The sequence below is a fragment of the Populus alba genome, chromosome 3, assembly GCF_005239225.2.
Source record: "Populus alba chromosome 3, ASM523922v2, whole genome shotgun sequence".
NCBI classification, from domain to species: Eukaryota; Viridiplantae; Streptophyta; class Magnoliopsida; order Malpighiales; family Salicaceae; genus Populus; species Populus alba.
The window spans coordinates 611,791-669,435 of NC_133286.1; the positions used below are offsets into that span (position 1 = coordinate 611,791).

At 33.1% G+C, this 57,645-nt stretch overlaps 4 protein-coding genes and 1 long non-coding RNA gene across 10 annotated transcripts; 3 read left to right on the plus strand and 2 right to left on the minus strand.

The window, feature by feature from the left end:
• The first annotated feature begins 922 nt into the window (after positions 1–922).
• LOC140955423 (uncharacterized) lies at positions 923–3,846 on the plus strand. The gene is made up of 4 exons (XR_012169441.1): positions 923–937; positions 1,581–2,367; positions 3,106–3,176; positions 3,832–3,846. It is a non-coding gene; the product is annotated as an uncharacterized lncRNA (long non-coding RNA).
• Positions 3,847–9,514: 5,668 nt separating this feature from the next.
• Positions 9,515–17,210, plus strand: LOC118035419 (MACPF domain-containing protein At4g24290). 4 transcript variants are annotated; one of them, XM_035040981.2, is made up of 9 exons: positions 9,516–9,779; positions 10,248–10,522; positions 11,089–11,140; positions 11,243–11,327; positions 13,653–13,854; positions 14,737–14,805; positions 14,958–15,144; positions 15,427–15,593; positions 16,225–17,210. In XM_035040981.2, exons 2-9 carry the CDS (start codon positions 10,262–10,264, stop codon positions 16,915–16,917), a joined length of 1,716 nt encoding a protein of 571 aa, XP_034896872.1. In that variant the 5' UTR covers positions 9,516–9,779; positions 10,248–10,261; the 3' UTR covers positions 16,918–17,210. The 4 variants fall into 4 exon arrangements, with proteins under 4 accessions (XP_073264333.1, XP_034896872.1, XP_034896871.1 ...); XM_073408232.1 differs by having other exon boundaries at positions 9,515–9,779; positions 10,139–10,522; positions 11,089–11,327; XM_035040980.2 differs by having other exon boundaries at positions 10,243–10,522; positions 11,089–11,327.
• Positions 17,211–19,576: 2,366 nt separating this feature from the next.
• Positions 19,577–25,972, minus strand: LOC118035427 (pentatricopeptide repeat-containing protein At3g16610-like). The gene is given in 4 exon segments (XM_035040990.2): positions 19,577–21,206; positions 21,634–21,744; positions 23,272–25,322; positions 25,325–25,972. Coding segments are annotated over 2 exon segments (2,400 nt in total). The 5' UTR covers positions 25,778–25,972; the 3' UTR covers positions 19,577–21,206; positions 21,634–21,744; positions 23,272–23,375.
• A 1,345-nt stretch (positions 25,973–27,317) lies between these two features.
• Positions 27,318–30,312, minus strand: LOC118035430 (uncharacterized). 3 transcript variants are annotated; one of them, XM_073408017.1, is made up of 3 exons: positions 30,226–30,312; positions 27,865–28,285; positions 27,318–27,575 (listed from the first exon to the last, which is right to left on the minus strand). In XM_073408017.1, the coding sequence occupies exons 2-3, from the start codon at positions 28,156–28,158 to the stop codon at positions 27,441–27,443; spliced, it is 429 nt and encodes a 142-aa protein (XP_073264118.1). In that variant the 5' UTR covers positions 28,159–28,285; positions 30,226–30,312; the 3' UTR covers positions 27,318–27,440. The 3 variants fall into 3 exon arrangements, with proteins under 3 accessions (XP_073264118.1, XP_073264119.1, XP_034896884.1); XM_073408018.1 differs by having other exon boundaries at positions 30,239–30,262; XM_035040993.2 differs by lacking the exon at positions 30,226–30,312 and adding an exon at positions 28,888–30,174.
• A 4,660-nt stretch (positions 30,313–34,972) lies between these two features.
• LOC118035422 (cytochrome P450 81Q32) lies at positions 34,973–36,589 on the plus strand. The gene is made up of 2 exons (XM_035040984.2): positions 34,973–35,554; positions 35,878–36,589. The coding sequence occupies exons 1-2, from the start codon at positions 35,006–35,008 to the stop codon at positions 36,502–36,504; spliced, it is 1,176 nt and encodes a 391-aa protein (XP_034896875.1). The 5' UTR covers positions 34,973–35,005; the 3' UTR covers positions 36,505–36,589.
• Positions 36,590–57,645: the final 21,056 nt, after the last annotated feature.

Genomic DNA, 57,645 nt, shown 5'->3' on the forward strand with positions numbered 1-57,645 from the left:
AGAAGAAAAAAAAAAAGAATGATCTGATTTTGAGAGAAAGAGAGCTACGGGAGAGATAAGGGAAAGAGGAAGAAGAAGAAAAGAAAGGAGAGAAGGAAAGGAAGGAGAAGAGAAGTAGAGGAAATAAGTAAAAAGGTAAGATTTATAGTTTTAAGTGTATAATATGTTAAATTTCGGTTTTGATTAATTTTGAGAGTTTTGAAGTTTGTATTTTGAGTTAATTGATGAATTAATTTGAAGGTTAGGAGTTGATTATTGTGGGTATTTGATTAATTAGTTGATTTGGAGAGATTGAATTGAAAGATAATGATTTTGAGTTATGATTTTGTTTAAATGGTGAAATTGTGTTAGAAATAAGGGGATAACAGTAGGTGATCTGTTGAAATTCTGGGTTTGAGGTTGAAGATGACGAAAATTCAGTTTGGTCCCTCAATTTGCAGAAATTGCAGTTTAGTCCCCAAACTTTGGAAATTTTACAGATTGGTCCCTGGGACATAAATTGAGATTCTGAACAGAAATGAGGATGATTTAAAGGCAAAATTCCAGTATAATTGATATTTTCAGTTTGGTCCTCCAAGTTGACAAATTACGATTTGACCCCTAATATTTTGATAAAATCACATTTTGGACCTTGGGGCATAATTCAAGATTCTGGACAAAGATAAGGATGAAATTATGGATAAATTTCAGTATGGTCATGTATTTACAATTCGGTCCTCAAAATTGGGTAAAATTACGTTTTGGTCCCTGTTTTGGAAAATTGTCATTTTAGTCCCTAAACTTGGGAGATTAAGCCCAGTTTATTTTATGCATTGGTATCTTTTGTTTGATTTGTTTTTGAGTATATTTCATATATTTATTGTAGGTTCTCCTAACGATCCTTAATCGGATTTTTCGGGTCTTTTGTCTGACTTTCCTTTAGTTCAGTATTTTCCGGGTGAGTGGAATAATCTTTAATATGCATATAATATAAATAAATATGTATGTTGAGTATACAATAAGTACAACTAGTAAATTTCTTGAATATTTATATATGTTGCTTTATTTTCCGAGTACTAATTTATTATTGAATTTGCACTCGCAATCTGTTAAAGTAAATTCTATTTGATATGATATACGTTTCTTTGATGATTATGTGAATATTTGTTATGCCTTGATATGGGACTTGTCAGTACTCCATGCTAACGGAGAATAGTTAGCCTGTGTGCACATAGTATTCTGTTACCTAGCTGGTGAGAGAGGCATCAGCCTGTGGCGATTGATCATCCCACAGTGGTCACCGACGGGTGTCATCTGGTCACCGACGGGTGTCATCTGGTCACCTTCGGGTGTCATCTGGTCACCTTCGGGTGTCATCTGATCTCTGACATGTAATCCACTACGTTATAATAATATGTTACGTTATGATAACTATATGTTACGTTATGATAATATGTTTAGTAAGTATATGTATATGTATATGTATATTAAGATAAATCATCTTACAACTTATTAATATCTGAAATATCTAAAATGTATATTAAATGTTATTCCCTCACTGAGTTGGTTGAACTCACCTCTCATTTTTAATATTATTTCAGGTTCTTAGTTTCTGGGCCTTTGTTGAGTGTTTCCGCTTCTTCAGTTCTGGTCGGTATGCCTTGCTTGTTCGCGAGGTTTTCCTTTCAGTTTTGTTTTTGATGTCTTAGACGCTCCACTGTTACCTTGTTTTAATTAAATTTGGATTTTGACAATGTAATGAGTATTATGAATTATTATTTTTGTTTTAATAACTATCTTTCGGTTTCATCAGTATTTGAATAATATAATATTTCTGAATATTATGAGCCGCTGCGTATTTTGGAACAAATTGTTCTTTTGATATGTTCGTTCTGAGGCTTAGCGTAGGTGAGGTGTCCTTTCGACACCGCTCCTACGTTGCCGGTCACGGATCCGGGATTTGGGTCGTGACAAAGGTGGTATCAGAGCATGGTTTTATTAAAACCTCGTAATCTATTTGTTTTTGTTAAAACCCTCGTAATATGTGGAGCTTAGGATCTATCTTGTCTTGATGTCATTCAATCTTTTCTATTAAGTTTCGAGGACGAAACTTTTATAAGGTGGGGAGATTGTGATGTTTTGTATTAAAAGGAATGAGAAAAGGCAACAAAGCCCTTGGAGGCTTAAAGAGAGGGTATAAATGATTGAGGGGTAGTGTGGTAATTGACTAATAGTTGATAAATATAAATAAGAAGAAGAAAAAAAAAAAAGAATGATCTGATTTTGAGAGAAAGAGAGCTACGGGAGAGATAAGGGAAAGAGGAAGAAGAAGAAAAGAAAGGAGAGAAGGAAAGGAAGGAGAAGAGAAGTAGAGGAAATAAGTAAAAAGTAAGATTTTATAGTTTTAAGTGTATAATATGTTAAATTTCGGTTTTGATTAATTTTGAGAGTTTTGAAGTTTGTATTTTGAGTTAATTGATGAATTAATTTGAAGGTTAGGAGTTGATTATTGTTGGTATTTGATTAATTAGTTGATTTGGAGAGATTGAATTGAAAGATAATGATTTTGAGTTATGATTTTTGTTTAAATGGTGAAATTGTGTTAGAAAATAAGGGGATAACAGTAGGTGATCTGTTGAAATTCTGGGTTTGAGGTTGAAGATGACGAAAATTCAGTTTTGGTCCCTCAATTTGCAGAAATTGCAGTTTAGTCCCAAACTTTGGAAATTTTACAGATTGGTCCCTGGGACATAAATTGGAGATTCTGAACAGAAATGAGGATGATTTAAAGGCAAAATTCCAGTATAATTGATATTTTCAGTTTGGTCCTCCAAGTTGACAAATTACGATTTTGACCCCTAATATTTTGATAAAAATCACATTTTGGACCTTGGGGCATAATTCAAGATTCTGGACAAAGATAAGGATGAATTATGGATAAATTTCAGTATGGTCATGTATTTACAATTCGGTCCTCAAAATTGGGTAAAATTACGTTTTTGGTCCCTGTTTTGGAAAATTGTCATTTTTAGTCCTAAACTTGGGAGATTAAGCCCAGTTTATTTTTATGCATTGGTATCTTTTGTTTGATTTGTTTTTGAGTTATATTTCATATATTTATTGTAGGTTCTCCTAACGATCCTTAATCGGATTTTCGGGTCTTTTGTCTGACTTTCCTTTAGTTCAGTATTTTCCGGGTGAGTGGAATAATCTTTAATATGCATATAATAATAAATAAATATGTATGTTGAGTATACAATAAGTACAACTAGTAAATTTTCTTGAATATTTATATATGTTGCTTTATTTTCCGAGTACTAATTTATTATTGAATTTGCACTCGCAATCTGTTAAAGTAAATTCTATTTGATATGATATACGTTTCTTTTGATGATTATGTGAATATTTGTTATGCCTTGATATGGGGACTTGTCAGTAACTCCATGCTAACGGAGAATAGTTAGCCTGTGTGCACATAGTATTCTGTTACCTAGCTGGTGAGAGAGGCATCAGCCTGTGGCGATTGATCATCCCACAGTGGTCACCGACGGGTGTCATCTGGTCACCCGACGGGTGTCATCTGGTCACCTTCGGGTGTCATCTGGTCACCTTCGGGTGTCATCTGATCTCTGACATGTAATCCACTACGTTATAATAATATGTTACGTTATGATAACTATATGTTACGTTATGATAATATGTTTAGTAAGTATAATGTATAATGTATATATGTATATTAAGATAAATCATCTTACAACTTATTAATATCTGAAATATCTAAAATGTATATTAAATGTTATTCCCTCACTGAGTTGGTTGAAACTCACCTCTCATTTTTTAATATTATTTCAGGTTCTTAGTTTCTGGGCTTTGTTGAGTGTTTCCGCTTCTTCAGTTCTGGTCGGTATGCCTTGCTTGTTCGCGAGGTTTCCTTTCAGTTTTGTTTTTTGATGTCTTAGACGCTCCAGACTGTTACCCTTGTTTTAATTAAATTTGGATTTTGACAATGTAATGAGTATTATGAATTATTATTTTTGTTTTAATAACTATCTTTCGGTTTCATCAGTATTTGAATAATATAATATTTCTGAATATTATGAGCCGCTGCGTATTTTGGAACAAATTGTTCTTTTGATATGTTTCGTTTGAGGCTTAGCGTAGGTGAGGTGTCCTTTCGACAAACCGGCTCCTAACGTTGCCCGGTCACGGATCCGGGATTTGGGTCGTGACAATGTTAGTTTTTTTTTTTATGTTTTTTTCATTTTACTTAATCTATTTAATTATCACACTTTTATGATACGACTTTGCAGCCAGACCCACATCTAGGGCTATTGAGTTTGCTATTGCAGTCAAACACACTTAAACTTGGATCATGCAAGTTTAATATTATTATTAATATTATAAATATTACTATTAGGTCAAGCGTTGAAGCCAAACCTAAGACTCTTGGGTGTAGTTTTGCAGAATTTTAAATCTAATACTTTTAGATCTTAGCTTTTTTGATATTTTTTATACAAAAAACAATTGACCCGTGGCATCGCTCGGGTCATCTAACTAGTTTAAAATATTTAAGATCTAAAATTTAATTTGAAAAACCTTACCTGATCTAAAAAATCTAAAATTTAATTAGGATTGAGTTTTTTTTGGTTGAACTAAATAAAATTTAAAATTGGTGAAAATATAGTTTGAGTTTTTTTTTCAATCAAATCTCATACAAAATTGATGTAGCCTGTTTGTTTTTGCATTTTAAATTTATTTTTTTAAAAATTGAATATATTTTTTTACTTTCAAATTAAATATGTTTTTGGTGTTTTTAAAATTATTTTAATGTGCTGATATTAAAAATAAAATATAATATTATTTTAATACATTTCAAAAATAAAAATACTTAAAAATCAAATAAAACCACATTCTTAAATAAACTTTTTTTTTAAATAACATTTGTTATGATCTTGCTTAGCAACTGCTTTTTAGTGCTCGTTTGGCACTGCGGTCCAACTTGCTTTTCGGAAAATTTCAATTTTTTTTTTGCTAAAATTAAGTGCGGTTTGTACTTTTTGGATCGTTTTGATGTGCTGATAATCAAAAATAATTCTAAAAAATAAAAAAACATTATTAGCATGCTTTTTGACACGAAAAACTATTTGAAAAGTAACCGCTACCACACTTTCAAACACCCTCTTAGCATACAAGTCTGGTGGCAAGGATTACCAAGCTTTATGTTAAAAATCAAAAATATTAAGAACTCTAAAAGGCGTGGAAAGTACTGTAGCTTCCCCACGCCTTTTAATTATACTTATATAATTATTATTATTATTATTATATATTATTATTATTATTAAATTATATTATTATATTATAATATTTTCTTTCTCTTCTATAGCAGTTTTTTTTTTTCTGCTTTTTTTTTTCTGTAGCCTTTTTTTTCCCCTTTTTTTTCATTTGTTTTTTTTTTCTGGAGCTTTTGTTTTTTTCCCACATTTTTTTTACCAAAATTGACTTTCTTCTTCATTTTTTTTTTAATTTTTTTTTTCAAAATTATCTTTACTAATTTTTTTAAATATTGAGCTGGTTGAAAATTTACTATGTAGCTTTTTTCTTTAAAACATTGTGGATTGCTATAATATTTTCATACATTGTTTTTTTTTTTTCATTTTTATGATTTATTTTATTATTTTCTTTTTCAAAATGATCTTTGTAGATTATTTTTATATATATATTAAGTTTGGTTTGAGAATTTAGTTTTGTAGTTTTTTTTTAAAAAAAAAAAAAACAATATGGATTGCTACAGTGTTTCCCCTGTATTTGTTTTTGTTATTTGCAGTGTTTCCCCACATATTTTTTTAAAAAATTATCTTTATCGAATTTATTTTTTCAATATTGAGCTGGCTGATAATATAGCTTTAGCTTTCCCCACATGTTTTTTTTTATTTTTTTATTTATTTTTCTTTTTTCAAAAATTGTCATTTTTTACATACTTTTTTTTGTTTTGTTTTTTTAGAATTATTTTTTTGTTGATTTTTGCTGTTGAGATGGTTGAAATTTTAGTTTTTTTTTGTTTTTTTTTAAGCTCCCTACGTGTTTTTTTCTCGCTTTTGTTTCTTTTTTTTACATGTTTTTTTTTTTTTTTTTTACCCAAAATTGAAATTTTTTTAAAAAAATAGTCTTTGTTAGTTTTTTTTTTTATATTAAGGTGGTTGAGAACTTAGCTTAGTAGCTTTTTTCAAAAAAAAAAAAAAACACTGTGGATTCCTACAGTGTTTCCCTTACATGGTTTTTGTTTTGTCTACAGTGTTCCCACATGTTTTTTTTTTAATTATCTTTGTCGAATTTATTTTTTCAATATTGAGTTGGTTGAGAATTTAGCTTTAGCTTTCCCCACGTTTTTTTTTTTTTCAAATTTTTCCCAAAATTGTCTTTCTTCTTATATTTTTTTTTCATAATTATTTTTGTTGATTTTATTTTTTTACTATTGAGCTGATTGATAATTTAGTTTTTTTTTTTTTTTCTTTAAAACACTAGATTGCTGCAGTGTTTCTCTACATGGTTTTTTTATTAAATAATTTTTTTTCAGAATTATCTTTGTCAATTTTTTTTTTTATATTAAGCTGATTGAAAATTTAGCTTTGTAGTTATTTAAAACACTGTAAATTACTATAGTGTTTTCCCACATGATTTTTTGCCTTGCTACGGTGTTTCCCCACATATTTTTGTCGATGTTTTTTTTCCAAAATATGTTTTTGTCAAATTTATTTTTTTCATACTGAACCGGCTAACAATTTAGCTTTTTTCCCTTAAAACATCATTGATTGCTACAGTATTTTCCCATATGCTTTTTTTTGTTATGTTTTTTTTTAAATGGTCTTTGTCGTTTTTATTGTTTTTGATATTGAGCTGGTTAAAAATTAAACTGTAGATTTTCTCATGAAACACTTTAGATTGTTATAGTGTTTCCATGGATTTTTTTTCCTTTCGTTTTTTTTTATATTTGTCAAAATTATCTTTATTGATTTTTTTTTTAATATTGAGCGCTTTGTTTTTCCATTTTTTTTTTATTTTTTTTTGCTTTTTTTTTTTTCCAAAATTGTCATCTTCTTTTTTTTTTTTTTTGTGTTTTTTATAATTTTTTTTATCGATTTTTTTTTAATATTGAGCTGGTTAATATATAGCGTTTTTTTTTTAAAATATCGTGGATGGTAACATTTTTTTATATGAACTAATTAGTAATTATATTATATTATATACCTATTTTTTTGTCCTTTTTTTTCTTTTTAATTTTTTTTAAATTTTTTGTTTAATGTTATTTTTTTTATTTATTTAGTTATCAGATTTCATGATACGGATCTCGGGTTTGATGGGTTAGCCTGATTTGACAAATTATTTTTTTCATTTAGTTTAGTTTGTTAAAGTTAATTTTTCTTTCTATTTAATTATCAGACTTTTACTTTCATGACACGTGTCTTAGGCTTAACGGGTTGACTTGGTTTGATAGGTTAACCCAGTTAATTCTAGGTAAACCCGTCATTTGTTTTTCTATTTAGTTTCAAACTTTCATGATGTGAATCCCAATTTTATAACCTGGTTTTTTATAACCTGGTTTTATTTTTCTTCAAGTTTTTTTTCCTTTCTAATGATTTTTTTTCTTTGTTTTTTTTAATCATCTATTTAATTATCACACTTTTTTGACACGATCTTATATTTAGACCCACATCCAATATTTTTTGGTTCAGTGTTGCAGCAGGCTCACTTAAAATTGGTCATGCAAGTTTAATTTTATATATTAGTATTATAAATATTACTTTTAGGTCAAAACGTTGTAGTCAAACCCAAGTTTCTTGGGTATAACTTTGCAGAAAAACCCAAGATTTTTTAAATTTTTATTTGTTTTAATATTTTTTATGCAAAAAAAATGACCCGCGGCATCACGCGGGTCAAGTGTCTAGTCTTAATTCAAACCTCGTGTATTCAAAACAAACTTTAGATACAGGAATCGCTCTCCATGTAAAAAGTAAAAATTCAATCCTTTCCTTCAACAGGTTTATGCAAACTTAACCTTGTGCTATGGTCATTGTTGTCAAATCCTGGTATTTGAAAATAAATAGTTATTTTTTAAAATATTTTTTTTATTAAAAATATATTAAAATAATATTTATTTTAAATATCTGTCATAATTAATTTTTAAATTATTCCTTAAATTCAATTTTTTTCTTTTAAAAAATCAAAAAAAATATTCAAACTAAAAAAATTCAAAAAAATAATAATAATAAGAAAAAGAATACCAGAACCTCCTGAAAATGATTATAATTTGGTTAAGAAAGTTTTAAAAATACAAAAAATTGAAACAATATCAATACAAGATATGACTCGAGGGTGTATGATCACACATGTAAGACAATATCAATACATTAAAAAATACAAAAATTAACTTTTTATAAAAATAATTTTAAAATATAAAAATAAACATGCTCGTGATAAACAATAAATATGGTATTTGAGTAAAGAAAAAACCGATCGCATTTGACTAAAGAAAACACTAAAGCTTGTCTTGTCGTCGATGCAATTAGGTAAGAAAGAGAGATGACAACGAGCTGTCCGAAGAAAACTTAAAACATAAATAATAAAATAAAGGAAAAAGTTACATCACTACAAAAAAAAAAAAAAAACTAGAAAATGCCAACGAAATTATCTTGTCACGGAATATTTGTTTTGTCATCGCAATGATAATTAATATTCATATTATTCAGCCTTTTTTCTCTTCTTCGAAAACTCAACGCCTTTATTTTCCTCCACCGCTACCTTCACATGCATTCAAAGTACTGCGTAAAGTCTTTTAAATTTTTTTTTTTTATGTTAAAATATATTAAAATAATATATTTTTTTAATTTTTAAAAATTAATTCAAAACATAAAAAATAATTTTTAATAAAAATTTAAAATTTTTAAAAATACAAATTACACCACATTCCCAAATGGTACCAGCCATTAAATAAAGTTGGGTCTATCTTTCAAGGAGCCACTTTTTCTCATCAAATTGTTATCGATAAAAGTAAATTTTATAAATAAAAAAAATTATATAATATATTTTTATTTAAAATAATCAAGCTTAATATAACAAGGTTTAATTTAATAATTTAGGTTTTTTTTCTCGAGTTTGATTAATTATCAAAACTATTAAAATTATTAAAACTATTAGAAAAATAATTAAAAATAAAAAACAAGGTATTTTAAGAGTATTTTGAAACAATTTAAATTTTTTTATTTGTTTTATATTAATATATTTATTAGTATTTTTATATGTTTTTAATTTGCTGATGTCAAAAATAAAAAATATTAATTTTATTTATTTTTAAATAAAAAATATTTTAAAAAACAATTATTAATATATCCTTAAATATACCGAATAAAAGTAATATTACGGTGGAATAGTCTAGAGTGTAGACTAGTCTGTCCCATCCCATTCATTCACATGTCAAACAGAATCTCTATGCTCTGGTCAAACTTATTTTTTTATTTCTATTTTTATTTCTGGGCATTTCTTCTTCTTATTCTAACAAATTAAATCACTCCCATCAACACCTTTTCTTTTCATTTAGGGTTTCTCTCTCTCTAGAAACTCCCCCCCTCTCTAAAAGGATTCTCCTATACCATCCCGTTTCTCGAACCCAAAGTCCGGTTCTCGCGTCCTGCACAGCTCATTTGTCAGTTTCCGAGCTCCACACTGCTATAATTTCACCGCTGTTTGAGCTCGGTTTTTACCTGTAGTTGATGACTCAAGAAAATCGATTGCTTCCATGTGGGAATGTACGGATTTTACTTCATTTTGAGCTTAATACATGCATGCGTTTCACCCATCGCTCAAAGGAGCTTAGATCTGCTTTCTGTTTCAAAAACTGCTTCAAATTCGCTTAAATGTGACCATGATTCTGTTTTTTATTTTTTCCAACTCTGAAGCATTTTGTGGGTTGATTGATAATATAGTTGAATCATGTATGGTTAATATCTGCTAAGTGTGTTTTTTTAATCATTTAATTAATTTAAAAGAAATTGTATTAAATTACCCTAAAAAATGAGAACTTGGTTTTATGCCTTATAGACGAGTTCAAAAAACTATCTTTTGTCGATTGGAGCTGTTTTTGAATTGGTTTGTTGCTTAATTTAAGGGATGTGTAATGCGTGTGGATTTTCAAGGGCAGAGTAGAGCATGTTTTGACGTAATAGAGCTAATTAATGGTTTCTGAAATGGTTGCTTCTGCTTTTGGTGAAGAGTAGTGACGTGCTGAGTAATGGCGCTTAGAGTTCCAGCTCCCGAGGCAGCTGAGATTGCAATTGGGGCAATAGGTCGTGGATATGATGTGGCAATTGATCTAAGATTGAGGTATTGTAAAGGGGATCTAAAGGATCCACGCTTGATCGAGATTGATGAGGATGGGGGTCGAGAAATCATTTTGCCAGGTGGGATTTCAATTCCTAATGTGTCCAAATCGATAAAGTGCGACAAGGGGGAGCGAACTCGGTTTAGGTCTGATGTTCTGTCATTCCAGCAGGTTGTTGCTAAATTGTTTACTTTGATCGCCTCATAATTTGATTGTTTTATGACAAAACAGATTCGGAGTTCTTTGCTTTTGCTATTAATTAGTTGGTCAAAACACATTTCTGCCTTTCCATCTCCTATAATGTAATTTTTTCTTGATTGCTCGCTTGATTCTTAATGCACTCCACTCTTTCCTCTGCATTGTTATAATCCATATGTCAATTGAACTGGCTCATTTAAATTGTTGTTGCATTGCCTCTTTTATATTACCTTTTCTTCTAGTTAAAACCTCTTGACTCAATGAACTGTAATGAAAGTTTCTCCAGAGATCAGTTTTTTCTACATATTTGCATAGCTAATGGGATGAGTTGTGATGAGGTTTTCATTCTTGCTGTTTGTCAAATATTTAACACGCTGTTCAAGATACTGGATTAGGTTGTTGGAAGGGCAGTATGCTTGTTCCTTTTGTTTTCCATGCCTTACGTGACAATAGAATATGACAGAGAAGGATATCATGTTTGTGGGTTTCTTTTTCTTTCCTGTTTCTCATCGCCTTCACTTTTCCTTGCATTCTTCCAGATGTCAGAGCAGTTCAACCAGGAATTGTCTTTGACTGGAAAAATTCCCTCAGGTCATTTCAATGCCATGTTTGAATTCTCAAGTTGTTGGCAGAAAGATGCTGCCAACACTAAAACCCTTTCTTTTGATGGAGTGTTCATTACGCTCTATACAGTTGCTTTAGAGAAGTCTCAGATGGTACTTCGTGATCATGTTAAGAAGGCTGTCCCATCAACATGGGATCCTGCTGCATTAGCAAAGTAAGTTTTTTATATTTTTATTTTCAATCAAATTGTGAGATTTCAATCATTATTCATGCCTCATCTGAGAGATAGCTTGTCGATTCTGATAGTGACTTCTATTATAAACTCTTGATATCCAATAGAACCTTTTTTGTTTTTAATAAATATCCATGATTTTGCTATTTTTGTGTCATCAGAATCTCTGAAATTTAAAATGGCATGCACCGATTTTATCTTATATGACAATTTCATATAACAGTGATGTAATTAATTGGATGTGTGAATCTATAGCTTATGTTTTCTTTTTATAGAAGATTGAACCCATAAAGTAGGGTTAATTGGGAAGGAAAAAAAAATGAAAAGGAGAGGAAGAACAAGGAATGGGAAGAGAAAAATGAGCAAAGCAGCTCTTCTAAATCAAACCCAAATCATTATGCCAGAGAACCTGTCCATTACATTCATAGCATCCCTACTTGTAAAACTGAAAGATGGGGTATGGGATATGAAATGTGAAATTAAAACTTATCAATTAAGAGATTCTAAACATCTCGGAAGATCTGGAGAACCCAAAGATAATACAAGTCCTACATTTTCACCAACATGTGTTCTTTTCCCACTAAAATTTGTAAAAAAAAGAAGCTTATAGCTCATCCAAGATCATCTTGTAAATGTTGGTTTGCTTTCTTGTTTTTTCATTCCCTTTCATAATGCAAGAGAAAATCATTCAGGTACGTCATTAGTATGACTGACAGACTTGTCTTAAGCTAGTGCATATCTTAAGATCTGTTATATTTATCTTTTGTTGAACCTTGAGATATTAGAGTACAATTGCTTGATTCCTTGTTAAAACTCTACATATCTACTGGATCAAATATGCACTAGCTTAAAATGAGGTTTCAGTTAAAAACTCTCTACCTGCTCCCTCAAGTAATCTCTTATTGAATTGGTTAAGTAGTTTTACAAATCTACTGTAATGCCAGTCTTAGAGGCTTCATATTTCCACTATAATAAGAGTTTTTTTCAGTTTAAATGCTATGACCTAATTAAGTAACCTTTTATTAAATTGGTTATGTAAAATTTTAGAGTTCTACTGAAACATCAAAACCAGTCGCAAGGAAAGCATACTACAGAGCACCGGGAAAAGGAAGTATCTCATAGATTGTGAAAAGTTCAATTTAGAGTACAGAGGATATAAATGTTGTATTACCTTTAAAAACACCATTAACAGTTTATAAACTGTGAAATCTCAAATTGCTAATTGCAAAGGCCTCTATGGAGAGAGGGGTGAAGACCCCATTTGGTTATATTGTCAAACATCCCTATTGAATCCTGATTTTCTACTTTGCTTGAAGCAGTAATTTTGTTGTAAAAAATAGTAACTATGAATTTTTGGATTTTCAGTTGACACTGAACAAGATAATTTAAAAAAGGGGCATAAGATTAATTAAAAATATAAGATAGCATGTGAAGAAAATGGGCTTGTTAATATCGTTCTCTACTCTCTCAAATGTCTGCAATTCTTGTCAACAGCCTTGTATAGCAAGTAATGTGTTCTGCATTTTGACCACCTTGTATGGCGTTAACTGTTAAGAATTTGCCACCACCCTCAGAAAGAAGAATCTTAAATGGGTACTTTTACTGGCATGCTTCTATGTTAATGCCTTGTTGCACAACGCTTGAATGACTGGACCTTCAAAATCTTGTCTCCAGTGCAACACACCAACAGCTTGGCTGGATTTCATAATGAGTTGCAAGCTTCCTATCTTGCATAACGCAATCAAATTTCATTTTCCAGTAGAGATGTTCATGGCCAGTCCTTGTCATAACAGCATCTGTGCTTTTATAAATAAACATACAGTATTTATAGGACAGAATTTGATGAGTTCCTACTGATAACAATGTGGTGAATGATGGACCTGAGCATGGATGCCGTGGTTGATATGGTTTAACGCAATTCAAGCTCTACAGTTTTATTCTAAGTTCACCCTTTTCGGTTAGATTTATCACTAGGATTTGTGTTTGTTTGTGTTTCAAAGAAACTGTTGTTTGTTTGTGTTTCAAAGAAACTGTTGTTTGTTTGTGTTTCAAAGAAACTGTTATTGCCTTGGCTCCTTTTCCTTTTGTGGGATTGTGATTGCAGCCTGTACTAGTTGAAATGCATGTATTTGGTTTCCATTCTTAAAATTCTGCTCTATATATTGATGTAAATCTGTTTAAAGTGTTTTTCTTTGTCTGTCCTTTTTGTGAAGGTATGTAGAAAAAATTGCTTACCATTTAAAAAAAAGTGTGCTGCCTTAAGTTTTTAAATCAAACTGGAATTTGAAAATATGCTTGTTGTTTCAGGTTTATTGAGACATTTGGCACTCATATCATTGTTGGTGTCAAGATGGGTGGGAAGGATGTAATATATATGAAACAACAACATTCATCAACTCTTCAACCAGCTGATCTACAGAAGAGATTAAAGGAAATGGCAGATAGGAGGTTTTTAGATACGAATGGACAGTATGGTATGGCTTCGGAGCAAGTGGACCAGAATAACAAGGTTTGTGATTAGTTTGTCCATGCTACCTTTTATATATATATATAATTTGGAATCCAAGCATTTAACATGTGATCTGATTTTTGAAATCCTACAATCTGATTCTTACATGTAGATTTAATTTTCTGATCATCACATAACTAAAATACATAAGATTTTACTTGAAATTCTTATGTCATGCTTATTTGATAAACTTTATTCCACAATAACAATCCATGCTGTAGTGTCATGGGTTTCCTTGAATACTTGGATGCTATGGTATGTAAGGTTCTCCTTCATGATCATAGTTGAGCTTCTGCACTTGACTAATTATGGATTAGGCTGGCAGGTTGTTTTTCTAATCCAAATATGTAAAGGAGATTATGAATGTCTTTGAAAACATTTGGATTTGGGAGATGAAGTGCACAACAGAAGTGTTGTTTGGTGTTAACACACGAGATGTTGATCACGATTAGATTTGTTAAGGGAAAAAACTTGTATAATGAGGTTTGCAGTAGCTTGATTTCAGAAATTAGACATAAGAAAAGGTATCCACTATAGACCAATATGGTCTTCTTGGCTGCAAAACAACAAAACCCGTTGTCAAACAGGAACATAATGGTATTATAATTTTTTATTACATAACAGTAATATAACAGCAGTCTTTTGATTCCATGGCATTGAGGCCAGTGCTAATGGAGCAAACCATATGACATGAAGAGCCAAAATTGAAACTGTCACTGGAGTGCAAATGATCTCTAAATTGCCATTATATCAACAAAAATGATTTGCCTGCCGGGTTTCCATGTAAATACCATGTAAACCACATGAGTGTGGGCACACTCAATTGGCGTATTTGTTTATATTATAATTTCAAGGCATCTTATCTAAACACTTTTGCTTCAGCTTGGAATTAGGGAGCAGAGGCTGAGGTTTGCTGATACCAATCCATCAAGCTCGTATTCTCACAAGGAGGTAGTGTCCCTGATATGTTTATTCTTCATTTGGATTGGATGAATTCTTGATATGCTTGTCAAACTCATCTGCTGAAATATTTTGAAGATCTCTAGGGTTTTCTTTGCTGAAAATTATAATTTTGATTGTTATTGTTTAATGACTGATTGCAGGACATTGTAAGAATTTACAAGAGAAGAGGTGGAAGGGATAATGGGATCTTATCCCATACTGAATGGTTGCACAGTGTTCAATCTGAGCCTGATGTTATCTCAATGTCGTTTATCCCAGTTACCTCTCTGTTATATGGTGTCCCAGGGAGTGGATTCTTGAGCCATGCCATAAATCTCTATTTACGATGTGAGTGAAAAATGTTCTGAAGTTTGTAACTTCATTGTATTCTGTTTTGCATTAGCGTTACTAGTGATGAAATCATGTATGGATAGTTATTTGTTTTGGTTTTAGTAAAAATTTGCTTGCTTATCAGTAGACATTCTTTTTCTGGGCTTTGCAATCTTTTTGCCATGAGTTCATTGTGATATTGACATGTTTCTCATTGTAACTTCACTATTGTTCTTCTATTGCTGCGATTCATTTGTGCTCATTAGAAATGAATTCCGTGTTTCTGCTAATGCATACCAGATAAGCCCCCGATTGAAGAGCTACACCAGTTTTTGGAATTTCAGCTGCCTAGGCAGTGGGCACCAGTGTTCAGTGAACTTCCCTTGGGGCCACAGCGGAAGCAACAAAATACAGCTTCATTACAGTTCAGTCTCATGGGGCCAAAGCTTTTTGTGAACACTACTCCGGTAAAGCTTCTCTCGTCTGCTCAAATTGTTGTTTTCAATTGAATTTACTAGATACTTTAAACCATGACGGTCTCGTGCTCATATACTGTGTATTACTTATTGTCTTCAACCAGTAAAGATCTAATATGATGATGTTGTATGGTTTCATGTAAAAAAATAGAATTTCCAAGTAGTGCTATATCCATAAGGACTATTTATCTGAAGCTTTTCTGGTTGATGATGCGGATCCCAGATGTCAAATATTTGCTGTGTGCATTCCCTATACCATAAATCTGGGTATTACTATATAAATCTGTTAGATATAGCTTTTTCAATATTTTTATCTTTCTCAACTTGTCAGTGCTGCCATAGCACAATTGCATTCATCAATCAAGAATTTTAATATCACATCAAAATTTCTTCCAATGCTTCCTGAGAAAATTTCACAGATAAACCAATTAACCCAATTCATTTCATTTTCTTGTTACCAGCGGTTTTCAGGCAAACTAAAATAACTCAAACCATCTAATATTCCTCCATTCAATGATGGTGTAGAATGCCAAAAATGGAGATGGTTCTGCTGTGAATTTGTTTGCTGCTAGATTCTGATTTATAATTCATTCATTTGTTTATTTCATCATTTTTCTGATAGGTTGATGTGGGCAAGAGACCAGTGACTGGCCTTAGGCTCTATCTAGAAGGTAAAAGGAGCAATCGCTTAGCCATACACTTGCAGCACCTCTCGTCTCTTCCAAAAATCTTCCAACTTACAGATGATTCAAATGGTAATACCAACCAAGAATCGTATGAACGCAAATACTATGAGAAAGTTCAGTGGAAGCATTTTTCTCATATCTGCACAGCCCCTGTGGAGTCTGATGAAGATCTTTCTATAGTAACTGGAGCTCAGTTACAAGTTGTGAATTCCGGGTTTAAAAATATTCTCTTTTTGCGACTTCGGTTTTCAACTGTGTTGGGAGCTGTATCTGTGAAGCAACCAGAGTGGGATGGATCGCCAGGGTTGGCACGCAAGTCCGGCCTCATATCAACCTTAATCAGCCATCACTTCACGTCAGTGCAGAAGCCACCTCCACGGCCTGCTGATGTAAATATAAATTCAGCTGTATACCCTGGTGGTCCTCCTGTGCCATCTCAAGCCCCTAAGCTTCTCAAGTTTGTGGACATAACAGAGATGACTAGAGGACCACAAGAAACTCCTGGCTATTGGGTTGTTTCTGGGGCAAAACTAGCGGTTGAGAAGGGCCGGATTTCTCTCCGGGTTAAGTATTCCTTATTGACTCAGGTATTATCTGATGACGATGATGATGTCGAAACGGAGCACTAAAGGAGGATTTTATACTCACCCTACAATGAAGACAAAATACAAGTCCAAAAATGAGAGAATCGAATCGAATCATTGGGATTGGAAGTGGTAGGAGGTAAATTGTTGTTGTAAAAGCGTGTTCACCACCAATTCTTTTGCCTGTAATGTAATTATGCTTCTGCTGTAGATTTATCAATCGGCGAGTTCAATCTGGTTATAAGCTATTTATTCGCCAGGGTTGGCTATCGACTCATCTGTTGTATGATGATCATAGTTATTAAATGTAGCTTGGCTTAGCAGGTTGATCTGATTAATCTATGATCTCAAACCTGATTTAATCGTCCAAGTTTTAATGATTTTGTTAAACCAGATCTAAATTTGATTGGTTCAAGGTAAAACATTTTTGTTTTAATAGAAATAATCAACTTGAATTTATTGGCCACGAGTTGCAATAAAAGTAGAACACTGAAGCAACGTTAGTCTTCCTGATCCGGGTTCATTTGGGGCACAAGACCGGATAACAAGTTAGAAGGGTTTATTACTAATTAATTTTTTTTTTAAAAAAAATTAAAATAATATTGTTTTGATAAAAAAAATTTTGTTTAAAAAAGCTAAATGGATTGAGGATCAAGGACATGTTTGGAAGTTGCTGCGGATATTTTTTAAAATGTGGATGTTTTTTAAAGTGTGTTATTTTTAGTTGAAATATATTAAATTAATAATTTTTATTTTTTAAAAATTATTTTTGAGATTAACGTATCAAAACAATAAAAATATATATAAAAAATTATTTTTAACAAAATAAAATTTAATTTTTTAAAAACACTAGTATAATCACAATTCCAAACACTTTAAAATAATTAAGAATTTTGATTCAGTTATTATTATTTTTTTCCAATCAACATCGATCTAAATAGAATTCAAGTTGATTGTTGGGAGAATTTAGATTTTAAAACTACGTTACACTACTCCATCTCCAAAAGAAAAATTAAAAAAAAAAAATCACAAAATCATTGCATTTAGAACCAACACAAAGCTGCCTCGCTACTTTACCACCTCGCAGTCCCTCTATGGAGTTTTGTGTGGTGAACAACTCTAACTTCTTGTGGCTGTTGGGATATTTTTGGAAGGTAAAAAGGATTGTGGAGTTTTGTGTGGTGAACAAGGTTCAATTGTAGTTTCAAAAAATTTGTTCCTTTAAATTTTACGGCAATTCAAATACAATGTTCGGTAGCTTTTGCTGAATTCAAATGGTTGAAGTAACTTTTTATTTGTGGATAGCTTGAACAATTGAGAAAATAAGGTTGAAGCAGGTTATCTTTTGGTTTTACTTGCAAAAACAAACACCAAGATTAATAAACCTGATTTCGTCCAGCGAATGACTCAATTTAATACCAAAATCTTAGGTTAGAATGGTCAATTCAAGCCGGTCAAAACATTATTTTAATTTTTTAAAAAGTTAAAATGAGTTGTTTTGAATTTTTTTTTTCGAAAATCAAACTGAATTTCAATCCGATTTCAATCAAGTCATGAGTTGACTTGGTAATTAATTGAGTCAAAACATGTGAGCATGAGATTGATTTTTTTTAACCGTGAATAAAACTGATATTTAAAGTCCTTCTATTGGTTACGAAAATTATATCAGTCATCTACTAGTGTAAAATATTACTAGGGCATGTTTGTTTCCTGGAAACTAGTTTTCGGGAAACCATTTTCCAAACTTTCCTGTGTTTGTTTGCCATTAGAAAAGTTAGTCAACGGAAAATACTTTCTAGTCAACCGAAAAACACTTTCCGGTTAACGCAAAACACTTTCCAATCAACAGAAAATATTTCAGTCAAAGAAAAATTTGACTTAATTTTCAGAAAAGTATTTTCCTTTAGCTGTGTTTGTTTTCCGAAAAGTGATTTCTGGGAAATCACTTTCCAAACTTTCTTGTGTTTGTTTGCTATTAAGAAAGTTGGTCAACGGAAAACATTTTCCAGGAAAAGGAAAATTTGGCTTGGTTTTCAGGAAAGTGTTTTCCTGGAAAATTTGGACGGAAAACACTTTCCGGGAGTTGTGAAAAATTTAGAAATATCATTATTTGCTGATTATATCAAATTTGATCCTCAAACTTTTAATTGCTATATATATATATATATATATATATATATATATATATATATTTTGTTTTGAATATTTATTTTTCAATTTCATCTCTTAAAATTTTATTTTTATATTAATTTTGGTTTTTATTTTTATAATTGCTATTTGCTTCTTCCTTATCATTTTTTTATTGAAATTTTTTATCTATCAAATTTGATCCTCATTTTTTTGATTGTTACTTATTTTATTTGAAATAATTTATGAAATGTTGATTATTATTATTTTAATTTCTTCTTCTTTTTTTTTTTTTAATTTTTTAGATTTGATCTCTATTATTTTGATTATTATTTATTTTATTTGAGATAATTTATAAAATTATATTTTTTTCAATTTCATTCTTATTTAACTTTTTAATTTGTAAGATTTGTTCCTCATTATTTTAATAAACTTGAGAAAAAATAAAATATTAATAAGTTATTTTCTAGCTCATTTTCCATGACATAACCAAACACTGGAAAGTGTTTTCCAACTTATTTTTCATTACACTACCAAACATCGAAAAATACTTTTTTGGAATTCACTTTTCCGGAATTCACTTTCCTCGGAATTCATTTTCCAAAAAATAAAACTACTTTCCAGCAAACAAACGGAGCCTAGGAGATACTTCTAATAGAAATAGCTGCATCCTTACCATTTCTATCAGCTTCATCAATATTATCAGTAGTAGTTGTTGCAGCAGGTTCTCTGACAGAAATACTGTAGATTTAGAAGGAGAACCTACACAATCTTCACAACCACATGCACATCAATGAAGTCGGACATTGAAAAATCTGCATCTCCAACCCTAAGCCGCAAACTGCAAGATTTCTTTACAAGAGACGGAATTAGGAGGAAAAAAAATGATCAGTACTAATGTATAACATCGAACCTGTTGGATAAACTAAACGAGAAAAGGTGCTGGTATCCCTGCTTGGTTCATGCGAGAAAGAAATAGAAATGGTATCGCTGTTTCTGAAACCATGAACAGCAATTGCATCTAGCAAAGCAGTGGAGATCCATTACAAGACAGAAGTACCTCTCCGGTAGACACTTACATGGGCATCAGTGGCTTCACAATTACCACTACAAGATCAGAGGAAATCGGAACAGGCATTTCTCAAGTAAAGATTTTCTTCAAAGGGGGTAAAATGGTACTTTGCTTCACACAGACAGGGAAAAAAAGGAATAGCTGCATCAACGTGAAAGAACACCTAGACACGAACTCATACAGGCCATATTGCAAAGATCATGATGAGTTGCATGAGAGAGACAGCCAGACAGCTCAGATTCTATCTTGTTCATCCATGATGTCAACCAATATCAGCTTTCCGGACAACAAGATTTACAGGAACATATATGCATGTTGGCAGCAACTGTTCCTCTGAGTCTCAGCAGATGCTTTCTTCTGCTCATGTTTTTTCATTTACCAAATCTTCACGAGTCAAACCATAGCATCCGCTTTAGTTATTGATTCACGTCAGTTTCATCTAAAGACTCAATCAAGCTCTATCGATGGAAAACATGGAGAAAGGTCACCTAGAAAGACTGCAAGTTCTACCAAACCAAAAGGTCCAAAACCCTAGTTCCAGAAAGTGCGTCTCAAAGATAGTTCAGGGCAATAGCAGTCAATTGTTAGCTAATGATATGCCATTTGCAAACTGCACATGTAAGAGACTATAAAGTCACTTGTCAAAGATATTCAAGCATAAGAGTTCCCCACATGGTGAAAGGGGTATTGATGTATAGTTGATGTGACAATGATACTTATAGAACCTTAATTATACTCATCAAATAAAAAAATAATTTTGATTCAATGCAAAATATTGCAGATAAAAAAAAAAGGTTCTAAATCCGTTACAGAGGAGAATACCTGGCATGCTAAAAACACAAAGCACAGAAAAATACTTAATTTTATCCTTTTGAGCCTGACAGTGCTGTATCTCATCCTCAGCCATACTCCTTGAAACAGTTGTTGAAAGCTTTATTCCTAGACTTGCACCATTTTTGTGACTTTTCACACTGTCACTGAAATGCCGTGCATGGACATTGTTCAGTGAACAGATAGAGACCTTTGAATTTGCTAAGATAACCATCATGCCCGACAAACACCCATGCTGGTGCTTCTTATGAATGCAACAGATTTCCATGATTCTTTTTCTGGAGCCCTGGAACAGAATCTGTTGCTGCAGCACGGGGATACTATTCGTATCACATATTAAGGATTTATTTACATTAATTAAATAAATTATCTTAGGTAATTTTGGGTATTCGGCATTCTTTTGTTATTCTTCATTAGAAAAGGTAAATAACACAAAATAGTTGAAGTATAAACCAGATAAGATTATGAGAAAATAAGCAAAGTCTCATATGCCTTGTGTTGTAACATTGTTAGATTTATCAAATTAGTAGAAATTATTGACAACAGTAAATCTCTAACAAAACTAAATGCACATAATTGAAAAACAACTACTTCATCTCTTGTATTTAAATCTTTATGGTGCTTCTGCTTGAAAAAAATGGAGCTTGCAACGAGGTGATTCATTAAAGGAGATAAGTAGAGAAAGAAGTAACAGAAGTTTTCTGCCAGAAGCTTATTCCAGTAATACTGACCTTTTTCTTTCTTCTGTTTATTTGTGCAACATCAACGAGGCAGGTTTTCAATTCTTCATATGCTACCTTCTCCCTGCTGAGTGGGATTGAGTGTTATGCATATGGTATCAACTAAAATGCCAGAAAAGGAAGCAAAGTCATCCTTCCCTACAGCTGAAACAACCTAGAGATATACTAAAGAAATAGAGGATTTGATTTTCAAAGATGGAAATATAGGAAATAGGAAAAAAACACAAAAAAAGGTATAGGAATGTAACTATGCCATGAAATACTCGCAACATTATGATGCTTTCAGTGATATAACATGATTATGAATTTCTATAAATAGATTGAAAATCCAGACGAACTTCAGTCAGGATCATGTGGGTAGATTAATAATTCTACCAAATCCATTTTCAATGTTCATTGTTTTTTCTCCAAGTAATTCTTGTCGAGAGATGTATGCTATCCTGTCACCTGCAGATAGGAGACATAAGGGCAGGACCTAAGGGACAAAAGTCATTCATCTAGTAAGCTGTTGTAGCTTGTGCACTATGGAAGAAAGGTCTTGAGGATCTAAGCAGATATCAAAGCCAAAATGAGCCATTGATTATGAAAGCTTTGGTGTTTGATTGGAATAATGAATCATCGTTCTCTTCTTTAACATTTAACAAGCAGAATAGCAATATGCTTCAACAAAACATGATACTTGGACAATAGCTAAGTTTCATGTGCAGCTTATTCATTGAAAACTTGATAAGGTAATGATTTAGAAGGGATCTTATGTGTGGCATATAATTTGTGGGTTGAAAATTTCTAACATTGGAAATTCTTGTTATGATTCAAGCAGAGGAAATAGAGCAAGGTATTTCTAACTGATAGAGCATCTTATCCTATATTAAAGAAGAATTTACCTCTTTTGGAAATTCAAGTGCAGGTCCATGGTTCTCAAAAAAATCAAAAGGTCTTGTTCATCTAGGAATAATTGTCCACTTTAGATATCTTGGTTTAGGGTTCTCTGGCTCTAAGTTACCAGTGATTTTTTAATAAAACAATGGCAGACTTGTAACCTTAGCATGTTCCTGCAAAACAGTAGTATCTAGCTAGTGTTCAGATTTATTATGAGGTCTAGCTTCTATTTCGAGTATTGGTTCATTTCTATTAGATTCTATGGTTTTTAGTCTTCCTTCCTGTTTAGTTGCTCTCCGCTTATAACAGTCTATTTAGAAGTCCTAGTCTAAGTGTTTCCAGAAGCCCTAATCCAAATGATGCCTGATGATATTTATATACACGAGTAATGGTATAAAACTGTGATCTGATATTTTGGTTTCTGTGGTTTCTATTTCTATTCTCTTCTCTTTCGCCACCTCTTTCCCTATAGCTAGACTGCCTCAGGCTACTGCTCACAACCAATTTTAACTCCAAACCAGCCCTTATATCCTCGTATAAACCATCTAAATATCAATATGAATCTCTTCTAAAAAAAAACCCTACTGAATCCAATTGCATGTATATCAGACTCTAATCCTAATTCTCAACTGAAACATGATTAAAAACACTCAATATTCTCCAAGTTGTCTGCATCACTAAGCTAGTAAATTATCCATATAAATCAAGGGAAGCTGGAAACAAGATGCTAAACTACAAGTAAATGTTTACCTGCTGCATAACTGTCATCACATAGCCGGTAAGGGAAAAGCAGATTCTGTAGGCTTTTAACTATAGATGCGCTATTGGGACCTGTAAAACCTCCATCCTTACCCTTACCAGAAATCCCCACAATTGCAAATTCCATCGTTGAAATGATGAAATCGACTTGCATCTCTTACTGTTATGTCTCTCTTAGTTACCAAAGAAATAAATTTAATAGCAGTATGGCAATCACCACAAACTCGCAAATTCTTAGTTACTAAGATGGGCTTGTCGGGGCTCAAACTAAGAATTCCAAATGCAATAGCTAGTTTCTCGCTATGATAAAGAAGGACTCGTTCCTTCTCCTCTTCCTCGACATCTTGGAAGACACAGCTAGATTCTGTTTGGTAACCCAACCTTTTCATCTCCACCAGTAGTTCATCAAGTTTGTTGCTTATTTGTGCCAGCTGTGGGTGGGACCTATATCCACCACCAACAAATGTATGGACAACCCCACTTATCTCAATCCAGCTGCATCCAGGACTTTTCTCAAAACCCTGTTCCTTCTGTGTGATCCTAACCTGTGCTGCATCATCCCATCTCCCAACAGCACTATACATATTGGATAGGAGAACAAAGTTCCCAGTACTTTCAGGTCCTAGCTTCTGAATTTTCTTTGACACTTGTTCCCCTAGTTCAACATTCTTATAGACTCGACAAGCAGAAAGCAGGGCACCCCATACACGAACATCAGGCTCAAGTGGCATCTTTTCAATGAAACTGTGCACCTCTTTGAAAAGCCCAGCCCTGCTTAGAAGATCAACCATGCATGCATAATGCTCCATTCTGGGGATGATTCCAAAATCTTGAGTCATGGCATTAAACCAGTATTTGCCGTCTGCAACAAGTCCTGAATGGCTGCAAGCAGATATGAGACAAATGAAAGTCACATCATCTGGTTTTAAACCTTCAGACTGCATGTTGTCAAACAACAATAGTGCTTCCAATCCAATCCCATGAATACCATAAGCAATTATCATGGTATTCCATGACACAATACCCCGCTTATGCATCCTATCAAATACTTTCCTAGCAGTGTCAATCTTCCCACATTTTGCGTACATATCAATAAGAGCATTACAAATCATGGTATCGGCTGTAAATCCGCAAACGATTGCATAGCAATGGCTGCAAGACCCATAATGTAAAGCAGCCAAATGAGCACAAGCTGGCAGAACACTAGCCAGGGTTGCCTTTTCTGGATTTATCCCAGACAACTGCATCTCGAGGAACATACACAAACCCTCTTCAGAATTACCATTTTGAACATACCCTGAAATGATAGCAGTGAACGAAACTGCATCTCTTAAATCCATTTCATTAAAAAACCTCATTGCACCATTGATAATCCCACACTTGGCATACATTGAAAGTAAAGTATTTCCGACCATCAAATCCAAAACAAATCCTGACTTTATCGCAAAACAATGCAAGCAACTTCCCATGCTTAAATCAGTTAAATTTGCACAAACTTGAATAACAGTGGCAAGAGTTACCGCTGACAGAACAATTCCATCATCCTTGAGCATCAACAACTGACAAAATAGTTCCAATGCCTCCCTCATAAAATCACACACAACATATGCACCGACCATAGCACTCCAAGTCACCTCATTCTTGACAATACCCATCATGTCAAAAATTCTCCTCGCATAATCTATGCACTGACATTTCCCGTACACATCCAAAATCCCAGTTCCTACCACCACATCGCCAACGAAGCCTCTCCTAACACAAAACCCATGAATTTCCTTTCCATGTCTCAATGAATTCACTTGAGCGACAGCAGGAAGGACACCAACAATTGTTGATGAATTAGGACTCACATCATATTGCATTTGAACAAGCAGTCGTGCGACCTCATCATAGGAACCCTCATGTAAAGAAAACCCTGAAATCATCGAATTCCACGCAACAACATCCCTTTTATGCATTTTATCAAACACTTCTTTTGCATCATCCAAACACCCACATTTAGCATAAAAATCAACCAAAGCGGTGGAAACATAGACATTAGATTCAAGACGAAGTCTTTTTTGATGTCAAAATGAATCTCTCTTCCTTCACTTACTTCTTTTAGAGCCGAACACGCTTTGAGAACAAAAGGGAAGGTGAACCTGTTGGGTGTAATACCATAACCCAACATTTTATAGTACAAATCAATGGCTTCTTCATAGGGACCATTCCAAGCATAAGCTCTTATCAATAAATTCCATAAAACAACATTTTTGGGCCTGTGGGGCCTTTTATCAAACACATGGCGTGCGATTTTGAGTTCATTGCAAGCTATGTAAAAATCAACGAGTTTTTCGAATGGCACATCAAAATTTGTAAGATTGGTTTCTTGGGTTCTGTGTAGGCATTTGAGCAGATGCTGATGGATCAGCTTACCTTGAAACAGAGATTTTGATTGAATGCAAGATTCCAGGAGGACTGTGCAATATTCAAGGCTGAGGCGCGTTCTCAGTTGCATGTCCTTCCCTTTCTTTCTTTTGCGCCAGTACAAAATTCAAAGATTTTAAGATTTGAATTAATTGTACGATTTAATCCCTCGATTATATATATCGAATTGGTACCTCAACTAGGAAATGCTTTTGATCCGATCCCTCAGTTTAGTTGTTGACCTCATGAAGATCTTAAAATTGCACCTCCTTCCATGCTTCAGTATCACTATATATTATATTAGGAATTTTTGGGATAATTCTGTTGATCTTAGATTAATGAAATTGGAATAAATAAATGTATGGTGTGAGGGAAATTTAATTAAAAACATATAATCATGAATACAAAAAAGAATAAAAAAAGTTTGGCTTGTGAAATTACCAACTAGTTTTAGCTCAAAAAACAAGTTATGCTAGATACAATGAGAAAAAATAAAAGTGATAAAAAATTAATTAAAAAAAAAAATATTCTTATTATTTTTTATGAGCCAAAACACGATTAAATATTATTAATACTAAATTCTCTTTTTGAATTAGCTTTGAGAGAAAAAGAGATTGAAGGTTTAAATGATAACAAATGTTTATTATTGAATTGACTTCATCCAAGAGATTCTAGATACAATTTTGAGTTCCTGAAATTAAACAATCACATGTGTTTAAATATATGATTTTATTAAATATATGATCATGTACAATCTCTATCTAAAAATATTTTTTTTAAATGAATAAGATAATCCTCTAATTTTTTTTTTAATTTGATATATGGTGACTTGATTTATTTGAGAAATCAAGTCAAGATTTGTGCTTTACAAGAATGCGAATTTAGGTGTATATTGCGAAGTAAGATTTGATGCTTTAAAGAGGACATTTGATTTATCTTTAAAATGTTGTTGAAGAACTCCTATGAGGCGTTTATGTTAATCTAAAAGAAGAAGGCTTGAGAACTTTTGAGAGAACTTCCTAACTTAAAGAGCTTATTTTGAAGAAAAATTGTATCTTTAAGAATTCCTCTCTTTTTTCTTTCCTAGGTTGAGACCTTTTATTTATAGAAATTTATAGGAGCTCTTAGGGTTTTTCCAATGCTATATGACATTATTTTATTAGTTGATTTTTATTGATGGGATATTACATATATGACAAGATATCTTAAATATATCATTAAAAGTGTCAACTTTTCATTGGTCAAAAAATATATAAAGGTTCATTTATTTTTTATGTTATTTATTTTAATTTTATTTTATCATTTCATGTGAAAATAAAATAAAAAATAACACATGATAAAATTTGATTGGTATTTTTTTTTTGTTTCTGCAAAGAGAATTCATTTTATTTTGGAAACATCCGGTGAGTGAATCTTCAATCCCTAAAACGAAAACTTTATCTAATGAGTTATGGGCATGTATTTTTCAGGTTTTTTTTTCTGCAAAGTAACTGCTTGATCACTAAAGATTTTTCTATGAATTGCCCCCTCAAAGTAGCTTGGTTGGTAGAAAAGGGTCTCTCTCTTTTTTGATTTGTCAAGAGTGGTTAAATTCCCAAGTAATTGCCAGATTTTCATCAACAAATCCAATCTGGTAACAAAAGCCAAAGAAATGAGTACTGCATAATTATGATGAACCATTTTATACTGGATTAGATACATAGTATAACAAAACATTTTCTACATGATCCAACGCAAGCATTACACCATGTTTTTCAAGTAATTTGCTCATGGGCAGGCCAATTTATCCTTTCTCTTGGACAAGGTAGAGGTGCTGGCTGGGCAATACAAGTAGGGTGTTGCTGTCCAGGCATCACCACTGAAAAATCTGATGCATAAGCTGCTGGAACCTGTTACCAAGCCAAGAACTTGTTGTCATCAATCCTTAGAAGCACACAACCAGCTCTTACACATGCCACAGAAAAATACCCTGTAACTGCTTCTCTTTTTGGTCAAGAATTTAGAATGTATAGTACATTATAACTTAAATGCTTCATAATGTAGTAACTATTTTGTGTCTCGAGATATGGAGAAACCGAAGCTGCGTTTAGGTTGAAAAAGCATAAAAAATTGATGTTTTTTCAAGCTTAATATAGTTTGAAATGCGGCATTACCACGTGTAGACAAACGGGCACTTACTGTTCGTGGATTTCCGAGTTTGTGTAGTGGTCTTGATTCCGCAGAACCATTGGTGACCTCCTGAGGTGAGGAAAAAGGAGGAGAAGGCCGAAAGAGATGTTCAAAGATGGCCATTATCAGAAACATTGATACCAGGATTGCTGTTGCAACAAAACCAAAAGAAATCGCATTCATGGATGTCCCAAAACTTTTCCATGGAGCTTCCCTGTCAATAACTCCTGTTTGAGATGGTGCAGGGTCTGAACTTGTGTATATGTTCCATGGCTTTGATCTTTCAGAACCTAGTTCGTTCATAGTCTTCTGAAGGGAGATTGCGGGTAGTAACAACTCTGAAAATTATCAAATAACTGTAGACTTAAAGCTTATTCAGAGAGATTCAATTGTTGTTTCCTGTCTGTGGTCTTGCAGCCCGTCATTATCCCTGAGAAAAAAAATTTGTAAAAGAAAAATAAAAAATTTAATACTCCATATTTTGATTATAAGAGAAAGAGACAATTGGGACAGGGGAGATGTATTTCCTGTTTTGAAATGATAAAAATTCATTTCAAAACAGTTTTAAAAATAAATTTATTTTTATGTTTTTGTCTCTGTTTCGTCTCTGTTTTTTCAATCCAAATACGTATCCATTCTTTCTATTTCTATTTCTTTTTTGAAATTGGAACACTGACCGCAAACAAAGAGAACAAAAGCTCAACACACACCAAGACTTGCAATGCGAAGAATGCCTGCCTATTGACTTCCATCAGCACACGGAAATTATAAATTGCCACAAAATAGTTGCAATCTATAAACAAAAGACTACAGAGATAAAGATTAAACTCAGAAGACATGGTGAAAGTGATGCCACTTGTGAATTATGATACATTAGATGTGATGTCAAAGCTGCAAAAATGGAAATGGCCATTTAAATACCATTAGTTTCTAGCAAAAAAGCAACAACAAAAAAAAACACCAGAAAAAATAATTCTGATCAAAGAAGCTCACGCTAGAAAAATCAATGACAAGGGGACAGAATTTTCATACTTGAAGATAATCAAGAGAGGGTGATGATGGGGAAGCAAACTGTGCAGATCTTCAGTGGATGCTCTTCTAGTGGTGTGGCGAAACAGGTGCGATGCTAATCTGCTACACTACTGCGATAATAGCTGCATAAAGTGTAGCCTGGGAGGAGCTGGAAGGCATTTGGGTTGGGTCCTGAGAAGTAGGAGCATGCATTTTCTAAGTCTTGAGGTCCTATAGGGCAGAAGGTGCCATGGAAAAACAAGACACCCACTCTTCTTAGAGAATAATTCAAGTCATTGTTGCTGCTGAGCCCGTGTAGCTTTATACTCCAATAGAAAATGTAAAGACAAAGTTATATCAGTTACAGTTTTTTATGTTCATGATCTTGATGCCTTGCCTAACTTATTGAATACTATACCTTGTCTCAAGAAGCATACTGAGAAATCAAAAGCATGGGCCTTCATGTCTGGAGAGCCAAAAACAAGTGTGGTCTATTGGTGCCTTTAAAAAGTTGTCTCCTTTTGAGTGCTTAATTACATTACATTAACCTTAACCCCACAATTAACCTATCTTCAAAGTTATTAAGTTTGGCTCGGTACCTTAAACTAATGACCCATTGATCTAAGACCCGAGTTGATTTTCAAATTATAGTAGGTGAGAGTTAACCCGGTCAAACCCAATCAGCTTATTGTGTTGGTCTACGGCCTGACCAAAACCCGAATTGATTTTGAATTGACTAGGTTAACCTGTCTAACCCATGACCCGATTGGGTTTAGCAACTTTGCCTATGTTTAAATTGTAACTCTGATTATTGATGAGGCCGGCTGGAGTTTATGATTCATCAACTTCTAAATATATATTAGGAACTAACAAATAATCATAACCACCAAGTGACTAACCATTGGTCAATTCTTCACATGATGGATGATTATACCCATCATCAAGAACAATGCTGTATTAAGAAAAAACACAGAGGTTAGTGCTAATGGAAATTCGACTATTGCCTTCTGGATTAAAGTTCCTAAAGCTCATCTTGATGGGATTAATGCCCAAGTGCCTAGCTCAAATCCAACGTGTAAGTATTGAGATGTAATCATGGGAAAGGCAAAGCAATATCTCACATAATCTCCCTTTAAATAAAAGAAAGAAAAAGCTGCTGGGACATACACAAATAGGTTAAGTTAACTAAAGGCTGCTGCTGCTGCAAGCTACATGTATAATTTAATCTGAGAAAAAAGCTTTGCTATTGAGCAAGGGCACGTGAACTAAGGCCAAGCATAAGATGAAGAACTTAAAGCAGGAGGGAAGATAAATTAAGCGGGAAAGACAGAGAGAGAATCCATGTTTTTGAGATCTTACAACTATGCAGTACCTTACTGCCATGATTTGAGAGAAGAAAGACATTGCTGTGTGGCCAAAAGAATAAATCTTGAAAAGATTGATGATCTCCACCACATTTGCTTCTCGCATTGCCATCAATAAAAAATGAAATGAAATTGAACAACCTGTAGACAGCAGCCCCACAACTTTTGTCAGAAACACAAAAGCCAAGTGCTATACTATTGGCAAACACCTCCATCTTTTAACAATCCAATCTTAGGCTGTGTGTTTATGTAGCCTATCTTTTATCAATCTATTCTTAGGCTGTGTGTTTATTTAGTGCCCGCGGTAAAAACTATAATTCCAGCAAAGAAAAAAAAAGAACATAGAAATGATGTTTTTATTTATTTATTAAATGCATATAAATACCTGTTATTTTGATATATTTTGTGATCAATTATTATTATATTTATGTAAATATATTTTTATTATTAATAAAAACTTAATTTATCTTTAATATTTATATATTATTAGATTAATGAATCTAGAATAAAGATAAAATTTATAGGACACAAATATATTACCAAAAAAAATTTTAAAGTTGTTATAGTTATAAAATTCTTATTGTAATAAAGCATTGTTCCTGAAATGTTTATGGTTGATACTCTTTTAAATAAATGATATTCATTAGATTCCGTAAAGACTTATATATATATATAAAAGAAAACAATTGTTCTCATGAGCTGAGGTACAAGGGATACCTAGAACTGATATGTAGGTGATTCTCATAAGACATGTACACTAAACTGATTCGCATAAAAGTTCCATATAGAGAGATCACTTATGTCTATAAAAAAGACTCACGTGATAGTTGTGTAAGTGATCCTTAACTTTTAGACCACTAAGTTATCTTATATAGATAATATTATTTTTGATCATGTTAAATGTTATCTTAATCGAGGCAACTAAATGACAGGCATTGAATATGACATGAACTATATGAAGATACTTGAGTGATAAAGAGAGAATTCATCACCTTAGATGAATTAAGAAAAATGTTCAATCTATTTTCAAATAATATTGATTTAGGTGGCCAATGTGAAATGAGACTTGAAAAGAGTTTCAAATCTCATTCAAATGATCAATGACTATTATATAGAAAACAAACATGATTTAACATGGAAGACATACTTTATACTTTAATGTTAAATCATAATATTATTGATGAAATGATATTAATTACATTAAAAAACTGGTCACTGAAAGTTAGTCAAATCACTAATGATTTTTTTAATATTTGAGAGATGATGACACATTGCTAAACGATGCACCTGATCTTCAAATATAAATTAATCAATTATTTAATTGATAATAAAAAAATTACTTAATTTATTTAATTCTATTTAATTAGAATTATAATTTATATTTAGACCAACAAATTAAGAATATAATGGGTTACACACATTAAGAACCATTAGTCAAAATTAAATTGAGATGATTTAATTAAGCATGACTTTGTTAAAATATATTTTAAAAATTAAAGACTAGAATATAATTAATACAGATTTAGAATATATTTTTTAGATTTAGAAAAATCAAGTAAAGACTTAATTGAGTCAATCTCTAAAATGTCCTGAATTAATATACAAATATTATTTAGGAGGCAAAATGATAATTGTCAATTTATAGGGTATTTCAGATTTCCATATAAATAGTAAATCATGCCTCTTATTTTAGGGGTTGTTGTTTGTTAAACAACAAAATTACAAAATTGGATCTAGCACTCTAGACATAACAATCCTTATCTTCTAAATAGGGATTTATGATATTTCTCAAGGATGGTTCGTATGGATTATCGTTGGAGGCCAAACAATTGGATAACTTGTGGTTTGTGGAACCCATCTCTTAAAGAATTATTCTAAGCTGAAATAAGATAAGATGTTCATATAATAAATCCTAAACAAATATGGATCTGTCTCACAAGATCTTAGAAAGTTCTGAATAATTTTATTTCATAATTTTCAATGCGTGTACGATATTCAGAAAACTCAACAATACCTAAATAAACAAGCATTTAGTGTTTTAGAACAATTGTTTCGAGACAAAAATAATATATATAAAAGGAATAAAAACATGTTTGATTATAAAAACGAAAACAAAAATATAAAATAAATCTAGCTATGGAATTATTTTGGAGTGAATCTCTAAATAAAAAACATTAAGAGACATGTTTTTTTTTGTTTTCACTATTTTTTTTTTTATATATATAAATAGTAATTAAATTCTGTTTAAAAACACGTGAAGCACATATAAAGATATTCCTATTAAATCAAGAATCCTCTCAGCTAAAATTATATGTAAAAAGAACTATTTTTCAAAAAAAAAAAAGTGTAAAAGAATGCTAATATAATCCAAAAATTTTAAGGAAAAGATTGGGAGGTGATGTATTTTATGAACCTTGATCATCAAGATCTCTTGTAATCTCCTCCTTCTTCTTTTCCAAAAAAACAAAAGAATCCATCCCAAAAAGAGACTTAATTTGGTGCCCTGTCAAATCAAGAAGTGCCTTTCTCTATTTCTCAGACGTAAATTTTTTTGTTTTTCATGCACAAAGAAAGATGATCGCTTCTCATTTACATGTAAGACATTTGAAAAAGATAGAACAGGGTCCCACGACAAGAGAGCACTCCAAAGAAGCATATATCTCTCAGCTTTTCTTTTTGGACGTCTGTCTTCTTCTTCCTTTTTCTCTCATCTCTTTGCAAACCCTAGTCTCCGATTGAAGTAACCCTTCGCTTTCCCTCAGATTTCACCATACAAACATCTTAGCAAAAATATCATCTCTATGCTACTGTCAAAGTTCTTAAATTCCATGACTAGGCTAGGTCAATGTCTTATTCGTTGAACAAGTTACCTCAAATCTATTTAAAATTATGTTTGATTGGATTGAATTTTTATATAATTTAATTTAAAATAAAAATACAGTTTTAAATCTTAAATTGACAAGTCATTGAGTTGATCTACCAAGCTAAAACAAGTTTAAGAACATCTATTACTACATCATCCTTTTTTTATAGTAACAAAAATAATTTTTATAATGATTTAATTTAAAATAAGATCTATATCAGATCTCAAATAAGTACGTCACGAGTTAATTCACCAAATCAAAATAAGTTTAATAATATCGATTATTACATTCCGATAATTTTTATAATTATTTAATTTTTTTAAAAAATAAAATTTAAATCAAATCTCAAATCAACAAGTTATTGAAATTGAACCATCAAACCAATAACAACTTTTTTTTTTTTAATTAAAATGAGTGTCCGAGTCAGCTTACGCGTACCTTGACTAATCTCACGGGCCTTAAAATTAACGATCATATAAACCTACAATGACTCTAAGGTTTGTAAAACTCGAACTGATGATATCTAGAAAATAAAACTAAAATCTGACCAGTTGAACTATATCTCAGGGTTGCTAGCAACAACTTTAATAACACCAACAATATCCTTCTTGTACAGTAACAAACATAATTTTCATAAATAAATTAACTTTGAAACCAAAAGGAGAGTTCTGCCTCCAGGTACTGTGCAGAAGATTTTTGCTTTCAGTGTCATCTTCTTAATTAGATAGTGGAGGCATCTGAGCTGCATGCTCTCAAAACTTCATCAAAGTGAACATTGTTCTAAATTAATTTTCTTGCATTCCTACCTGCCAATAACATTTTTTTTCTTTAATTTTAACCTGGCTAGATTTATACCATCTTGGTTTAATCAATCAAATTATTATTAAAAATTTAATCGGTTTAATTAGAATTTACATACTAAATATCTTATTTAATTTGATTGAAAATAAAATTGGACCTGTCACGTCGAAAAGATTTAGCAATTAGAGATAAAACAGAGACTGATGTGCTGAATTTTCTTTCGACACCATTATTTTCTCCTGTGATTTTTCTAGTCAAGGAATCACCTGTCGCCTTCGTTTGAATCATTTCAGGGGGACTATATCCTCTCTAGCTAGCCTTTACAAAGAATACTCTTTGAGCTTGGGCTCGGATTACTTGCAAGCTGCAATGGCTAGGCTTCTCCATGTTAAGAAAACTCATCGGCTCATAATCGAAAGTGGATCATTACGAGAGTTGCAGCCGATCCAGTTTGGACTTGACATAGAAGATTTGGACTTGGATGCTGGTATAACTCAAAGTAAATACCTTTCTATATATTTTAATAAAAAAATTTATCAATAATTTAGGATTTAATGATTCTAGATACCCTCGTGATAACATTTTCTTACGAAGACTATTATAATTTATATATTCTCCCGTCTTATTGAATAATTTAATCATTAATTAACAAAAAGGAACCTTGAAATTTGGTGTTTTTATATGTTTTGTGGGAGATTTTATGTTTCCATCATGAAGGAAATAAGAATATTTGGTACAAATATTGAAATTTGTATGTATAAAAACCATATGAAATGTGAAAAGTCATGAAGTCTAAGTAGTCAAGTTGGAATGATAATATTTGGTGCCTTGCCATTTTAAAATTCAAAGGTGGTGGCTTCAACGTGGGCAGAGTTTGAGGTTTTTTCTAATCGTTTCAATTTTAATTTTTTCAAACGATGTTATGATATAAATTTTCAAGAAAATCTCGAATGCCATGCTGCGCAATTTGACCGATACACAGTTATGTGGACCTTGAGTTTTTGAAGGCTGCATGCAGTGAGAAGAATTGCCTGGCTGGTTAAAAGGAGGATCGGTAAGCTAGAGCCTGTTCAACAATTTACGCATGGAAGAAGACTACAGTACCTCGCTATGGCTACGCTATTCTCTTCTCCTTCCATGCATGGCGTTTCTTGTTCTTTCAACCAAGTTCTTGCTTCAGAAAAGAAAGCAAGGCAAGACCAGTTATTTAGCATCCGAAGAAAGGAAGTCATGGCCTTACTGCGTAGACTTCACGGTGTTTCCAAGCATGGTAACTATGCTAAGGTGGAGTTAAGGTCCATGCTCTTTGACCTGACGTGTAATATTATAATGAGAATGGTTGCAGGGAAGAGGTATTATGGAGAAGATGTTAAGGAAATTGAAGAGGCCAGGATTTTTAAGGAGATCATGGAAGAGTTTGCCGAATGTATTGCCGTGAGAAATTTGGGGGATATGATTCCATTGTTGCAGTGGATTGATTTTACTGGGCACTTGAAGAAGTTGGATAGACTAAGTAAGAAGATGGATGTGTTCTTACAAGGACTGGTTGATGAGCATCGAGATGACAGGGACAGAAACACTATGATAAACCGGTTTCTTGCTCTGCAAGAAGAACAGCCTGAATACTACACGGATGAAGTAATCAAAGGCCATGTTCTGGTTAGTCAAATCAAACTCTTTTTTATGTTGATTCAATCATTTAACTTTTAAGGAAACACATGATGTTTTTGTTGTTGTTTATTCTTTGTGATTCACTCACATTTCTTTTGGTATCATCTCCCCTTTCAATTTCTTAAATTTCGTTCATTAAAAAACAACAAAGAGAAACCACAAACGATCACCTTAAGCCACGTTTTTCTTCAACGATGAGAATGTCGTGAGATTAGTTTGCACGTCAAGATTCTTTTAAGCTTCGGCTGTGGATCTATCCAACAAGTCATATTCAAGATAGTTCAAAGTAAAATCCTAAGTATTTTGTGCAGGTGTTGTTGCTTGGGGGAACAGAGACTGCTGCTACATCTATGGAATGGGCATTAGCCAATCTACTCAACCATCCAGACGTGCTAAAGAAAGCTAAAGCAGAACTGGACGCTCAAGTTGGAGACCGCTTGATAGAAGAGTCAGATTTTGCAAAACTACATTACCTTCAGAGCATCATATCGGAGAATCTGCGTTTATGTCCGGTGACACCGCTTATACCACCGCACATGCCATCCTCCGACTGTACCATTGGAGGATACCATGTACCAGCTGGGACTATATTATTTGTAAACGCACGGTCTCTCCATAGAGACCCTACACTGTGGGATGAGCCCACAAGTTTCAAGCCTGAGAGATTTGAATCTGCAGGCAGAGTTGATGCATGGAAGTTCATCCCCTTTGGGATGGGAAGGAGAGCTTGTCCTGGAGATGGCCTAGCAAACAGAGTGATGACCTTAACTTTGGGATCGTTGATACAGTGCTTTGAGTGGGAAAGGGTTGGTGAAAACAAGATTGACATGTTAGAGAAGACAGCAATGACCATGTTCAAAGTTGAGCCCTTAGAGCTCATGTGTAGAGCTCGCCCGATTCTAGACATGCTTTTCTCTTTAAGTGATCAAAAAATATAAAATTGTCAAGAGTGCTGCCAATATTATATGTATTATTTTCAAATAATAACAATAAATTACCCCTTAGGGTTTGATTTTCTTGTTATTTTGGGAAATGATGCTACCAAATGTTAAAATGATATCAAACTATAACTTTCAGCAAAAGGCCCCCCCCCCCAAGAAGGGGGAAAAAATGAAGGTTAATGATAATAAACGTGGATTATCAATTTATCTAATTAAAATAATATTTTTTTAAATAATATTAAAATAAACATAAAAGTTTTTCTTTTCCCTTATACATATCAGCTTTTTTATCTACTATTACAATTTTTTTAATGTAAAAAATATGTATATTTATTTTTTTATGTTGAAAAAAAACAAATCATTCAACCCATGATAAAGTAGAAGTCATATAACTAGTATTTATTTTTTATGTTAAAAGAACTTTCATCCGACCCGGGGAAGATAACTTAGTGGAAATCTAAAATGGGTTATTATTGATTAAAAAATTGGTCCGCTTGCCAATCCACTTATTATTGATTAGGAATGTAGGAATGTTGTTGGTCCGCTTGCCAATCTATAGGTGTTGATTTTTATAGAAATCACGAATGCATTTCGGCTTAGTCCGTTTAAGTTCTGATTTCATTTGGTTTTTGACTTGTTGCTCCATTAGTAGGGCTGTTTGTTTTTTTATTTTTCTTCCTTGTAATTAGGCTGATGCCTAGGTTACAACTTATGTAGCTAAAGCTCTGCTCTCTCTCTATTCAGGTTTTCCCTTTTTATTCTATATATATTCTTGATTTCACCAAAAAAAGAAAGTGATGCATTGCTTGCTATTTGTTTTTCTAGAAAAACATAAAAAGATCAAACAACTACTCATATAATTGATAGAGAAAACCACACTTTTTCATTATAATGTCGAGTGAAATATATACAAGAGAAGAGTTTGTTTTTGGTAATGAATACATATGGACATTTGCTATAATTCTGGCAGAATATTTTTTGCAGTAAATGGAAAGATTTGTAATAGTTGGAATGCTAAACTTTGGTAGGAATTTGTTGCTTGATTTTGGCAGAGTTTATGTAGATTTCCTTAATATGCCCTCGCAAGATAAGACTCCCATCAGTAAGGCCAATCTTGTATCTAAGAAACTCAGTACGCTGCCGAGATAACAGTTTTGTCAACAGATCTGCGAGCTATTGGCCCAAAGCTTGTTACATGGGTTATGGAGAAAAGCTTAAGGGAATCAAACGTTGCACTATCTACGTATCAGTATCTGCAACCCGAGTTGCTAAGCTTGTAGGGGTGTCTCAACACCTAATGTCCTAAGACCAACTGGTCTGGGAGTCATTAGCCTAAAACTCGTTACATGGGTTAAAGATACATTGTGTTTTAAGTTGTATGTGTATTGAAAAAAAAAAGAGAATAAATAATAATAATAATAATAATAATAATAATAATAATAATAATAATAATAGTAATCCCAACCCAAAGAAGTTAACCTTAAACATTCGAACATAATATTGTTTTCTTCCAACAAAAGCCCCATCATCTATGTTTTCATGTTTTCATACATTGAGCACATAAAAAGAAGGTTTATTAATATCTTGTTTAAGAAGTATGAAGCAGAAATATAAATTTAATGAGAGTTTGTTTATTTGGATAGATTAATGGAAGTTGAATGATGAATGCCTTGCTTTGTGGAACTTGCAAATTGTTTTTCTATTTTAACGCTTTGATTACTAGGGACTAGTAATAAGCTGGTTGAGGGGTGTGATTAATACTTAAAAGTGCATGTTTATTAAGGTTTTATATCATCATTTTGCACTTGAAGTATCAATAACTCCTTAACTAAAGCATGTTTTATAATAACAAGTGTGATACTATAAAATGCCTTAATATATGGTAAATGTTCATCTTAAATGCAGGCTTATCACATAAATCAAAGGATTGATTGATGAATTCAACTACTGAAATTTTAAAGATAAAGAAGGGTGAAGCTTAGAAAAGAGATGTTGGTGCAGTCCAAACTGGAACACTATTCGGTATCTGGGTCTTATCTCGAGTTCTAGATGTCCAAATGATCTCAAATTTTTACATAGATTTGGTGAGACATAGGCCTACAACTTTCATGTGAACAGAAAAATCTAAGAAGGCATTTTTTCAAGTCCAAATTATAGCAACAACGGAGAAGTCCGAATCTGTTCTGCAGCCCAGACACTGTTCAGTGTTCAGCCCATATCTTGAGTTCTAGAAGTCCAAATGACCTCAACTTTTTTTCTTGAAAAGCTAAGAGAATTTCCTAGAACTTTCATGATTTCATATGGTTCTAGTTCTGATGTTAGCAATGAAGTTTTATTCAAACAAGAAGATAATGATTTTCACCAAGTTAAGATGTGGCCACCCACTCAACAATTATTCATCAAATCAATAGTTCCAAATTTTGGCCTATAAAAGGAGGCATTTGCCATGGATTTAGGCATCTTTGTGTTCAGATCAAGATCATGCTCTTGCCCTTTTTCTTTGTATTTTGTAATGTTTAAGTTTTATTTGATGTTATATTAATCTCTTGTTTATTCTCTTCATTTCCTTTCCTTTATTTTTATAATTATGTTCTTATCTTGTTTATTTATGTTTCTTTCTTTCATTATGTTTAGCAAAATCTATTATGTCAAGGTGAAAAGGTTACACTAATGGTGTAAGAATAAATATAATATAAGCTCAACATGGACTTTAATGCTTGATATTAACATGTTTTATATTTATTATCTTGCTCACTCTTAATACCTTGCTTGTTAAATGGTTAATCTAGATTTGTGTTGAACGACCCCTGGTACAACAAATGCTTGGCACTTTCATAGCCCAACCGTATGGTATAACTTACACCTGTGCTATGAAAGGAACTTGATTTGTTGTTAACATAAGTTATCACCATGAATACCTGATAATATTTACAAGTATTGACATTATTCGAATAAGATACTTAATGTAATCATGTTAACAATTATAATCTGATTGTAACCTCCTTTGTGTGTGGTTTCCAGTTGAGTAATAAGAATTTATATTATACTTGTTTGAAGTACCATTAGTGGATCTTCTAACCTTGACACTTGTTTGTATCATTGTTTAATCCTTACATTAATCTTCCATCTCAAAGTTCTCATTAACTTTTTCCTCTTCATCTTTACTACTACTACTACTACTACTACTATTTACATTCTTGTTATATTTCATGTATATTAAGTATGCTCTGTGTTTGATCAAGGATCCTGACACTGTTGGTCTTGTCTTGTTCATTCGCATCAAAAATCTGTTTATATTATATAATATATACCTCTTTGATCTTTTCATAAACTCAGTATATAGGCTGGAAACCTGTGACCCGATCTTTTAGATCATTCTCATATATAACAACGCCACGTACTGAGTATTATTATTATTATTATTATTATTATTATTATTATTACTATTAATATTATTATTACTATTACTATTATTGTTATTATTGTTGTTATTATTATTGTTGTTGTTGTATTGTTATTTATAATTTATACAATTAACCTCTCTGTGGTTCGACCCCGGTCTTGCCGGGTTATTTATTACTTCGACACTCCTGCACTTGAGAAAAGACATCAAGCTTTTGGTCATGTCACAAATCAAACTAAATCATTCATGAATATATAGGTACTAAGATTAATGATATAATTTTAGAAAATTCATGTTTTAATGTTGGCGTATGATGCTCTGGCTGTTACTTGGATTCAATAAAAGCATGAAGAGCTTGATTGATATAATAAATACATCTCAAATGCTTCATTAATCCATTATTGAAATCTATAAACAAACCATTATATATTTATTAATGACCAAACTGATATGAGGAATTTATACAATAACTTGACATATCTGATTGATTGGCCACGTCATCATGTTTTGGCATTTGTTACGAGGTGGTGAGAAAAGGTTTAGGAGACATTTGCAGGGATTCAACATCAGCTTCGAGCATCTACAACTTCATGCATTGAGGGACGATCCTCGAGTTTTAATTGTATACACCATGATGCCACTATAATCATCATATTTGTTATCTTCTTTTTTTACTCTGTGGTGTCTCTTAGTACTTCTAGGTCATTTCCTTCACAAACCTGCTCATAAACCCACGAAGGAAAGTAGATTTAGCTTGCATCCTCTACCAATTCACTCAAGTTCTTCTTTCTTCCTATCATGTCCATTAACAACATCCCAAAACTGTAAACATCTGCTTTGTAAGACACGCCTCCGATATTTTTGTAGAACAATTCAGGAGCTATGTATCCCATTGTTCCTCTAGCCGCAGTGAGGGCCATAATGCCATTATTTGTTGGGTACAATTTTGCTAATCCAAAATCTAAAATCTTTGGAACAAACTTCTCGTCGAGAAGAATATTGTGAGGCTTGATATCAAAATGCAAGATTTGCATATCACAACCTTGATGTAGATAATCAATGCCACGAGCAATCTCAAGAGAAATGTCAAACATTTTCTCTTTACTTAATGTGACGCTACCTCGTTTAGGAAAAATATACTTATCAAGAGAACCATTAGGCATGAACTCATATATAAGACCACGCTTTGATCCCTCGACGGTAAAGCCTATAAGCTACACCACATTGACATGGTAAATTCTTCTGATGGTGTCAACTTCATTGGTAAAGTCTTGTCCGTTACTCTGCAAGAACTCTTCAATGATGTCATACATTGATAAGTGCCTTCTTCGCCATATGTAGATTAAATAGGTCACGAGGCATGAAAGCCCAAAAGGGAATAATATTGCACGAAATATCACTGTGCAGAAAAACAACAAGAATAGTCAATGGTAGAATGAAATAGTGCTAATTAGATAGATTGCCGCATCAAAATTATTTTATAAATGAAATGTGATTTCCGTTGTGTTTGCCTCCTGATAAATCCTTACAAGCTTACTATGTATCGATGGAAGCATCAACTTTTTTCAAATCTCAAATCCATTGCACCAAAAGGTAAAAACTTCTTATAAAAATGCAAGAAAAAAAAGATTTTTCACGGAGCATCTTAGTGAATTTTGATTTTATCCATCTTAGCTTTGGATTTTTTTAAGTCATTAAAGTTGCTAATAAAATTAAAGAATTAGACTCAATTAAAAAACTAAAAAGTTGAAGGGCTTATTTCCATGAAACCAAAGCCACTGAAGATACTTTCTTGCGCTTTTCCATTTTTCTTTTAATCTTATGTTTTGATTTTCCAATGCACACATTTCATGTTCTACTACGAATCCAAAGAAGCATAGGAAAGTACTTACCAGTGAAAATAAGTAGTGCTATGAGCAAAACTATGATTATTCTGAGAAAATCTGAAGATATGATCTTGGTCCCAACATACGTATAGTATTCTGCCATATGAAAACATGAAGACATTGGAAAATAAATAAATAATATTAAAAAGGTTTTTTAGATGAACTCAATAATCTCAATATTTACATGATAACTTGAGAGTTATTGTAATTTAGCTTTGTAAATTTGGAATCCCAAATGCGGTTGTCCTACAAGATTTATAGAAACGGAGAAAAATCAATATGGGGAAATCTTATAGATAGTAAACAAGTGGCAATCATGTACAAGAAAGAAAAAAAGTAATTAATCATAACTTATTCCCTATATAATGCTTTTAAATGGTTTTTCTGCGCATATTGTCTATCATTAATGAAACAATTCCAGATTACAAAAAAAAGAACTCTAAATTAACTCACCCCTCTTCTTGAATAGTATATCCATGTTCCACTTGGAAAATACTTGGTTATCGGCCCAAAGACTTCATTGCGAAGAAAAGAGAAGGTCATGTCAGTGTTCAGCCTTTGCAGAACCAATTCATGTAATTAAAATTGTGTTCCATGCATGCAGTTTAGACTTCATGTTTGAGTAAAGAAAAAGGCAGGTTCTTACTGAGATAACTGAGTATGCGATTAGTCAGAAAAGTCTGCAAGAAAAAACAAATAATTTTTAAAGAAACTAGCGATCTCAATAATTGGTAATATTTATTGGCAGACAAAGACAAGCTGTGTCACCTATTGCCACTCTGATAGGAGCACCATTGAGGCCTGCGTTCATATAAACGAAGAAATCATCAAATTACTTGAGTTTTTAAGGTTTGCGTTGTCATTGAATACCTAATTGATTGAAATAAAGAACCGTAAGATCAAATAGGCCAACATGGAGAAAGTAACAAATATAAAGGACTGCCAAGGAAAGCAACAGTCAAGCAAACGAAAAAAGCTGCAACAAACAACGGAAAAGGCATAACCACAAGACACAAACATTAACACTTTCAGTAGAATCAATTTTCTTTCTTTTCGTTTTTTTCCCCTTTTTTTGTCATTACAATGTACTGTTAAGATTGATTATACTACCTCTAGTAGTTTGAAAAAAAAAAAAAAAAAACAAAAATAGTTCAAAGCCACCAAGAGCTAACAAGAAGAAGAAAATATGTATGATCAATGGGAAGATATATATCTAGGCCAATTAACTTATAATAAACCCAGAACACGATAAAGCTTTAAGCAATGTCACAAACAAAAAGACAATGGTCATGGATTTGCATAAAACACCTTCTTTTATCAAGTATAAAATAGAGAGATTTGTGCTGTTATGAAATATATATTCAAATTTAGGTAAGCTGAGAGAGAGATAGAGAGAAGAAAACGCATCGTATGAATCACAATATGTACTATCATAGTTGCAGTACTGGATCTCATTGACAGAATCACAACAAGCTGAGTACCATGAAAGCTCAAATCCATTTAATGCAATAGAATTTCCATTTTTGCAAGAAGAAGCATCCACTATATAGTCTGGAGGACTCAGTACAGGATTTTCGCAAGTTATAAAAGTTAATCTAAAGGTCATAAAGTCGGCGCGAAGGTTATCGAACCCAAAGTTATATGGAAGATAGTTCCTGTAGCTGATGTAATTATCATATGCGATGAGAGATCGATGAGGTATGGAGAAGCAATCATCCTTCTGAACAGCAGCTTCCATAAGTCGAACAGTGAAGTTACTGTATTTGATCGCCTGAACATAATATTTTACCGTCTTCAAGTATAAAGTTGGACGATGGTTTTCACAAACAAGTTCATAACTTTTGTGGCCGCACCTTTTGCGATCGGTGTTTAATCAAAAAGGGTAGCTGATATTATGGATGTTTCCACAGGAAGAAGGAGAGCAGTAATTGCTGGTCTTTTGTTCAGAATTAGTAACCTGCTGCCCATGTAGTGGAAGGTGGCAATCTACAGCTAAAAAGATAATGAACATGGAAGTGTGAAAACAGAAGAGATTGCTTTTTCCAAGTGATTTTCATTTCAAGGAGTTGATCAGTGGAGGAGACTTCAAATTCCAACATCAATGAACTTATCTCTAACTTGACAAACATCAAGTTGACATATTCTTGAAGTTTTAAGGTTGTCTCAATCTTGACTAGCTAGCGATTGTTGACTAGCTAGCGATCGTATGCTTGTTTGTAATTTAATGGTTTCACACTACCCAATTGCATGCTTATTTATTAAACATGTTTTCCTACTAAAATCATTTGAATAAGCAAAACACAGGATAATTTTTAAATTATAATTTATATTTATTTTTTCAATATAACCACAGAAATTACTATATTACCGAACAAAAACTAAATGATTGCATTTTGAGTGTGTTTATTAGACAAAAATCCTAAAATGGGAGAAAATAAAATTGAACGTAGCCCATTGCATCGGGTGTTTCATATATATCAAATTTTTTTAATCGTAGGTGTTCGGAACTTTTACGCATATTATTAAGATTCTAGAATTAATAACCATGTAAATCTCTAGTAATGTAAAATTCAAATTGATAATCATTAGAGAGCAAACTCATGATCTAATTCGTTGAATTATACCCCTCAAGTTTATATATATATATATATATATCCATTTCTACGAGCAAAAGTAATTGCTTTTTTGGCCTTTGCCACATGCAATATGGTATAAAATAAGTCAATTATCTAGTAATTGACCTAATAATAAGAGTTTGAGACTAAAATGTTTGCTCCTCTTGAGGTCACAGGTTCGAGCCTTGTGGTTGCTAATATTGATAGCCAATAGAGATTTATATGGTTGTTAATTTCAAAACTCGTGTGATTAGTCGAGGTGCACGCAAGCTGACTTGAACACATATATTAATAAAAATATAACAACAAATAAGCCGATTAAATATCTATAGTTGGATAGTTGTCAACATTGAAAGGAGTAATCAGTAGGTAGCTAGTTCTTCGTCCCCAAAATTGTAAATGGAAACACCAGTAGGCCAACTTGTGGGTGGTCCTTAAACGACGTGCATATATAGTTTGTTTTTTTTTTTAAAACTGACAAACTTGGCATTCAAAAGCATCCACCTCTCCTGTGGTCACCCGTGATGTGAGGCGTCCCAAAGTCTCTCTTCCTTCAATATTTTATTTATTTATGGAAGGTAGATTCGAATTATATAGTAAAAGTATGGTATAATTATACTTTATTAAATATAATTTTAAAATAAATTATTGAATTGAATTAAAATTTTATCACAAAATTTTAAAGATAATTTTTTATATTGAGGCAAACTTTCAGGTGAATCAGTGTTCGGTACAGGCTTGTAATATAGGTCAGAACACACTATATAAATTTTATTATTTATTTTCTTTTGACTTATAAACTTTCTATTTGGTAAAAATCTTTTTTCTATGAAGATATGACAACTTGTTTTGAAAATTTTCTAATTTTACAAGGATCTTTAATGAGTTACAACATAATTTCTAAGTATGGTTAGAATTTATTAATGTTCTAAAATCATTTTCTTATAAGGAATTTTTATTCGTCCTAATTACACAAGGAAAAAAAAAAGATGGTATTTAATAACATATTGATTTTTAGGATCATTGGGCAAATAAAGACTTATGATTTATGAGTTTTATTTTTATTTTTGTTTGCTATAGCCCAAGGCTTGTTTGAATTAGAGTTTGAGTTTATTAGTAAAGGTTTTTAGATAATTTTTATAAGTGGATCAATTCAGCATATAATAATAGATCCATTAGGGTTAATTTCTCAAAACTATTTAAAGATATGTAACTTAAATTTTGGCAGCCATTGATGAATAATACTTCTTAATTTTTTAATTTTAACGTGTGAGAGATTTTTGTATTTTTTTTATTCTTGAACAAATTGAATTTGTATAAAACATTAACCTACTTTTGTGGTATTATTCAACCCTTATTCCATTAGTGATGATGTTTTAAAATAAGTTTTTATTGTATCAAATCTATTTTGATTTTTTGAGATAAAATCTACAAAATCAAAAGGTTGGCATAAAACACACTACTTTCTTCTTTCGACTAAAATTGGTACCTTTCATATTAAATTAGCATAAAATCTGGGTTTGCAAACATATATGGAAAGGGTGATTTTTTACCCAATTTTTGCTCCAATCACAACTTAGACATGTTTGGCATTGCGTTTCAAAAGTGCTTTTAAAAAAAAATTAAATTTTTATTTTTATTTTGAATTAATATATTTTTGATGTTTTCAAATCATTTTAATGTGCTGATTTCAAAAATAATTTTTTAAAAAATAAAAAAAATATTATTGACATACTTTTCTTAATGAAACAAATATTTTTCTTGTTCTTGAAGAGTAGTGTCGCATGCGTGCTGTGTCGCGAAGATCGTCCATCCTCAAGGAAAAATTGTAAGGGTCTACCTGGAAAATGTGTATCAATTCTTGTCTCTTATCAGTGAAAAATTTGAATGGGAGTTGCCACCTAGTATTCTGGTCATTAGAAACCCTAACTAGTCTTAGAGATTAGGTACGGAGACTGATTGCATAAAGGAAATGTATTAGCACCCCAAATATGCTCTATATAAGGTAGGATGCATTGCTTTAATGTCTGATAAAATCTAAGATCTTGTTGTGGTTTCTATTTTTTGATTTGTCTATGGTTCAAGAAAAGTTCTCCTTTGTAAGGAGATTCTTATTTTATCAGGTAAAAAACCTAATTGTTTTAAGTCGTCAAAATAAAATACATTTTTAATATTAGGAATACGTTTTACGTATAAATTCATAAACCCTGTCATAACCCAATTCTGGGTTATTCCCCAAAAATCAATTTGTTTTTCAAAATAAAAATAAAAAAATAAAATAAAGGCTGGCAATGTGGAGAAAGTAGGCCGGGAAGTCAAGCTGTAATTTTTTAGGAAAATTCAAGGCTTAATTGTACCCCTTTATGCCCAAAAATGAAGGAAACAATGCAAATTCAAGGTCAAATTAAATGATTATTGGACGAATTTGCATAAACATTAAGTCCAAGAACATAATTAAATTTTTAACAGGTCAATTTGATTTAATCATGGGCAAAATTGAATTTTAATTATGTTTGAGAATTAATTTTTGTTCAATTAAAGGATTTAATTAAGTGCAAGGAGTTAATTATACTTTAAATGGGTCAAATTAATTTTATTTGGGGCTTAATTAGTGAAAAAATAAGTCCAAGGACATAATTAAATTTTTAATAGGCCAATTTGATTTAATCATGGGCCAAATTAAATTTTAATTATGCTTAAGAATTAATTTGGGTCCAATTGAAGGATTTAATTAAGTGCAAGGACTTAATTATTACTTTAAATGGGTCAAATTAATTTTATTTGGGGCTTAATTGGTGAAAAATTAAGTTTGGGAGCTTAATTTGGGCTTAATTGAGAAGATTGGAATTTTAAAAGATCAAATTTAATTTTTACCAAGTTAATTGATTGAAATTAGGGGTAAAATTGCAAGAAAATTAAAGTTTTGGGGCCAATTAGGGGCTAAATTGAAGAAATTCAAAGCCAAGGACAAATCTGCAACAGACGGCAAACTATGGGGGTTCAATTGACAAAAACCGGGGGTGAAATTGAAAGTTTAATGGTCAATTAGGGGTTAAATAGACAAATTCCGAGACCAAGGACCATATTGCAAAAGACGCGTAAATACGAGGCTGCAATTGAAGTTCATCATGGGCTTAATTGCATTAAATCGAAAGTTTTGAGTCAATTAGGGGTTTAATTAAAAAAATTTGAAAAACAAAGGACTAAATGGAAATTCAGTAAAAATCCCTAATTTAGTCCAAAACAGTGTCATTTTTCATATATAAAAAAAGAGGAAGGACCAGACGAGGCGTCGTCTGGTCGTAGAGAATGAGAATGAATTGCTGTGCATTATTGAATAAAGAACAATGCCTTTAAATAGGCATTACAAATGACTCAAATAATCGAAAAACAGAATTAACTAAAGACTAAGCACTAATCCAACTTAACCCAACAGACTAGCCACTAAGTAATGAGAGCTGGACACGTATACCATTTATTCATCCACTAACTAACAAACTCCTATTGACCTGGACAACTATGCAGTGAATAAGAAAATATTCCCAACAATCCCTCCCTTAAACTGAACAATTTCAGACATTCAGTTTAAAGAATAATAAGATAGCTTTTAATACAATCATCCCAAAGAACACACTCCAAGCAACTTCCTTAGCTTGTGAAACAATGATGTTTTAAGCGGCTTAGTGAATATGTCAGCCATTTGGTCTTCACTCCTGCAGAAAATAAGATTAATTACTTCATCTTTTGCGAGATCCCTTAAGAAATGGTATTTGACATCAATGTGCTTGCTTCTCCCATGTAGCACAGGATTTCTTGATAGTTTTATTGTTGAGTTGTTGTCACAATAAATTGAAGTTGCTCCTTGTTGTTTGAACTGAATTTCTTCAAGAATCCTCCTTAGCCAAATTGCTTGACATGCACATGAAGCTGCAGCTACAAATTCAGCTTCGGTTGTTGATAAGGTAACTATTGGTTGTTTCTTGGATGACCATGAGACGGCTCCTGTACCCAGCATAAAAACATACCCCGAAGTGCTTTTCCGATCATCTTGATCCCCGGCATAGTCATTATCAGTAAAACCCATTAAATCTGAATGTTCTCCTTTTTTGTAGAGTAATCCAAAATCAGCAGTACCTTGTAGGTAACGAAAGATTCTTTTTGCAGCAAGAAGATGAATCTCTTTAGGGTTTTCCATGTATCTACTAATGAGACTGACAGCATACATTATGTCAAATACATTAGGCTCCCTATAATTTGTTTGTAGTTTGTACTGTCAACCCTCTTCCCTTCTGGATCCTTGAAAAGTTTCACACCAACTTCAGTAGGTGTGCCAACTGAGTTACAATTGTTCATTTGAAATCTTTCTAAGATTTCTTGAACATACTTCTTTTGTGAAATGAAAATGCCAGTTGTTGATTGTACTACCTCAAGGCCGAGATAGTAATGCATCATCCCGAGATCAGTCATCTCGAATTCAATCATCATAAACTCTTTAAACTTCTCAAACATGGCATAATTATTTCCAGTGTAAATCAAATCATCCACATATAGGCACACAATCAACATTTTTCCATTTTCAGTTTTGACAAAAAGTGTATGCTCATGTGGGCATTTCTGAAATCCCTCCCTTAAAAAATAAGCCTCTATGCGACTATACCAAGCTCTGGGAGCTTGTTTAAGTCCATAGAGCGCCTTTTTTAACTTATATACTTTATCTTCAGCACCAAGTTTAACATAACCAGGAGGTTGATCGATATATACCTGCTCCTCTAGCTCTCCATGTAAGAAGGCTGATTTCACATCTAGCTGGAAAATAGACCATGAGTTCTGAGCTGCCATTGCAAGCACCAATCTGATTGTGTTCGTGCATGCAACAGGAGAGAACACCTCTTTATAGTCCACACCAAATTCTTGTTTGTAGCCCTTGGCTACTAACCGGGCCTTATGTTTGTCGATTTCACCACTTTCCTTCAATTTGGTCTTGTACACCCATTTGACACCAATGGTTTTGTGCCTTTCTAGAAGCTGAGTCAATTCCCAGGTATTATTCCTTTCAATTGCCGCAATCTCTTCATTCATTGCCTGACGCCATGTGGATGTTTTGACTGCATCTTCAAAGGTTGTGGGATCACAGTCAGAGAATAGGGCAAAATAGGTGAGTGGGTCTTCATCTTGGGCAATTCCAACGACTTCATAATCTGCCATCCATGCAGGCCTTGTCCTTGCACGTAAAGGCCTTTGATCATCCACTAGTTGTGAACTCGCTACTGTCGGCTGTACTTGCAGCCCTTCTTCATTATCATTATCAATATCAGTATCTAGCACCAAAGGCTTGTTGGGAACACTGCTGTGCCATGACCAGAATTGGTCTTCATCAAAGATTACATCACGGCTAATCACAATTCTCTTAGTGTTAGGATTGTAAAGCTTGTAGGCTTTGGAATGGTCACTAAAACCAAGAAAAACACATTTTTCTCCCTTGTTCTCCAGCTTTTTCCTCTTCACATCTGGATGGAAATTCATTGTCTTCTTCTTTTACCCGGTTAAAACTGGTTCGGTAGCCTCTTTGCAGGTGCATTTAATGCATCAAACGTCCACCAAATTCAACCAAACTTACACGAAAATGATCCTCTACAGTCACTCTACACCCCCATGTGAATATTTCAGCCTTAATGACAACCAAGCGGCGCCGGCCTAAACATGCCCACTCAGGCGGCTTTTTCTGCAGAATTAACAACTCAGGATGCCTACTTTAGGCCAACGGTTAATTGTATAAATTAACAACTCAAGACCGGGGTTGAACCACAAAGAGGTTAATTGTATAAATTATAAATAACAAGACAACAACAACAACAACAACAACAACAACAACAATAATACTCAGTACGTGGCGTTGTTATACCTGAGAATGATCTAAAAGATCGGGTCACAGGTTTCCAGCCTATATACTGAGTTTATGAACAGATCAAAGAGATAAATAATATAAACAGAATGTAAATAACAATAACAATAACAACAACAACAACAACAACAACAATAATAATAATAATAATAATAATAATAATAATAATAATAATAATAATAATAATAATAAAGAAGAAGAAGAAGAAGAAGAATAAGAACAAGTTGATGAGAACTTTATAATTTATACAAGAATTTACCTCCCCGGCAACGGCGCCAAAAACTTGACACGACCAAAAGATTGATGTCTTCTCCCAAGTGCAGGAGTGTCGAAGTAATAAATAACCCGGCAAGACCGAGGTCGAACCACAAAGAGGTTAATTGTATAAATTATAAATAACAAGACAACAACAACAACAACAACAACAACAACAACAAGAATAATAATAATACTCAGTACATGGCGTTGTTATACCTGAGAATGATCTAAAAGATCGGGTCACAGGTTTCCAGCCTATATACTGAGTTTATGAACAGATCAAAGAGATAAATAATATAAACAAAATGTAAATAACAATAACAATAACAACAACAACAACAACAACAACAACAACAATAATAATAATAATAATAATAATAATAATAATGAAAAAGAAGAAGAAGAAGAAGAAGAAGAATAATAATAATAAGAAGAAGTTGATGAGAACTTTGAGATGGAAGATTAATGTAAGGATTAAACAATGATAACAACAAATGTCAAGGTTAGAGGATCCACTAATGGTACATCAAACAAGTATAATATAAACTCTTATTACTCAATTGGAAACCACACATAAGGTAGGTTCCAATCAAATTATAAATTGTTAACATGATTACATTAGTTATCTTATTCGAATAAAGCTAATACTTGTAAATGTTGGCAGACATTCATGATTATAACTTATGTTAACAACAAATCAAGTTCCTTTCATAGCTCAGGTATCGGTTATACCATACAGTATGGGCTATGAAAGTGCCAAGTATTTGTTGTACCAAATGTTATACAACATAAATCTAGATTAACCATTTAACAAGCAAAGTATTAAAAGTGAACAAGATAACAAATATAAAACATGTTAGTATCCAACATTAAGGTCGATGTTCAGTTTATATTATACTTATTCTTACACCATTAGTGTACCCTTTTCACCTTGACATAATTAACTTAGCTAAACATAATGAAAGAAAGAAAAATAAATGAACAAGATAAGAACATAAATGAGAAAGAAGTTAACTAAGTAAAGGAAAGGAAATGAAATGCATAAACTTGATATTAATAAAAGCAAAACATAAGCAATACAAAGAGAGAAAGCAAGAGAATGATCTTGATCTGGAAACCAAGATGCCTCAATACATGGTAAGTGCCTCCTTTTATAGGCCAAAATTTGAAACTATTGATTTGTTGACTAATTGATGAGTGGGTGGCCACATCTTGACTTGGTGACAATCCTTATCTTCTTGTCTGAACAAGACATCATTGCTAACATCATAATTTGCCCAGAATCTTCAGGAATATTCTAGGAAATTTTCTCAGCTTTCCAACAAAAAAAAGATGAGGTCATTTGGACTTCTAGAACTCAAGATATGGGCTGAACACTAAATAGTGTCTGGGCTGCAAGACAACTTCGGACTTCTTCGTTGTTCCTATAATTTGGACTTGAAAACGACCTTCTTAGATCTTGGTGTCCAAATGAAAGTTGTAGGCCTATGTTTTACCTTTCCATCCATATAAAATGGACCTAAATCCGAGATCTAGAGCTCCAGATATGATCCAATTACGGAGCAATGTTCTGTTTTGGACTGCACCAGCATCTCTTTTCTAAGTTTGGCCATCTCTTTGTCCTTTCACTTTCAATGCTTAAACTCATCAATCAATCCTTTTATTTATGTGATAGTCCTGCATTTAATATGAGCATTTACCATAAATTAAGGTATCTTATAGTATCAAACTTGTTATTATAAAACATGCTTTAGTTAAGGAGTTATTGATACTTCAAGTGCAAAATGATGATATAAAATCTTGATAAACATGCACTTTTACGTACTAATCATGATCCTTCCTAACTGAATCAATAGCTGAAATTTTACCCCGGTGTAGAAGAAATTACCCTCTTCCACCGCCTATAAATAGAGGCGGATTTGATGCCCTAAGGGAGGAGAGAATCGGTCCAAAGTTGACAGAAATCCAGCCTCCACTGCCCCGTTTTTGCAGTTTCTCTCTCCCTCTCTCTCTTCGCCGCTCCATCCACCAAACAAAGCCACCACAAGCTCCACCACATGTATCCATCCCAACAACAAGCCGGCCATCCCCCACGCTTGAAACCGTCACCATCTCTTTTCTCACCTCTGCAGAATTCTTCTTCCTCCCTTCGTGATCGGCTCCGGCCACCGTTTCTCCCAGATAGGCCACAGAAACCATCAGCTCGACCTCTTGATCGCGTCCGTGACCACCGCGCCCGGTAGCCTTCTCCTCCGCCGCCTCTCCTTCTGCCAGCCAAGTCGATAGATGCAGAACAAATTCTCGTTCTGCATGCACCAGGATAATTAACATGGTTGCTGGGCTGGGCCAGCAACCATGCGGGCCTGGGCCAGACCACTTGGGTCCGCCTTGGACCAAATAAAAAACCTTATGGGCCAAGTTCGGCCCACCCTTTTGTAGGCTGGGCCGGCCCAACCCACATATTTTATATTATATAATATATATTATATTATAATATTATTTAAAAAAAAAAACGAAAAAATCCAAAAAAAAATCCAAAAAGATTTCAAAAAATCATTTAAAAAAATTTATGATTTTCTCAAATATTTTTCTATCCATTTTGCATAATATTGGGTTGTATATTTACATTGTAAAATACAGATCTGGTATTAAAATACCCCGTTTTTCTCCAAAATATTTTTTTTAAAAAATAATTTCAAAACATTTTCAAAAAGAAAAAATATTCTGTTGCATATGGCCAAATTCTAAATTTTTTTTTTCAAGCATATTTTTCATAAAAAAGAAATAAAAAAAAATTGCATCTTTGTCATGTTTTTTTTTTTTTAAATATGAAAAAGGATATGATAACCGGTTTATGATTATCCATTAGGATTTGGCCAACATGTCAAAAATATTTTTCCAATCTTTTTTTTAGGATCCAAATGTAGATTTTAATATTTGTGGGGTGTAAAATTACACGATAAAGTACACCCTCAGATATTAAAGATACAAAGTGTAAAAATGCGATGCTAAAGTTCAGACTTTAGAACGGTTAGGATTTAACCCGATAAGGTAGAGACTCTCTCATGGAGAGAGATCTTCCTTGAGCCTTAGAAAAGACCAACGAATAGAAACCCGACCTAGAAAAACAATGAAACAACAATGCAGCTTACCTTAGGTAGGGTGCGCTGGGGTGATGCGTCTTCCCCTTGCACAACCAGTCCCTTACTCAGACTCTCGCAGACCATAGGTTCCTAGTGACCATAATATTAGGTGGCGACTCCTAATATTGTTAGGAGTGAGGTGGAATGCTCCGAAAACCTCGAAACACTGATGGCAAGAGCAGGGTGTGAGGAAGGCAGTGTGCACTCTCGAGGATAGAGGACAAAGCTCTACTATAAGATGGGAAGATGGAGCCTACCTAATTATTGCTTTTTGTTTGATCATGTCTGTTTCAACCTGTTTTAGTCTTGTTGGTAATTTGGCTCATAAGGCCACAAGACTTTCTTTGTCAAATGAGTCTTTCTTGTTAATAAGATCATGTGTTTATGAAGTGCCGTTATTTTTGTTGCCAATAACACACTGAGCACACCCTTCACTCACAAAACCACAAATTCTTTGGTGTTTTCTTGTCCCCTTCCAAACCAAACAAAAAAAAGAATGATGACCCCATGTTTTCACAAGGATTTTTGGGAAATCAAAGTTTTAATACAAAAACAAAAATCAAATTGGTGTTTGTTCTAATAAACAAGTTCTGTAAATTCAAGTGAAATCCATCACTTAAAAAAAAAAAAACTGAAAGACAACCCAAGCGCCATGAGATAACTTCAAAGCTGGGTTTTGATTGCATGAATAATGTGAAACCATTTTGCATATTCGCATGTGAGAATGCAAAGCATGTCGATTCTAATTGCATGCATTTGAAATGAAGAAAGGCCATTTTTTATCATTCTTTCACAAAGTCTAAAAATCCTTTGCAGTCCCTTTTTGAGCCTAATACATATTTCTTGAAAAAATAACCTTGGTTAGGATCACACCCTACACTAGGGGAGCAAGTGCAAAAAAATCCATAAAGACTAAAAGTGCCCAAACAACCCTGTGGGGCATGAAAAAGTCCTCAACAATAAAAGTGCCCAAACAACACTAGGGGGCATGAAAGAAAATCCTCAATGATCAAAAGTGCCCAAATGAAGCTGGGGGGCATGAAAGAGTTCCAAAAAGATTTGAGCATGCCACAAAAATCACAAATATAATGATGCTCAAAACCACAAGAAAAAGCCAAACATTGGGGGGCACCATGGACCATTTTGCAAATTAATTCCAAGGTCCGGAAATTCATGAAAAGAAAAAAATAATAATTTGGGATATAAACACTAGTGATCCTTAGTCTTGAAATCTCTTAAACACCTTTTGAGCCTAAAAATATCCTTTTTCTTCATTGCCAAGAGCCAAAGCCCGCATTACGTCCCCAATCAAGCCCTTTCTGATCAAAGGCAGACAATCTGGATCGGTAGACTTTGCTTTCCCATGCAAAACAAGTCATTATCCATGCAAGCAAAATGAATGCTTTGAAAACTGGTTCTTTGAAACCCCATATTGAAGCTTGAACCCTTTTAACCAATCAAACATCACTTCACTTCACCAAAAGCATATCTATGAGAATCGCTTGAATTTTTCAGAACAAGTTTGCTTTGAACAAACATCGAAATGATTTCTTTGGAATAGCTTTGAAATTCCAAAAATCCTTCATGAAAGCAACTTCTTGTAAATAACCAGATCTTCTTCCACATAGCCTCATCCCCAAAGAAAACCCAAATTGAACACTTGGAGACATGATCAAACTAGGGGGCAATCTGACAAACACATAATAGGGTTGGCTCCATGATTCCATGAAAAAAGCAAGGCAAAGCTGGTAATCTAGAGATCAAGGTTTGCTCATGTCATACCCTTCCCAGAGGTTAAGATCACAAGATATGACTCGAGAAAGCAAGAGCGGAAAGAGCCATCAAAACTTACTATCAGAGACTCAGACTTTGAGAAAAAGAAAATTCCATGAAGAAAAGGGGACCTATATTGCTCAGGTAAGTATACATGCATATTGATCATGATGCATTACTTTCATCCCTGATGGATTGGTGTCTCATCGTCACCTCTTTTGAGCAGGCTGTTGAGCCCTCATCATATAGATAGTGTGCTTCTAGCGCTATCTTCCTTCCCTTTCGAGTGTGCCTTAGAGCCCTCTACCATATTGGGTAGTGTTTTTACAAACCATACCTCATTTCGAGTGTGCTTTAGAGCCCTCAACCATTTTAGGTAGTGCGTTTTCCAACCATACCTCTTTTTTAGTGCGCATTCGAGCCCTCACCTCTCAACCATTTTAGGTAGTGCGCTTTCCAACCATACCTCTTTTTTTAGTGCGCCTTCGAGCCCTCACCTTATAGGTAGTGTGTTTTCCAACCCTAACTTCTTTCGAGTGCGCCTTCGAGCCCTCACCTCATAGGTAGTGTGTTTTCTAACCCTACCTCCTTTCGAGTGTGCCTTAGAGCCCTCGACCACCTTAGGTAGTGCATTTTCCAACCCTACCTCCTTTTGAGCGCACCTTCGAGCCTAACCTTATAGGTAGTGCGTTTTTCAACCTTACCTCCTTTCGAGCGCGCCTTCGAGCCCTCACCTTATAGGTAGTGCGTTTTCCAACCCTACCTCCTTTCGAGTGCGCCTTAGAGCCTTCGACCACCTTAGATAGTGCGTTTTCCAACCCTACCTCCTTTCGAATGCGCCTTCGAGCCCTCATCTCTTAGGAAGTGTGTTTTCTACCCCTACCTCATTTTGAGTGTGCCTTAGAGCCCTCACCCACTTTAGGTAGTGCGTTTTCTAACCCTACCTCCTTTCAAGTGCGCCTTTCAGCCCCCGTTCCCCTTCGAGTCCTATCTCTTTTTGAACACTCCTTTGAGCTCCCGTCTTTTGAATAGTGTGCCTTCGAACCCTATCATGTCGTCTCTTCAAGACAGTTCACCTTGGTAAGTCACCCATCACAATCAGACCTGTTTGAAAACTCTTTTCATTTGAGCTGGTTACCCATTACAATGAAACCATTTTTAAAACTCCTTGCATTTCTCACCACCTTTAAAATCTTTCATTTTGAGCCGGTTGCCCATTACAATGAAACCATTTTGAGAAATTTTTACATTTCTCACCTCCTCCAAAATTTTCATCTGGGCAGGTTGCCCATTACAACAAGACCACTTTGAAAAATCTCTGCTTTTTTCACCATTTCAAAAAAATCTTCATGTTTTTCACCCGGGTAGGTCGCCCATTACAACAAGACCACTTTGAAAAATCTTTGCATTTTTCACCTTCGTATTTTTCAACACTTCGAAAAATTTCTGCATTTTTCACCCGGGTAGGTCACCCATTACAACAAGACCACTTTGAAAAATCTTCATATTTTTCAACACTTTGAAAAATCTTTGCATTTTTCACCCGGGCAGGTCACCCATTACAATAAGACCATCTCAAAAAACCTTTTTTCAATTTTCTTTGGGTAGGTTGATTAGTACTTAAAAGTGCATATTTATCAAGGTTTTATATCATCATTTTGCACTTAAAGTATCAATAACTCTTTAACTAAAGCATGTTTTATAATAACAAGTCTAATACTATAAAATGCCCTAATATATGGTAAATGTTCATCTTAAATGCAGGCCTATCACATAAATCAAAGGATTGATTGATGAATTCAACTACTGAAATTTGTGAAGATAAAGAGAGGGTGAAACTTAGAAAAGAGATGTTGGTGCAGTCCAAACTAGAACACCGTTTGGTATTTGGGTCATATCTCGAGTTCTAGATGTCCAAATGATCTCAAATTTTTACACAAACTTGGTGAGACATAGGCCTACAACTTTCATGTGAACATAAAAATCTAACAAGGCTGTTTTCAAGTCCAAATCATAGCAACAACGGAGAAGTCCGAATCTGTCCTACAGCCCAAATACTGTTCAGTGTTTGGCCCATATCTGGAGTTCTAGAAGTCCAAATGACCTCTACTTTTTTTTCCTGGAAAGCTGAGTCAACTTTCATGTTTACCAGAGGACC

Bases quoted from the DNA above. Each gene is read 5' to 3' on its own strand.
- LOC118035419 (XM_073408232.1), top strand. From the start codon at position 10,262: ATGGCGCTTAGAGTTCCAGCTCCCGAGGCAGCTGAGATTGCAATTGGG. The intron at 10,523-11,088 runs GTTGTTGCTAAA...GCATTCTTCCAG, and splicing joins ATGTTCTGTCATTCCAGCAG to ATGTCAGAGCAGTTCAACCA. The intron at 11,328-13,652 runs GTAAGTTTTTTA...TTGTTGTTTCAG, and splicing joins GATCCTGCTGCATTAGCAAA to GTTTATTGAGACATTTGGCA.
- LOC118035430 (XM_073408017.1), bottom strand. From the start codon at position 28,158: ATGAACGAACTAGGTTCTGAAAGATCAAAGCCATGGAACATATACACA. The intron at 27,576-27,864 runs GTAAGTGCCCGT...GCTTGGTAACAG, and splicing joins AACTCGGAAATCCACGAACA to GTTCCAGCAGCTTATGCATC.
- LOC118035422 (XM_035040984.2), top strand. From the start codon at position 35,006: ATGGCTACGCTATTCTCTTCTCCTTCCATGCATGGCGTTTCTTGTTCT. The intron at 35,555-35,877 runs GTTAGTCAAATC...TATTTTGTGCAG, and splicing joins TAATCAAAGGCCATGTTCTG to GTGTTGTTGCTTGGGGGAAC.